The 72089-nt window shown below is 33.6% G+C and overlaps 4 protein-coding genes and 2 long non-coding RNA genes across 12 annotated transcripts; 4 read left to right on the top strand and 2 right to left on the bottom strand.

Moving 5' to 3' along the window:
- Positions 1-15165: 15165 nt before the first annotated feature.
- On the bottom strand, positions 15166-21921 carry LOC145000976 (uncharacterized). Of its 5 annotated transcripts, none has more exons than XM_078960287.1 (25): positions 21425-21918; positions 21018-21188; positions 20855-20929; positions 20696-20774; positions 20535-20599; positions 20356-20445; positions 20163-20252; positions 19980-20066; positions 19815-19898; positions 19602-19721; positions 19474-19505; positions 19251-19383; positions 18671-19171; positions 18065-18588; positions 17410-17473; positions 17144-17249; positions 16864-17048; positions 16668-16793; positions 16450-16520; positions 16289-16351; positions 16142-16214; positions 15941-16060; positions 15773-15850; positions 15613-15663; positions 15166-15521 (listed from the first exon to the last, which is right to left on the bottom strand). In XM_078960287.1, exons 1-25 carry the CDS (start codon positions 21671-21673, stop codon positions 15402-15404), a joined length of 3357 nt encoding a protein of 1118 aa, XP_078816413.1. In that variant the 5' UTR covers positions 21674-21918; the 3' UTR covers positions 15166-15401. The 5 variants fall into 5 exon arrangements, 4 of the variants coding, with proteins under 4 accessions (XP_078816413.1, XP_078816414.1, XP_078816416.1 ...); XM_078960288.1 differs by having other exon boundaries at positions 19821-19898; XR_013661437.1 differs by lacking the exons at positions 15166-15521; positions 15613-15663; positions 15773-15850; positions 15941-16060; positions 16142-16214 and having other exon boundaries at positions 16291-16351; positions 16450-16569; positions 21425-21921.
- Positions 21922-27921: 6000 nt separating this feature from the next.
- Positions 27922-34498, top strand: VPS41 (vacuolar protein sorting 41). Its single transcript, XM_078959453.1, has 19 exons — positions 27922-28347; positions 29038-29307; positions 29387-29566; positions 30391-30651; positions 30746-30878; positions 30957-31047; positions 31209-31311; positions 31528-31631; positions 31719-31812; positions 31886-32041; positions 32126-32188; positions 32272-32337; positions 32432-32632; positions 33046-33123; positions 33203-33322; positions 33393-33473; positions 33558-33643; positions 33735-33816; positions 33899-34498. Exons 1-19 carry the CDS (start codon positions 28090-28092, stop codon positions 34307-34309), a joined length of 2838 nt encoding a protein of 945 aa, XP_078815579.1. The 5' UTR covers positions 27922-28089; the 3' UTR covers positions 34310-34498.
- A 4414-nt stretch (positions 34499-38912) lies between these two features.
- Positions 38913-40754, top strand: LOC144999876 (ATPase complex subunit). 3 transcript variants are annotated; one of them, XM_078959034.1, is made up of 7 exons: positions 38913-39196; positions 39381-39421; positions 39526-39589; positions 39673-39861; positions 39982-40053; positions 40181-40359; positions 40460-40754. In XM_078959034.1, the coding sequence occupies exons 1-7, from the start codon at positions 39053-39055 to the stop codon at positions 40575-40577; spliced, it is 807 nt and encodes a 268-aa protein (XP_078815160.1). In that variant the 5' UTR covers positions 38913-39052; the 3' UTR covers positions 40578-40754. The 3 variants fall into 3 exon arrangements, with proteins under 3 accessions (XP_078815160.1, XP_078815162.1, XP_078815161.1); XM_078959036.1 differs by having other exon boundaries at positions 39521-39589; XM_078959035.1 differs by having other exon boundaries at positions 39085-39196; positions 39303-39421.
- A 2955-nt stretch (positions 40755-43709) lies between these two features.
- LOC145001606 (uncharacterized) lies at positions 43710-44858 on the bottom strand. Its single transcript, XR_013661655.1, has 2 exons — positions 44536-44858; positions 43710-44443 (listed from the first exon to the last, which is right to left on the bottom strand). It is a non-coding gene; the product is annotated as an uncharacterized LOC145001606 (long non-coding RNA).
- Positions 44859-63568: 18710 nt separating this feature from the next.
- On the top strand, positions 63569-64601 carry LOC145001729 (uncharacterized). Its single transcript, XR_013661700.1, has 2 exons — positions 63569-63956; positions 64349-64601. It is a non-coding gene; the product is annotated as an uncharacterized LOC145001729 (long non-coding RNA).
- A 392-nt stretch (positions 64602-64993) lies between these two features.
- LOC145002509 (uncharacterized) lies at positions 64994-66248 on the top strand. The gene is made up of 3 exons (XM_078961766.1): positions 64994-65185; positions 65303-65353; positions 65463-66248. Exons 1-3 carry the CDS (start codon positions 64994-64996, stop codon positions 66246-66248), a joined length of 1029 nt encoding a protein of 342 aa, XP_078817892.1.
- Positions 66249-72089: the final 5841 nt, after the last annotated feature.

Here is a 72089-nt window from a genome sequence, read left to right as displayed (position 1 = left end):
AGGCTTAAAGTTGCTAGCTTTATCAAGCCTTGGTCCTTCCCCATGCCCTTGATCTATTATATAGCTTAGTTTTCGTGTTTTTAGCTTCATGACACCATGCATGGATGTAAAGTTAGCAACTTTACGTGGTAACTTAGTCCTAGGGGACCAGATCTATGGTTTGGAAGCATTGAACTCGATTGGAAAGGACTAAATGGGTGTAGACTAAGGGAACTCGACGAGTTATTCATGCAACTCAGTAAGTTGTATTGGACCAACATTTTCTGATTCCTGAGAAAACTCAGTGAGTCTAAGAGACAACTCAGCAAGTTGTTTAAGGTTTTACAAGTTTTGAAGATTAAAGAACTCGACGAGTTGTAACGAAAAGACTCGATTCTCGAGTTGTGAAAGAACTCGACGAGTTAGATCACGATTCAGGGTTCCTGATTCATGGAACTCGATGAGTTGGTGGGCCAACTCGGCGAGTTGAGTCAACCAGAATGTTGACTTTGACCAAGATGTTGAATTTGACTTTGACATTGACTAAAGTTGACCTTAAGGGGTTATGAGTATAAAAAGGGTAATTAAAGGAAATTCTTATGTGTAGGAGTCTGAGAGGGGTCGATTTCAGAGTAGGAGCCTTTGCAACTATTTCCCAATTATCGAGGTGAGTTACCTTCTTGTAGGAGTGGGTCGAAGGCACCAATGTCGGCCTACTAATATTTGATTATAGTTGAGATGATTGTTTTTGTGATAATCGTCTGGTATGCCACTATCTGCTATGTTTTATGTGTTAGTATGTTTTGTTATTATGCGATAGTGGTAGGAAGGGTAGGATAGACCCTATTACTGGTTGAAAGAGACTGGATGGGAGGCCAACACCTAGATATGCTAGGTGGTATGTGATATATATGTATATGCTAGAGAATTATGTGGTAGTGGTAGGGGTGAAATAGTCCTCGGTTACCGGTTGAAAGAGACCAAAAGGGTAGGCCAGCACCCAGAAATGCTAGACAGTTACCGGTTGAAAGAGACCGAATAGGTAGCCCAACACCCAGATATGTTAGACAGTTACCGGTTGAAAGAGACCGAAGGGGTAGGCCAGCACCTAGATACGCTAGGCAGTATATGTATTATATGGTATGTGGTATGATGGGAGAAATCACTAAGCTTTGTGCTTATGATTTTCAATTTTGGTTTCAGGTACTTCTTTTTCGAAGGGAAAGGAGTCGGTATGACTACAACACATCACACCACTATTTTCCGCATTATGATGTTCTTGGGATTTATACTATGACGTTATTATAACTTGTTTGAGACATATGACTTATGGTTTTTATGATATGGGATAACTCAATGATGTTTTCAATAATCTGTTTTTTGAATTATTAAATTAAAAATGAAGTTTTTGGTCTTGGATTTCGGGATGTTACAAGTTTGGATCTTGAACACTTACAAAGCTCCAGAATATAAGATAAAAGATGATGATGAGGCTTGTAAGCTATATCTATACCCTAAGTGTATGTCTTTCTCCTTCAAAACACCAAAACACCAACAAAAATCAAGATCTTCAATAATAGAGGCTAGGGCTTCTATGAGGGTGAAAGGGGGTGATGGAGATTGAGGATGTGAAAACCCTATCCATCACATCCCTTAAATAAGGCTCAAACCCGGAAAAATTGGGGTTTCCACCATGCCTAGATGTCACGTTGTGACCGTTATAATGTCACGGTGTGACACCTAAATGAGATACACGTCTCATGTTGCTATGAAACGTTGTGGTGATACTTCCACCATGTCGTGGCCAACACAAAACTCATAAGTTACTTTAAATTTCACACCTCGAGGATCCGGATGTTACATTATGCAATAACAAAGTTGAAAGTTCACAACAGAGACCACGAAGATATATTCAGAGAAACTGTGAATTAGCCCACCAACGGTTGATGCAATATTACTTTAATGAGCATGTAACTTTTCAGGGCTACTATTTTCGAAGGCGGTTCATAATCTTCAAACCTTTATATCTATGTATAGTCGAATATTTGAAAATGGAGTGTAGTTATTTCCAACAATGTTCTGATGCTAGAGGTACACTCGGTTTCACTCCTTTACAAAAATTCACAACCATACTTCGTCAATTAGCATATAACATCCCTCCTAATGCGTTGGACGAGAGTTTTAGAATCTCTGCTAGGATTGCACGAGATAGTCTCCACTTTTTCACATATGTGATTCGGATTTATGTTCCAAGATATTTACGTAAGCTTACACGTAATGATATCCTGCAATTGCAAGACCATCATGCTAGTGTACATGGTTTTCATGGAATGTTAAGAAGTTTAGATTGTCTTCATTAGGCATGGGAAAATTGCCCTACGTCACACCATGGGCAATTTACGCGAGGTGATCATGGTCCCCCAACGATGATACTTGAAATGGTGGCATCACATGATCCGTGGATTTGGAATGCCTTTTGGTTCCCCCGATTCGATTAACGACATCAACTTTCTTAATTGTTCGCCCATATTCAATAACATACATGATGGTTCAACACCATATTTGTCTTTTCAAGTGCATGGAACGCCATATAAGTATGGTTATTATCTTATTGATGGGATCTATATTGAGTATGTTTTGTTTGTTAAATCATCTTCATGTTCAAATGATTCTAGATGGAAAAATTCAAGATAGCTCTAGAGATAGCTAGGATGGGTGTCGAGCGAGCCTTTAGAGCGCTTAAGAAACATTGGTACATACTAAAAAAAAACCAACATTTTTATGGAGAAGGCAAATTTTCAAGAAGTCATGTGTGCATGTATCATATTGCATAATATGATTATTGAAGATGAAAGAAGAGTGATATGTACGTATGACACATATGAAGCCATCCTCGAGACACAACCAATAGAGATTTATGGCGATGAATACATGGATAGGAGAGCGGAGATACATAACACTGGAGCATTTCACAATTTTTGCATGGACTTGATGGAATAATTTACAAGATTCAAAATATTGATCTCAATTTGGATACCCCTGATGGCAATGGAGACGAGTTTTCGGATGAAGACTTTATGTAGTATGTTTGAGTTATTTTATTTGTGAACTTTTTTTAAATTTCTTTGTGTTTTTCATGTTTTAAGGTTTTTTTTTTAATTCGGCTATGTATTTTTTTGATTAATTAAATCTAAAGTTTTTATTTAAATTAAATTGTTAAGAAAAATATAATATCACACCTTTGTTGCAAAAAAACATAGTTTTGTAATAAAAAATGATATAGTCGAAAATGACATGTCATAACGAAAGCTACAACTTCTAAGACCTTATGGTATACTCATAATGAGCATCTTCGTGGTCTATGTGGTCACGAACAAAAATGTGAACACCACTTCATATTTTTAGTGGTGACTTGTGATGGAAAAATTCGTAATCAAATGTGGTGGGGAGAACAGACACCAACATCTAATCAATTTTTTTCTCTCTCCATGTCTCTATACCTCTCTCTACATTTATATATATATATATATATATATATATATATATATATATATATATATATATATATATATATATATATAAATTTAGAAATAAAAAATAAGAAGAATATAATGGTAGGTATTCCATAAGTTTAGTGGTTGAATGTGATAATGAAGAAACACCCACCGTTATAATAATTAGTGATTGGTATAACGGATGACTTAATGGAAATAATGCATAGATATGGCACCACTCGCAATAATCCCATTTGTCATTCATTAAATTGACCATCTCTGTTTTCAGGTACCCCATGACCAACCCTCTGTAGCATTTCATACGGTTGGTAAAGTACCTTATCAATATCGAGGGACCTTTTTATTACTTAAATATTAGAGTAAATAAATAAATTACACTTTTAGTTTATGTGGTTGGCATTCATATGCATTTTTAATCCAGGTTTTATAAAATCGGTATCAATAATTTGCATGATTTCAAATTCTATTAGGCACATGCAAAATCAAAAAATTATGGTTTTTATTTTTTATACTAATTTTGTCTTTTCTTTTGTGTGGTGTTCGTGGGGTATCATTCATTTGGCCAACGTATTTTATGTCTAATTGGTATAATCAGACAGTGTCTAAATCTCCTTGCGAGTTCACGAAGTCCATTAAAACTTTCGACTATTTATAATCAAACCATGGAAGCACTGGCACATGCACGATCTCGTTTCATAAAATAAATATTACAACCAACTATGCACCTATTATAGAGAATTAACTGCTACATAATTTAATGCAATAAACCAAGTCTTTATAAGTAAGTTGATAGTTGATGGAGACCGAACCAACTATGCACCTATTAGAGAATGAACTATTTATGTCGAAAAAGGTAAATTATATAGATGATCATATTGATGAAAAGTCGTATTCGTATAAGATCACATCCTTATAGGTTGTTTTTGGTCTTATCTTGCAAGATCACGTCTTACGGTTTATCGTTACTTTATCTTTCGTTAGCTACAAATAATAGAATAACTTTTAAATTGCTTTTTAACCTTCCCTTGCGTCGTTAAGGAGTTATTAAACCCGTCATTTTTTGTTAGTGATCATTTTAAGTGGCTTGTTGGCTTTCTTCTACTCGCTAAATAATAAATAAAAATAAAAATAAAAACTTGTGAATTCATGAATTAAGTGCCGGCTCAAAAGCACAGTAACCAACTTAGTTGTACACAATGTTTAGGTAAATTGTTGTCTTCATCATATGTTTTTTTTGTCTATAATATCCACATGTTGGTTTGAGAAAAGGTCGTTTAACATGTAAGAGTTATCTTTTTTAGGGAATCTGTGGCTGTTATGTACCTAATATTAGGTATAGAACCATAAAAAACTACATAGTTTTAACAAAATGCAATCAAATCTCTCTACCATCTTTCTTCTATTCTCTATTAGACTAGATGATAGGCTTTGTACATATTTTTATGAAGTTTTAAATATTTAATTTTGCACTACAAACTATGTATAAAAATACATTATCAACTACCTATAAATCTTCATATTCAAATTTAATAAAAAAAACTACAATGAAAGATTAAAATTGTTCATTAAAAACTTAATAAACTTCTTCACATAACACATCAAAAATAACCATGCAAGTATATATATGGTAGGTGTCAAAGAAAGTTATGAGACCTACTATAGATCTAATATAAACAATACATTCAAAATACATAGATATTGGAGATAAATTATGAAATAAGCAATAATATGAGCTCAAAAACAATAGGAAGAAGCTAACAATGAAAAAAAAATTGTGTTTTTTAATCAAAATGAAGTCATTTTTAATGGTTCTATACCTAATATTACATACATGACAACCATATATTCACTTTTCCATATATATATATATATATATATATATATATATATATATATATATATATATATATAAGAGTCATCATTTTACCAGGAAACTGACTACCTATGAATTAACATAAGTTCACTAGGACCTTGTGAGGCAACTTTATCATGATGTGTACATTAAATTGGTAGCTTGCAAGGTACTTTCTTGCAATACTTATGGTCGTTTTCTTATAAAAAGTTGAAAAGTGATCATTTTCATTTAAGAGGCTTTCACACTTCTAGACGTGTCATCTTTGGGAATAGCTCTTTTATTTAGGGGGTGTTTAGGAGTTGCTTCTTTTTGTAACTTAAGGGCTGTTTGGTAAGATCTGAATTCTTAAGATCTGAAAAATTAAAAGGTCTGAATTTTTAAGATGATCTGAATACTTAAGATCTAAATTTTTAAAAGTTGTTTAGTTGGATCCTCTGAATTAAAGATCTGAATGATGAAAATGACCATTTTACCCTTATATATTATCTTTTTGTTGAATTCAACGTTTTTATTTATAAAATAAATGAATGAACTTCTTGAAGCATAAATAAAAAATTAGCACATAACATCAAAAATTAACACATAACATCAAAAATCAGCACATAAAGTCATAAACAACAAAAATTAGCCATTGGAACTCATTCATTCACAAGAGGTAACAGCCCAAACAAAACACCATTTGTTCTTCTTCTTTCATAGCTAGAGGCTATTGGAACAGCCCATAACCACCGTACCAACCTCTTCCTTCTTCTTTGACAGTCGACAGAAAACCCACAAACACCCCTCCTTCCATTGAAGACCACAGCCCAAACACCCCCTATTTGCCCAATGTTTCCAGTTGACCCCTCTTCTCCACCTGTTCACAATGAACACATAACCAAACATTCCATGCCATCCTTTGATTTCTATCAAAAAAAAAATGAAGCTAGTCGCTACTTACCTTGCCCAATCAAAGACTTCTTTTTGGTCTGCCATCGTTTGCCCTTCGCGACCAACCAAAGACCGGAGACCCCCTTCCCTTTGTTTTCTTCCTTTGTTGATCATATTTTAGACAATAGGGAGCATCTTCTACACTTGAAATTGATTTCCGTTTTCACATCTCAGAAAACCGCATTCATATTTGATATAATAAACTCACAACAAATTTCAATTTCACACCATGAAGACCATTTATCTCAGTGCGGGCTTCGATTCAAAGGTTGGCTAAGGTTTGATTTTAGCAATGGGATGGTGTGCGACGTCGGATCTGGCGGTGTGAGGGCGTCGCCAGTGCTCTGTGACTTCAAAGATGCAGAGACAGAAGAGATTTGGGGTTGGTGCTCGATGGGCGAAAGAAGAGAGACGAGGGTAGAGTTAGGGAAAAAAGGAAACATGTTCTTTTTTATCCTTTCAGATGTGTCTTTATGTCTGGCCAAATAAGATGATATATTCAGATTCAGATGCAAATATAAGAAGTAACCAAACGGTTGGAATAAAAAAGATTCAGATCTGTCTCTTATTAAGATGCATTAAGATGTTACCAAACAGGGCCTTATTGGCTTATTAGCTTATATATATATAACAATATTTTTGACATTTCTTGGAATTAAGGACCACACCTACTACATTAGTACATTATATACAATCAATTTATGCTTACCAATCAATTCATCATTTTACATTTAGGTTTCACAGATTAAATGACATTAAACATTAACATTACAACTTAAACCAGAAATTAAACAATAATTTATATTTCCTCTTATGTACCTCTACAATCGATAAATCCCTCAAACAAATATCAAAACCCTAATCACAAATGCCGACATTGCACCTCATTCGCACAAGTCTTCGTCATCATCACTATTGTTAGTGAACCACCACATGCTCTCGAACATCGCACCACCATCATTTCTGATCGTCATCTCCACCAACTGTGCACTCTCGCAGAACTTTTTCTGGCAACGCCAACCGATCATCATTCGTCATTATCCCTCTCCCTACCCTAATTTGCTCTCCATCCCTGCCACCACTCATCGATGTTGACCACCACAACACTCATCAATGCAACCACCAGTAAAACCCATTCCAATCGGATTATCGAAGAGAAGAATCCTGAATATCTGATTCCAAGAATGCGGATTAGGTTCAAGTGTAAGGTGTTCAACGTTTTGCTTCATTGAAGTTGTCACTCGAATCAGCAGTACATCACCACACATTCTTCTTTTCTCGCACCAGCAATCGATGACTGATCGTCGATGTCGAGAACCACACTGTTAATATCTTTTCGAAAAAGGTAATAGATTTCTTCTATTGGTTGTTTTCCCCTAAAAGTAGATATCACGTTTTGGTTTTCAAATATGGTTATTTTGCTTATTTGATTTGTCAGGTCTATAGAGTTCATGTCGACATTTTGCTTCATTGAACTTGTGACTTGAACTATCAACCACCCTGTTAATCTCTTTTTGAAAAAAAAAAAGTAATAGATTTCTTCCATATTTTATTGTTTTCCCCTAAAAGTACATATGCTTCATTGTTCATGTTTTTCAGTATGATATGGATTTAACTATTTAGTTTTTGTTTTTTACAGATGAATTGAGGATTTGTGAACATATGGATCAGTTTTAGGTGCTTCTTAAACATGATGGTAATCTAAACAGAAATACAAAACTAATTTTATTAAATTTGCTGATGAAATTATTTTATTAAAAATCTCTTTTGCAACAAGAAGTTTTACAGGTAAGCACCTAACTTCTTGGCGTTCTTTAATCAACTGCAGAATTAAGACAATTTTCACACAAGAAGTTACGGGTAAGCTTTTTAAATTCAATTGTTTTTAGGGGAAATTATCAAAATCACTATTGTGTGAAAAGTTTTTGGTTTAGGTTTTTAGCCACTAGAAAAGTATTTATCTGATTTAGCCACGAGACTTTGATTTTGAATTTTTTTTCAATTTAACCACCAAAAGATTTTATCTTTTTTACAATTTAAGCACAAAATCTTTTGACCATTCTTAAAAGAATAAACAGCCTTAATTAGATCTGATAAATCCATGGTAATCATAGCACAGACAGCATTATGCTTGATCTTGCCAACTCAATTAGAAAAGGAAAGATACCCATGAAGGTCGGACTACTAAAAGTCTAAAATAGGGTAAAACAAGGGGGTATTTTTGACTTTTTGTCAAAATATATAATCTTTATAAGACATTTTACATGTGCTTAAAGACAAAAATTTCCTTCTCATGCAAACCATCCTTGAAAAGCTTATCATGTATTCTATAAAATGGGGAAAAAAAATTTTGTTTGCTCATGTATCTATGGTCTATACACGTATAAATATTACATATATGATATGATATATCCAAAGTTTGTGAATTTACCGATTTGCCCTTCGCTCAACAAAAATACATGAAGGATTCAACCGCATGACTTTAAACGCAGCTCTTACTTCTCCAACCGAGGATGCCGGAAGCATTTAACATCATGAATATTCCTAGAAGAATTTTTTAATTCCGTGTGAGATATTTGGTGGGTTTTTTTTTTTTTTTTTTTTTTTTTTTTTTTTTTTTTTTGAAGTTTTGATAACTTTTACGAGTGCGCTGCTTTTAGAGTTGATTTACATTAATGTTAGACATATTGTGGTGAATTTTTTCATGTATGCTTTATTTTTCTTGTGTTGCCTTATGACTTGATATATAATAAATTTTGGATATCTATGGAAATTTTCTTTTAACTATATATTAGTTTCTTCTATTATGTTTTTGGATTACAAGTTTTTAGTATAGTTTGTTATTTATTAAGAGTTGTGTTGCTTTCTAAAAAATTAAAAAAAATAATGTTAAAATCAAATTTGATTATTTTTCTAACAACAAATTAGTTTAATGTGAGAATCTTTTGTTGAATTAATGAGCATGTTCAGTTGTTAATGTTCAAATCAGATATATGAAAAGTTTGTACTTTTAAAATTGTTAACGTTCATTCCAACACATCACACAAGGCTTTAATCTTTTGGTATTGTACAATTGTTTCTTACATTTTTTAGAGTATTTATCCGTGTGAAATACACACATACATGACTACTAAATCATATGGTCTACAATACAAAATGTTACATTCTTGATGATATAATAAGTGTTTATTCTTAACATTTCCATTATAGTGTGCAATGAGTACTGTAGATAAGGGAAACGAAAACTGTGATGATTTCAAAAATGCGATAGATATAGAAAAATGTGTGTCGTTTATTTGAGTATATACTTGCATTTATAATATATGACTATTTATCAAAATAAAATATTTGTATAAAATCGAAAAAGATACAATAGAAAGTATTACGCACGAAAAAAAAAAGAGAAAAACAAAACAAGAATGATAGCTAACGGTGAAGGATGTAGTCAACCTACAACACTCACAGGTTGCACTACAATGGAGAAAAACAAAACAAATATCCACGAAGATTCCTCTGTGAGTGTTATAAGTGCATCGCAGATGACCAGTACTTATAATAAAGAATATTATCAAAGGAGAAAGGAACGAAATATGATGACAAAAAGAAGATTGTATGCCTTTCAGGAGGATCCATATGATTTTGTCTACAAAAACATCTATATGGAACATCGTGTCTTAAAAGTTCAAAATCCTTATGTTCATTGTGGATCAAAACGAATACAATTTGAATTCCCTACCTTTTGTTGCATGAGTGGGAAGACAAAACTAGCATACTCCCCTATTCCACAGAATTGCTCCAACTATTCACAAAGCAAGATCGTCTAGAAGAAGTGTTCAGGTACAACATAAGGGCGTACAACTCAAAATTTTCATTCACATCATTGGGTGTCAAGGTGGATAAAGAATTGGCGAAAATGAATTCTGGAGTATATACTTTTTGTGCACACGGAACATTCTATCATAATATTGATCAACTAATTCCAAGGGAAGGCAAGCCGAAGTACTTGCCGTTGTACTTTTATGATGGTCAAAATGATTTATCAGAGAGAGCTAAGCATCCGAATGTTGATAGAAAAATCATTGAAAAACTTACTCGTATTTTTTCTTTGAACCGTTATGTTAGAACATTTCGACGTCTTTAAGATCTAAGTCTGCTTGACAATTATAGAGTGACTCTGAATGCATCGGTGGAACTTAACTTGAGGGTGTACAATAAGCCGACCACATCTAAGGTGTGAATGCTATTACTTATTTTTATGTTATTTAAAATAAAATGTGTCATATTTATTATGAAAGATATACATACTATTTACGTTATTGAACCACACATTTACATAGGTTGTTGGTATTTGGGTTGAAAGCAATGACAACATCACTGCATATAAGAGAAGTATTATTGTGTATGGGAGTCAGACCATACTAAAACAATTCAACCTCACTATGGTTGTTATGATCCATTGTCTTATCCTTTATTCTTTCCTAACGGAGAGTCTGGATGGCATCCTAAAATACCAAGACAGGCAGTCTCCATAGATGAGATTATTACGGAAAATGAAAACGTTGACATCAATTTGGAAGGTATGCCTTAAACATTATATTTTACATTTTTATTACAAATAACAACTATTACCTTAAGCATACACAAAAAAATATAAAAAAAAAAATTATAAATATAATGTAAATTATGATATTGCAGATTCTAATAGGAATATTGTAACTATGCGCGAGTACTATTGTTACAAGTTCCAAATACGTTCAAATCATAACGTAATTCTATTGGGAGGGAGATTGTTTCAACAATTTGCGGTAGATACGTACATAAACATTAAGACTTCACGTTTGGTTTTTTGTGAAAAAACCAAACCAAATTTAGAGTTGATTTATTTAAAGGTATTGTTGATTGCTTTAATGTTGGTGAGGGTCAAACAAGTATGGTTGGACAACAAGTTGTGTTACCTTCAAGTTTCATCGGAGGCCCACGTAAGATAGGAAGGCAATTTTTGTATGCTATGACCTTAGTTCAAGAGGATGGGAGGCTTGATATATTCCTTACAATGACATGCAACCCAAATTGGAAAGAAATTGTAGATGAGTTATTGCCCGGACAAACAGCTCAAGATCGACCAGATCTTGTTGCAAGAGTTTTTTGTTCTTAATTAGAGGATATCAAGGTACAATTATTGAAGAGGAATGTCATTGGTGATGTAGGAGCACATGTATATGTGGTAGAGTTTCAAAAGTGTGGATTGCCAAATGCACATTTCCTCCTAATAATGAGACCTAGACATAGGATGGCCAATCCAGAAGATTATGACAAAATCGTGTCCTCCAAAATTCCATATCCAATTAAGTATCCCGCAATGCATGATCTAGTAAAAATTCATATGATTCATGGTTTTATGAGAAAAAGTCCATGTATGGAGGGTGTGCCCAAAAAATGTCGTTTCAAGCATCTCAGACAATGCAACGACAAAACATCACAAGGAGAAGACTCGTATCCATTATATAAAAGGAGAAATAATGGAATTGAGGTGAATATAAGAGATACAAATTTGGATAATAGATGGGTGGCTTCGTACAACCCAAAGTTGCTAATGATGTTCAATTATCATATCAACGTTTAGGTTTGTTCGAGTATAAAATTTGTGAACTACATCTTCAAGTATGTTTATAAGGGTCATGATAAACAAGTTATCCATATTAATCAAGACAAGAAAATGACACGATTAATGAAATACGTAGGTTTAAAGTTGCGTGTTATGTATGCCCTCCTAAAGTGATGTGGCGAATTTTTAGCTTTCCACTTTCTCAAATCCACCCTTGTGTGATGGATTTGCAAATACATCTGCTGAATCAAGAGTTGGTTAGGTTCAAAGATGGTGACAAAATGGAAGATATTGTTGAAAGGGAGAAAGATAAGAATTCAATGTTGACGGCATTTTTCGAGAAGAATAAAGAAGACTCCAATGCTAAAAAATATATGTACAAAGGATTTCCCCAAACATTTCACATGGAATTCGAGCACACATCATTGGAGTCCTCGAAAACTAAAATCAGTGATAGGAAGACTGGTTTATGCTAATCCAACTGAAGGAGAGAGGTACTACCTACGCATGCTTTTATGTCATATTATTAGGCCTACTTGCTTTGAAGATATATACACAACCAATGGTGTATTACATCCTACATTTCGAAAAGCGGCTCTTGAGAGAGACTGATGATATAACTTGTCCCAATGAGTTACAAAGGCTTCCTCATTTCAATTCCCCGATGCACTTAAAAGGTTATTTGCTACGATATTGATTTTTTGTGAATCGGGCGATGTTTGTAAGTTATGGTGTGACCACTATGATTCTCTTTCTGAAGATTATAGGAACAATATGCATGTTCTGAGCGAGTCCAGAATGTGGTCCTCATCGACATCAGAGTCTTCCTACAATCTTTGGGAAAGAAACTTAGTGAATACGGTCTTCCAAATGTGAATGAAGACATTAATTTACAAGCAAGAGGTTGTCGTGAGGTGCAAGAAGAATATTCTATACTTGTAGAAAACAAAGACTTACATGCGAAAGACTCTCTCAATCCTAACCAAAAATTCGCATATGATAAGATAATGAGGCATGTGGAAGAAAACATTATGGGTGTGTTCTTCATAGATGGTCCTGGTGGAACTAGAAAAACTTTTCTATATAGAGCAGCTTTATTAGCCAATATTCGTGCATGTGGTCTCATTGCACTTGCGACAGCTACGTAAGGTGTTGCAGCTAACAACATCCCAGGAGGGAGAACAACCCACTCGCGATTTAAAATTCCTCTCAATCTTGAAAATAACTCGATGTGCAAAATAAATAAACAAAGTGGGGTGACTCATTTACTTCGGGAGACAAAGGTAATCATATGGGATGAAGCATCAATAATGACTAAGAGGCAAGCAGTGGAGGCAATTGATCGAATAATGCAAGACATCACAGGTGAGAAACTCCCATTTGGTGGAAAGATAATGATTATGGGAAGTGACTTTAGATAGGTGTTGCCGATTGTAAAGCGTGGCACGCGAGCACACATTATAGACTCTAGCTTATGATTGTCGCCTCTTTGGCCATCGATTAAAAGGCTTCGGTTAACTATCAACATGATAGCAATAACTGACCCGTGGTTTTCAGATTTTTTTTATTACGGGTCGGTGATGGAAATGAGGAAACAATGCTTTATTCTCATACCTAATGACATGGCTATTAAATACACTAATAAAGCTAACTCGGGGAATGCTCTTATTGATGTAATCTTTCATTCTTTGCAATCCAACGAAGCTAATTCATACTTTATCATTTCTAGGGCGATATTGCCAACTAAAAATGAAAGTTTTGATGAGATAAATGACCAAATGATCGAGTGGTTTTCAGGAGAGCAAAAAGTTTAATACGGTTTTGATGAAGCGGAAGAGATAGTAATAACTTGTATCCGGCGGAGTTCTTGAACTCGTTGAATGTTAGTGGTCTCCCCCTTTATTATCTTCAGTTAAAAATTGGTTGCCCAATAATACTATTACGAATATCGATCCATCAAAATGTCATTGATGCATAAATAGTTGTTGGTCTAACATACTGGAAAAAGAGTGTTTTTGCCAAGAATTACTTTATGTCCGTCTGATGATGAGATGCTCCCATTCAAATTGAAGAGAAAGCAATTTCCACTCCGCCTTATTTTCTCGATGACGATCAATAAAGCACAAGGACAAACAATTCCAAACGTGGGAGTTTATCTACCAGAATCATTATTCTCACATGACCAACTTTATGTGGCCTTATCTAGAGGAATATCACGTGTTAATACAAAGGTATTAGTAAAGCCAGAAAAAACATTCGATCATGATGCAATCTACACATCAAACGTAGTGTACAAAGAAATCTTATGAGATTAATAAGGTACAATTAAGAACTCATTATTTTACAATTGTTACAATATGTATCATGTATAGTAATTTGATGTTTATTGCAAAACATGTCATTATATTTATGCATCGACTTTTATCTATTGATGATTTTAAAGAACAAACATGCATGATTGTAGATTGATATTTATAACGGAGTAACACGAAAATTTATTTATCAACGTTTAATTGTAGAAATGAAAGAATTATCAATATTTTGTAGCTTATTTAATACTTAACTGTTTCTATGGTTTGATTAAATTGCCGCAAAGAAACTATTCAACGAAATTAATTAATTACCGTCCGGAAACTATTCGTCGTTGTCGCTTTGCGCGGGTACCCCACTAGTGTATGTGTATATAAAAAACCTTCATCCAAACACTATTTTTAACTTATAGGTTGTGGAACCGATAATAAATTTAAAAACTCTTTTTTTAAGCTTTACTGTACACCTACTTAACATCTATGTATACATGTTAATCTTTGCACGCATAAATGATTGGATGGGAATATAAATAGAATGCATACTTTAAATTTTAAAACAGATAATATACTTGTAGTTGTAGACTTTTTTTCTAGACGTAATAAGGTTAAATGGATTAAACACTTAATCAAAACGATCATACATGGTTGTTTCTTTTTGTCTAGCAACTTATACATGTTTGTGTCTTTTTGACTTAATGGATTACATGCTCTTTACCTATCCGCACTTCTTCTTTTTTTCATCCTAACTTCTCTCACATTGAAAATAATGAATATCGTTAAATTTGAAAAATATTATGAAATTTGTTTTTCTAAAATCAAGTATAAAATGGTCACTTAGTCTTATCTAGACGGTTTATTTAGTCTAGAAAACAAAAACAGACCAATTCATACATACAACACCATTATCCGTTATCCATACAAGATTTGATAGAAGAAGAAAAATAATAAGATACAACCCGTTACACCTCGTGGTTTCTTTCAAAAATTGTGGTTACATTGTAAAGTTTAAATAAAAATAACTGTTGAATCACTCAAGAAGGTGCTACATTACAAATAGTAGATAAAAGATATAGCACCTTGAGTTATGGTTAAATTTATACACACACACACACAACAAATCATATAGCAAAAATGGGATACATATGTTAAGAAAACGAAGGTTTTTGAAGGCTAACCTTCATATAGAGTGAGAAAAATAAAATTAGTAGCTATAAACCTGATGATCCTGCCTCAATTTTTTCTAGAATCTCTGATTTGGTCTTCCTTTTCCAACCTTTCATGGTGGCCACAAGGTTTATTAGCCCTGTCATTTGGCTTTTCGTGTATTCCTACACACAATCATCAATACCATTATATAATATTATAATAATAATAATAATAATGCAAAATATGAAGCAATAAAATATAAAAATATCTTACTGGATGAGCACGAGCCCAATGCACATATTCGGTTTCTGGGAGATAAAATGCCTGTTATAACATATACCAAATCACATATTAGTCCCATATATTTTTTTGTAAAATTTAATAATGCCAAAATTACTTATAATCAAAATATCAAATCACAGTCTTTTGTTACCTTAATAAAAGTTTCAACTCTTTGTAATTTTGGCTTAACATTAATCGTGAGAAAATGCTGTAGACCAGTGATCAAAACCTGAATAAACAACACATACTTAACTTCAGTTTTTAACATAAATTCAGAAACAAATATTTATATTTTATAAATAAATAAATAAAGGAGAACCTGAAAATCCAATGACATGAGAGCTCGACCCTCATCAGTACACCTTTTCACCTTTGATAGCCCTTCAACGACTGTTTCAGAAAGATTTTCAAGTCCATATCCTATTAATGTATCTTGCACCTGTTTTTACACAAAATACTTTCCATTAATTCATTATAATAAAAAAAAAAAAGTTTCTAATAATTTACACAAATACTTTACCTCCTTCTGAATGCCTCCATGAGCGAGCCTTGTCTTGTAGTGCTTAAATTCTCCCAACAACAAATCAACATACCTAATAACCAATAATGATTTAACTTAAGAAGTGATGTTTTTAAATATTTGGTGCTAAAAATTAAAAATAATCACCCGTTGTGTTCCATTCCAAGTTCTTTCACTTCCCATTTAGCATTAGCAATTCGATCAGCATATCTGCCAAGTGGGACCCAATTAAACTCCACATATGCAAATTTTCCCTTAAGAAAGAGATTTATTAATTGAAAAGAAAAAGGTCTTATCATCTTACTTACCCACTAATGTGAAGAAGTAATCTTGCAGTTGTTCTATGAATTTGCTCTATAAGATCTGGCACTGAACCAACCTGATCATATTTTGAGAAGTATGCTTCAGTTTGTGTTTTCACCTTTTTCCTATTGCAACTGAAGTTTTATAACATCTTTACATATCTAAAAAAATAACTACATTAAATTTTGAATCTTTTTATAATCAAGTAACGCAAGTGTAGTACCAAATGCACATAGAAGTCTTCAACAATCACTGCATTATTCTGCTGAAGAATTGATTGAAAATGAGCCTTGGATTTATGCAATACTCGAGCCACAAGAGATATAGTGTCAGCCCCTGCACATCTTTCCTGAAATATAAAAAGTTTAATTAATTAATTAATCGAAATATTGAAATAAATACAAGAATTATTATTATACCTTGAGGCCAAAAGAGGTGTTGGTTATATGATTAAGATTTGAAGACATGCCATTGTGTGAGTTGTCTGAATGGGATAATGGCATGTTTAAATGTGTAGATGAAGAGGTTGAGAATGAATGAGGTGGAGATTTTATCCACTGATCGCAGTCGCGTCGTATTCTTGATAGGGCTGTTTTCAGCCGAACTGAAATTTTATAAAAAAATTAATAATAGAAAGATTCAGAATAGTATATGATAGATTAATAAAAAGGTTTTAGGTAAAAAAAAATATATACTTACGATTAAGAGTGTCGTGTGATCCTTTATTACCACTGGGATTGGTGTTTACTTGACCAAAGCTTAGAAAAATGAAATGAAAAAATATCCCAAAATGTTGGCATATTCCCTGAAAGAAAATTGGAAATAATATATATATATATATATATATATATATATATATATATATATATATATATATATATAACTGTTTAGCATGGTGTGAATAAATTTTGAAAAGATAAAGATGAAAACATGAAAAGATATAGTAATATAATGATATTGTGTACCTTAAAAAACTCAGCATTGACTATATCTAATCTTTGCATTAGCCTTGCATATTTATCCATCACCCTATTTTTGCATATAAAACAAACTTCAGTATATAGTTATAAACTTAGGGTTTATAGTTTAAGAACTATTCTATATATTATTTAAATATTAATAATAGAAGTTACTATTTTTAAAACTAAAAAAAATAAACACATAAAAACCCAAATAAGAAATTACAGAAAAACCATTATTTTTGAAGAAAAAAATTATGGTTTAACAATATTTTATTTTTTTTAATCAAAGCATAAGAGTTTCAGCCATTTTTCCAAATTAACCGGTTTTTATGAGGTCAAAAATGATTCAAAACTACCAATGAAACCCGATATACTTTATGATTTGAATGGAAAAGCAAATTATAAGTGGTTAAACCAAGTTTTTGTAATTTCACCTAAAAAATATTTTCTAAATAAAATGATAACTTAATTGAAAAAAGATTTATCAACAAAAATGTTACATTTGCAATTATTCATTCCATTCCATGATGGAATGAAGAAAAAAAAAACATCACCCAAGGAATGAAAATTAACAAAATGAAAGGAATCAATTCCTTCAAGAACTTTTTCTTTTCATTCCATTATTTCTCTGATTCAAAAGTTTACAAAAATCACTAACCTCAAGACACATATTGAAGATCCTGTGTGTGCTTCCATCTCTTCATTACTCCAAGGTGAAGACTGATTTCTTGAACGATTTGGCTTTGAAATCCTACTTGGAAGTTGACTATCTTCATCAATAAAATCTGCATGAAGATCTTCATTTTCATCTTCAAGATCACCATGACCATTGCTATGATTCACATCACTATTATCAACAGATAAACTGTTCCTATAACATCCCTCACTGAAATTTCCCTTGGGTGAATCTGGAAATGCTGATAAAGAATCATCAAACTTCTTGGAAGCAATTTTTGGAGAAAACGGATCTCCAGTATTAATCCAATGAGAAAATCCACTCTGTTTAGTGTTGATTTTTGCCAAATCTGGTGGTTTTTGGGAAGATGATGAAGTATTAGTAGAAGAAGTAGTTTGAATAATCAATGCAGCTCCATCACCAACAAGCCCTGCAAAACTAACTGTTTGGATTGTCTCTGGTGGGATGATAAACCAACTCTCCTTTTCCAATACCATTTTTAGAGCCTGAAAATTAAAAAATTAAAAAAATAAATCTTTTAATGACATATAAAGGATAAATACATGTAAGCTGAATATGTAAACTTACATATATATTTTGGCGATGAAAACACATGTAGTAGCTTTCACAAATAGCTTTCACTCTGTGCCTAAACTCAATAGCTTCAGCTCCACAGAAAGCTTCACCAGCTAAAATGAAGGTATTGAGATCTTCATAATTTTTTAAAAACTGATGAATGCTAGTGGACCCCACTGCATCAGAAGAAAGAAGAACTGACAAACGACTTGTTGTGAGTTGCCAAAGATTCCTTCGACCTCTTAGTAGTGTTTGTGAAACAAATGTAGTGGCATCACTACGAAGCTGAAACCATGAAGATCCACTGCTTGAAGCTCCACTTCCATCGTCTCGTGATTCCATGGAATTGGTGATTCCATTCCGGTCTGTAGGTTCTGAAGCGGAATTGGAAACTGAGAGGGTTAAAGAATCATTGTCTTCCTTGGGAATAGAATCAGCACGTTGAAGATTCTTGAAAGAATTTGTGCGTTCGTGTTGTTTGTGCATAGTAGGTGATAAATGCCCCAATGGAACCTGTAATATGAATTTAAATTAATAGCAAATTAAGAAAGTGAAGAAAAAAAATGAATGAATTATATTTATAGTTTTATACCTTACTATTTGAACTGAAATTCATGATTGCATGATATGAGCACATCACTTGAAAGGGAACAGCTAGTGTTGCTAACAAACACTCCCTAAACTTGGATTCAGGTACCCGAGTGCATAGATCACTATATGTCAGCCTAATTTACAAACAAAAACATATTTTATTAAAATATTTGACAACAAAATGATAAGCATCTTTAAATAAATCAAACAAATGAAAATGATACCTAGTGTTATGAATGTCAGCAGTGTTTAAATCCTGCCACATTCAAGTTGTCATAACAGTTATGAATGATAAAATGCTTTTTGGAAGTTATATTATATCTGCTACTTAGGGGTATAAACGTAAAAGTACCTCTAGCACTATATTTTTCAGGACTCCATGAGTTTCAGATATAACTTCCTGCATAAAGAAGCTTTGTATCTTTTCAGCAAGACCAGAAACATCACCAATTAATGCATAAGCATCAACCACCTATCAATATCACAATGAGAGTGACATAACAAACAATTATAAGAAGAGCTCTTTTTACAACTCTAAATTAAAACTAGTAAAGCAATGTGATACAGTTACAAAGCTTGTTTCTTTGAAGTCTCTGCATACTCCCAGCAAAAGTGAATCCAATTTCTGTAAAGCTTTACCCAACCATACCTGAGTCCACAAGAAGATATTTTTAAACTAAGACATAAGAAACTGAAATAGCATCTATTTTAGTGGCTAGAAGATTCTTACCTCAACACCACGACTCATTTCTTGTATGACCAAAAGCTCCGAGAAACCATCAAGAAGTTGAAGATACTCAGGCAGGACTTGGAATGCCTGTAGATTGAACCAATAGAGATATTTATATATATAATGTTTTTTGCATGTTTGAAGTGGAAAAATTATCATGATATAGAAAAAGCAGTTTGTGACCTTAAAGAAGTTCCCTTCATTGACATGGGTTTCAAGTGCTACTTGCATGTCTTGTGCATGACGAAGCTCTGCTAAAACTGGGAGTATGTCCTGAAATTTTTGTGGGGTGTGAATATAATCGTATATCAGAAACATGTGTATGTTAATATAACAAAAAGTAATGATGTTAGGGGACTTAGAGGATGGGTGATACCAAAAGAGCTTGTTTCCTTCTAGAATTTGTGTGAACAATAAGATCCCTTGATACTTCATTTCTTGAAGAAGTTAAGTGTCTTCTTCCATTCTGCGAATACAAGTTTACATGCATAATGAGTTCATGGTTGAACTGAATTAGGTTATGGCATATAAATGCAAACACCATCACCTGCTTACCATGCAAATTATGTTTGCAACCTTCATGTCTTTCTCCAACTCCTTCACCAAATGCATTCCTTTCACTGATGAAATGAAAAACTATTAGAATCTTGTTCAATAGAAGGTTTTATAATAAACAATGGAAGGTGAATTTATGATTTTATTCATCTTATTCTTACCCATTACTTCATGGTGATCCATCACTTGGCGTGACAGACTTTCTGTTACTTTATCCAGCTGTAACAACCTAAGAGCAGCCTATAAACAAGAAATTATAGATTCAAATGATAAACATCAACATAATTTAGATATATGGAGAAAACAAATCATAATATTACCTTAGCTTCAAAATATGTGAGCTCATTTTCTTCTGGTGGAAGCTTCTCTAAAGTGTGGCGAACAGGATCAAACATCTAGACACATAAATTCAGTAGTTCTTAGCCAATGCAGGACATTTTAAATAACATCCCTAACCCACCCTTAAACTCAAAGATGTTAAACCTCTTCATAAAATTCTTCTTCAAGCTCCTCCACAACCGGACCACGAGGAAGCCTGCTTCCATATATTGAACTCAGTTCTTCAGAACTTGAAGAGAGACTTTGCCTATGATGCGGAGGGATTGAAGCAAGTGCACGGGCTAAAGTTGCTGCAGTTGCAGCCCGAGGTGGAATCTGAAAGAAAAATGTATGGCATTGCATCTGATCAAATTGCAGATATGAAATACCTAATCGACATCAACAAACTCTAAATGCGATGCAATACTAGATTTATCATTAAATGTGAATGTCTGAAAACGAGAAACAGATCAATTCTTACAGATACTCACATCACACAATACAAAACGAGTGATCTGAAAGTATGTTACGTACGAAATGTGTGTAAATAAGCACTACAGGTCTTGGATTACCTCGGGGCGATCGGACGTGGAAGGGAGGAAGCCGATGGATCTAGCGGAGCGGACTGAACTGATAACCTTCTCACCAACCTTTGACAAATCCATACCTCCACCGCAATCACCGGCTCCTCCTTGAGAGAATAGAAGCGAACCAAAGAAGAAAAACCTAGAAAGCTCGAAACCTTCAGGATTCAAATTGGCATGACTGAAAGCAATTGGAATCAACGCCAATGGTGATGCGGGGAAATTACTTGGCTGCATTTCAAATCGGGGCTCTGGTGAGGTGAAATTGAAACCCCATTTGTTGAGATCGGTGAATGGTTGAAGGGTTTAGAGAAAAGTGAGATCAAAGCTTTGTCGGAGCAGACTGTGTCTGTATGATTCGTTTGTTTTGGTGTAGAAACTGTTTATGGTTTGGTTTGATTCGGTTTGCTTTTGTTTTCGCATATCTGCGAGTCTGACAAACTCTGTTGACCTTCATGTCGCTGTCATTCTACATTTCTTTGCATGCCTCTTTCTACATCCTTTTCCAAATAAATATAGGATATTGCTAAAAAAAATAGTTGTTTGTCTTAATATCAAGCAAATTAAATATGGTTTAACTTTTTTTTTTTCTTATTAACTAGCTTGGTTGTGAGATCCGTATCTTATGCGGGTTGGATAAAACAAAAAAATTAAATATGAAAGTTTAATTTAAAATTTGAATTTAAAAGGAAACATATTTAATAGTATATGAGTTGTAATATTGTAATTTAATAGTTATTTTCAATTAAAACAATTATTAATTGAAGTGTAAATATGATGTGTTAATTAAGAAAAGATAAACAATAATAAAAAGACAAATGGAAAAACATTTATTTAAAAATACCAAAAAATGATATGTATCCAAGTTAATGAGAGAGTAACATGTGGCAAAATTCTTTTCATTTATTAGGAAGGATTTAACTTTATTAAATGCATCCTTTATTATTTAAAAAAATAATAATAACCAAAACAGATTTTCTTTCAAAAACTTTTTTCCACAAAAATGAAAATTGACCACAATAGTTATGATTTTCTCAAATGACCATATGTGAAAATCGATGTCAACTTCATTATTTTTCCAAAGCGATGTCGTTTTGAAATGTTGACTGCGAAAGTTCCACGGTTGACTACAAAAATGAGTAGTGGGCTGCAAAAATCTCATGGACCAAAGCCGGTTAAAAAAATCATTTTCCTCGTTTTTGCAAATTACTACCAAATTTTCTTTGAAAACAATGGTTGAAAACGACGAAGATCTTCTCCAGTCGGTTGGTTATTTATCTTTATCTTTGTTTATTTAGCCTCCCAATTAGAACCGTAGTCTTTTTGTAGGACATTTTAGCATGTTACAGTGCATTTTAGTAGGTTTATGTTGTCGAAAATATAGATTTCCGCATGTACTCACCTGCAAAAATATAGATGATGAAGAGTTTCAAAGATGTGATATTTTGAAGAATTGTTAAAGAATTATTGAAGAAAGTATCAAGTTTGCAATGTTTAACATTTTTTATTTTTTTCTAAATATGAGAGGCTAAAATCTTTCTCTTCCACTTAAATGTAGATGAACTAGAGTACTATGGTATAATTTTGATTTTGAAGCTACAAAGTTGCTATAAAATTGCTTTGTATTTAAATCTTCTACTTTACTTGTTACAGTTTTGATTTTTATTACTTTTATTTAAGTTGCATGGTGTTTAGACTACAAATCTCATTATTATGACTTGTATCTTAATAACTTTTGATCATAAACTATTAAAACTAGTGATTTAACCAATCATAGGGTTAAATAATATTTGGCGATAATTTTAGCATCTAAGTGAGTATTAGTCGAACAAACTATGTATGTTTAATTTTATAAACTTTAAGATTAAACTCATGATTAACTCATAAGTAATATTAGCAGTTAATCGGTTTATATGCTTTTAGTTTTATAAACATTAAATTAGTCACTTATTAATAATAAAAATTAGCAATTAGTAATTAAATTAGTCACTTATGAGTTAATCATGAGTTTAATCTTAAAGTTTATAAAATTAATCCTAGCATAGTTTGTTCAACTAATGCTTGCTTAGATGCTAAAATTAGTAACTAGTCTAATTGGTAAACTCTTTATATTTCATTGCATTATGAGATATTCACCATAGGAAATAGGAATTTGAATTTTAAGTGGAAGTGCTTCAAAAATTATTGTCTTCAATTTATTCTGTGTAACGCCCGTAGATTAGGGCTAGTTAATTTAAGGACAATAAGCGTCAAAAATAATTTTTTGATGGAAGATTATTTAAAATGAGTAATGTTAACTAAGTTGTAGTATATGTTACAAGGATTTTGTACATATAAAGAACGTCGAAATCCGAGTTATAATGAAGAAGTTATGACCTATCGAAGTTTCGCAAAAAAACCGACACGAAACAGCGCGACGTAAATAGCGAATTTATGATAGAGCGATATTTGGATTTAGAGATCTAAATGAAATTCCTAGAATACGTTAAACTGAGAGCGTGCATAAAAAAACGTCCAAATCTGATTTCGTATAAGGAAGTTATGGATTTTCAAAGTTTCAGCATTAGCAGTATGCATCCCGAAGTTCGAATATGAGATCGAGTGATTTCTAGCCGAAACAATCTAAATTATAATCGAAGATCTCGTCGATAGTAGTTCAACGGTAAAAAGATAGACGAAAACGGACGTCAGATGAAGAAGTTATGAGTTTATAATGGAGTTTTCCTGTCCCGGCCTACTAACAATAATATAATAAAAATAAAATCAAAATTAGCTGACAAAGTCTAAATGAAAGTTGTTGATCTTGTTTTTACCTACGCGTGGATATAAAGAACATTAAAAATGGAGTTCATATGCGAAAATTATGAATTTCTGAAGTTCGGGGCGCGAAACCCCATAACTGTCAGAGTTCACGACGTGAATACAGTGTTCACGACGTGAACTCAATATTTATGACTTTTGGAGCCTAATAGACGTAAGTTGCGATGACACACCTGATTACTATTGAACTCACGATGTGAATATTTGAGATTCACGACATGAATTCATAAAAATGGCCCTATAAATAGAATTCAAGGGGCAACCGAGTTTGGTTGCTCATTCTCTTCTCTCCCACTTCTGATACCCTCTCTAAGCCTTATTTTAACCCCCGAAGCCCTAGTATCATCCCAAGACCCGAAGCAAGTCCCGAAGCCCGAAGATCCCTATAAGAAAAGAGTTTCCAAGCCGAAGCTCTGCCTGCGAGAAGCCTGGTGTGTGAAGATCTTCCAGATCTACCTAAGAATGCTACTTTTACAAGCTGTAGTGCTGTCTGAGCATCGTCTAATCAAGTGAGTGCATAGTCCCTTTCATAAACATGATTTTATACAAGTATTGTTTGAATGTATTAAGGATATGTTTTGTGTGAGTGTGTAGTTACTTTCTTCTAACACATATATATGAAGTATTTGCTATGAAATACGTGTTATGTGTTTATATATTGTTTGTTTATTTAAGATGGATGTTGGATGAATGTTTTATGCAGGTTTGTATATGATTTAAACTATATATGTAATTTATATTTACAAATATGTTGGGTAGAACATGGGTAGATGGAATAGTTGGTGTGTGATGAAAGATGGTATGAGTAAACCTTGGTGACAATGAGACGTAGTGCCTATTAGATAAACCCTGGCGATGATGTGACTTCGTGCTTGTTAAAGTGAACCTTGGTGACTATGGAGTTAGCGTCTGTTAAGGTGAACCTTGGTGATTATGGAGTTAGCATCTGTTAAAGTGAACCTTGGTGATTATGGAGTTAGCGTCTGTTAAAGTGAACCTTGGTGACTATGAGTTAGCGTCTGTTAAAGTGAAGCTTGGTGACTATGGAGTTAGCGCCTGTTAAGTGAACCTTGGTGATTATGGAGTTAGTGTCTGATAGCTATGGATTTAATACCTGATAGATAACTTTGGCAGCAATAGGCTTCATGCCAATTCCTTAGGTAAATCCTTAGGAACGAATGAATAAAGGATAGTAGATTCTTAGGGTAAAACCTTAAGAAATAAAGAAGATAATGGGGATGGGTAATTGGGTTAATTGTTTGATGATTAAATATAATAATTATATTATTGTGGGTTGAAAACCCTATATGCTCACCAGGATCTCAAGCCTGACCCACTCAGTTTTCTTTGCATTACAGATAATAACACAAGAGTATAAGTTGGTGGACTTGGCGAGAGATTTTGGATTATAGATCAGTAGTTATAAATAACTGTTGTAATGTCTATTTTATACTGTTTATGCTTTTGGTTTGTATCGGAACATGACATCCCGATATTTTGTTATTTAATGAAAATTTATTTCTTTAAAGAATTGCTTTGGTAGATTCTTGTCACGTTTTGTTTTGGGAACACATTCCGCAGCTATTTTCTGTAAACGATTACTCTGATTTTAAAACAAAGCATAAACAAATCGGTATTTTTCTGGCCGTGAAATTGGGGATGTCACATTATGTTCAATAGTTCGAATTGATTGTTTAAGATTTCAATTATATAACCCCCCCTCCTCCACCCCAAGTTGCAGTTAAATTAGTATGTTATCAATCATACATGTTCCCGAGAGTTCTACACCTTTATTATGACAACTATGTTATATTCAATTAGGTTGATTGCATGTGTGAGTGTTCTTTAAGATGTGTTAGATAAATATTTCATAAATTTAAAACTTACATATTTGTAGTATAAAAACCTTACATCAAATTTCAATCTTAATTTCTAGTTAGTTTCCTTCATTATATCATTTATTTAACTTAAAACTTCTTGTATAATATTTTCATACGAATTTAAATTTAAGTGTTGTTTTGAAGCATCTATTCACCGTTAATGGTGAAATTTGATCTATAACTCCAATTGATGAGTTCAAATACTTGAATCATCGTTCTATTTGAGTGTTTATAACTAAATTGTAGTTAATCAAATCATTATTGTTGCTATGTTGTCACTCATTCTTATTGTTGATATTTGTCATTCATTGATCCTATCTCCAATGATGGAATTGAGTGTTGGACCCTAACCTTATGAATTGAGTTGTATCGTTAGCAATAATAAGTTGGACTCTAGCCTCTAGTTATAGAATTATTTAAAGAGAAATGAAATATCCTTATATTTTTTTTCCTATCCATTTTAAATGGTGGCAAGTGTTACATTTAGTAAAATAAATAGTATTTTAAGACACTTTTTACCATTTAATATAAGTGTTTTAAAAATCCCGACTAAGTACCGATTAATCCTAGACGCTAATCAACCGACTAAATGACGTCTAATGATTAATCCCTACATACATAGTGATTGAAGCAATAGAAAATGATAAAATTATAACTCTTTAAAGAAGTTCATCTCAATAGAAACTATTTGAGGTATGATTAGTGTTGTATTAATCATATTAACCTATTTTGTTATGATATTAGTGGTATTCGACATTCTTTATATCCCCGTAATCATCTTGACAAACTCTACAACTTTCCTTTAGACATCAACAATTAATCCTTACACTATTTAAATTCATCTTTTAATATAGATTAAAATGTTAAAGTCCGTGCGAAAATCATAACTCTTTTATACGAACTCCGTTCTTGACTGTGTTTATATCGACAAGTTCATATTTATAGGATCTTCAGCTCTTGTTTACATTTTTTTTGGCTAACACTCAGTTGATTTAAACTTAGATTTCTATATGCACACTGCTATACTGAAACTTCGAAAAATCATAACTTTCTCATACAAGTCAGATTTAGGCGTTCTTTATATGTATGATCTTCTTTTTACGATTACTACGACTTTCGTTCAAATTACAGGCTAATAGGCAACATATCTATGATTCACTTTTATGACACACATAGTTGTGTTGAGTTGATCGCGAAACTTCGAAGAAACATAGCATCTTTATACGAAATCGGATTTAAGTGCTCATTATATCCACAAGATAGTCATTACATCGTTAACTAAAATTATTTACTATATCTTAAATGTCTAGCTCGAATTTGTAGACGTTACAATAAGACTATATAAATATAGATATAGATGGTTAGTTTGTATTTGGTTTACGAGAACTCAATGACATGAAAGCATTTTTTTGGGGTGGGGTGGGGTGGGGGGGGGGGGGTTGACATGTATGTCAATTCACCTACAAAACATAATCGATGTTGAAAAACAATAAGTTGGACAAATACGAGTCGTGAATACTTATTTATAAAAGAATATGATAAATTGAAGTCATAAGTAGACAACATGACATTAACATGATAACGATGAACTAATTATACGATAAGAAACATACAAGAAAAGAAAATCCACATTTATGGGTGAAAGTTTTTAGACAGATTATTTATGGGTTAAGGTTTTTAGACAAATTATAATCTCTTTAGGAAAGATAATTACTACTATTATTAAAAAAGTATATATTTGTGAATCCCCAACAAGAACAAGAATGTAGGGAAAAGGGCTCCCACGGTTTATTTCAAAGATTCTCTTCTTTCTGACACTCCAAACTCGCAACCCTCCAAACACAAACGATCCCAATCTGGTCCACAGACCTCAAACATAAACCGAACCCCGCACTACACTCAATCAATTACCCTCTCTCTCATCGCTTTCTTTCTCTCTCTACAGCTACGAACATGTCTCCGAAACCATCAGAGAACGGAACCGAAGGCGACGATGAAAGAGAAGAAGGCGAAGAAGATACAGAAGAGGACAAGGAGGAACAAGAGGAGGAGGAGGAAGATGAGCCGAGGCTTAAGTATCAGAGAATGGGAGGCAACGTGCCTTCTCTTTTATCGAGTGACGCTGCTTCTTGTGTCGCGGTTGCGGAACGGATGATCGCTCTTGGTACTCATGGCGGTACCGTTCATATCCTCGATTTCCTTGGGAATCAGGTAAATTTTTGTGTTTTGTTTCACCCGATCACGTCGGTTCTTTGTGTTCTGTTACCTGTTTACTGTTGGAGGTCTTCTAGGTTTGAAATCAATTACACTGTATGCTCAATTAGGGAAATTCAATCGATTGGTAGTTTGATACGAGATCTGCAGCTCAGCTGCTGTTATGTTCAGTAGTGTTTTGGCATTTCTCTTTTTTCCATATGAACGTGGTATTGGGAATGAACGACTAGTTTTAGATGCCTTTTGCTTCTTCTATTGAAAGCACCGTTTGCTTAAATCAGATCATTTCCTCATTGTGTGGATCACATACAATATCTGTTCACAATTGAAAAGAGTCCTTGTTGACTTTTTTTCATTTGGATGGAAGCTTTTCAGGTGATTTGATTTTATCAATGAGTTAGGGCATTAAGTCACATAAAGAATAAGGCAGAATTACCAAACATATAAGGATAATTTCATGAAAAAATTCTTTGCCCCTGGTTTTGTGGGGTTATGATTGCATTCATAGAGGGTTTTTTTTTTTTTTTTTTTTTTTTTTTTTTGAGTCGCCCAAACTGTGTGAGCTAATTGTTATTCACATTTGTATCATTTCCTCTGTATCCAATCTCCATAAACTATGTGATGGCTTTCTCTAGTAAGAGCAACAAGTTTGAAGTTTGAAAGAGTAGTATCTAATGTTCTTGACAGGTTAAGGAATTTCGGGCTCATACTGCTGCTGTCAATGATCTTTGCTTTGACCTAGATGGTGAATTCATTGGAAGCTGTTCAGATGATGGGTCTGTTGTGATTATAAGTCTATTCACAGATGAGAAACAGAAATTTGAGTATCATCGCCCGATGAAAGCCATTGCAATCGACCCAGATTATGCAAGGAAAGCATCTAGGCGATTTGTTACTGGTGGTTTGGCTGGAAACTTATATTTCAATACAAAAAAATGGTTAGGATACCGTGATCAGGTATCTTTTCATGCCTTTTTGTATGGTATACTTTTCATATTTACAAAGAAAATCAAACAAAATACATCATTTTGTGTAGGTTTTACATTCTGGGGAAGGTCCTATCCATGCTGTGAAATGGAGAACAAGTTTAATTGCATGGGCTAATGATGCTGGAGTAAAAGTTTATGATGCTGCTAATGATCAACGTGTTACATTTATTGAAAGACCAAGAGGAAGCCCACGCCCTGAGCTTCTACTTCCCCACTTAGTTTGGCAGGTAACTGATAAAATATTGGTTGGTGATAGTGTTTTTCCACTAGAAATGGCTAGATGCTGAATTAAGAATGTAGATGAACAAAAAGACCCAATTCATACAGTGAAATTAGTATCCAAGATGTTGGCCCACATATATTGATACATGAGAGGATTACAGAGAGTATTTTGTCACAATAGTGGTGCTTGCAATTTGCTAAAAACATAATGAAACTTGTGTCTTGATAGTTCCACGAATCTCTATGGGGCTTTTTCCCATTAAGTCCTGTATGGGTAAAGTGGCTGAATGGGTGATGCCTTTCTGAATAAACCGTCTGAATGAGACTAAATGACCATTTAACCCTCATATTCCAGAAAACAATATTACAGTATTCACCAAATATAACAATATTCATCAAATATAACAATGTTCATTGTTTTTCGCATGAGTAGTTGGGAGGAAAAAAGAAGGGCATATAGGTAAAGGGTTGGTGTCTTAATACATAAAGCCAGGTTTCCTTTACTTAACCCATTAAGTCATATGGTCTAGAGTAGACTAACTAAAAAGGAAACAGTCATGTATATCTTAAGTGCTTAACCCATTAAGCCCATTTAGTAAAAAGAAACAACCCCTAAGTGTAGAGTCCTGATCTCTGATCTTTGAACTTCAGAAGATTTACTTTTTTGAACATTCTTTAACTCTTATAGCCTAGCCTTCTGAACACTACTTCAGAAGGTGATTCTAGTTCTACACATGACTTAGCAAATTTCACATCTAACACTATCACATTTAGATCTAAGAGGTGGAATATTTGCAACATTTAAACCCTGTCTTATGATATTATACAGGATGATGCCCTTCTTGTTATTGGCTGGGGAACAGCTATAAAGATTGCATCAATAAAAACTAATCAGGCAAGAGGTGTGAATGGGTCATATAGACAAATCACAACTTCCAACATGAACCAAGTTGATATTGTGGCATCTTTTCAAACGAGTTATTTCATATCGGGAGTTGCCCCATTTGGTGACTCATTGGTTGTTCTTGCTTATATACCCGGTGAAGAAGATGGAGAAAAGGAATTTAGCAGCAGTGTTCCTTCACGACAAGTATTTCTTTCACCCTTTTCTCATTCTGCAATGATTTCAAGATTGATTCTTTATATTTTTAATCCATAATAGCAACATTTTACAATCAAAACAGGGGAATGCACAAAGACCAGAAGTGCATGTAGTGACATGGAACAATGATGAGCTGGCAACAGATGCATTACCTGTACTTGGGTTTGAGCATTACAAGGCGAAAGATTATTCTCTTGCTCATGTTCCTTTTACAGGTACATGTTCATTTCTACTTTTTTTTTTTTTTTTTTTTTTATTTATATGCCATAAGATATTTATAAATTCGGATGTAGGTAGCAGCTATGCAGGGGGACAATGGGCAGCTGGTGATGAACCTTTATACTATGTTGTATCCCCAAAAGATGTAGTTATTGCCAAACCTAGGTATCTCCAACACTTTTTCAATTTTGTGGAAACAAATTGATTAACAATCATCTTGATTGATAGTGGAAACAAATTCACATAATCAATGTCATATATGAAGACTGAAGTACACATACAATAATTTTTCAAATACAAATGAATGATATGCATGTGAATGACAGAGATGCAGAAGATCATATTAATTGGCTTCTTCAACATGGATGGCATGAGAAAGCTTTAGAAGCAGTTGAAGCTGGTCAGGGGCGTAGTGAGCTTCTTGATGAGGTATTTTGTTTTACTTCCTTTTTAATCTTTTAAGAGTAAAAGAAATAGCAACATATCTTTACTGATAATAGCAATATCTAACGAATAAAGTACACTGCTATGGGTAAAAAGTAAAATACATTGCTATTACTGGTAAAGAAAGTTAAATATGTTACTATTATGGGTAAAAATGAAGTACACAAATTATAGATTGTAACTTATAAACTATTTTATTAGGTGGGGTCGAGGTATCTTGATCATTTGATTGTAGAAAGGAAATACGCAGAAGCAGCTTCTTTATGTCCCAAAGTGTTGCGAGGTTCTGCAGCTGCATGGGAGAGGTAGGAGATGTTTCTTCTAGAATATTCTAGAAACTGAAGTCTAAAAAAGAAAAAAGAAAAATTAAAATGTTTTACAACTTTTCACAGATGGGTTTTCCATTTTGCTCATCTACGCCAGCTCCCCGTGTTAGTTCCATACATCCCAACAGAGAATCCAGTACTTCGTGATACTGCTTATGAGGTAAGCTTTATATTAAATAATAATTATTGATTACTTTGATGGTTTATTTTTTATAAATAAAAAAAACTTGCAGGTTGCTCTTGTAGCTCTAGCAACTATTCCATCTTCCCATAAAGATCTTCTAGCTGCTGTGAAAACATGGCCACCTGCAATATACTCAGCAGTGCCTATAATTGCAGCTATAGAGCCCCAACTTAACACCTCATCCATGACTAATGAACTCAAAGAGGTGAACTGTGAACACCAGTAATTTTTCGCCACGTGTCAGTATATGAGCTATATTAAACAATACTAAATCTCCCACTTTGTTTAGGCACTGGCGGTTTTGTATGAAATCGATGGGCAGTATGAGAAAGCTTTTACACTTTATGCTGATGTAAGCACTCACTTATCCATTCTTTCTTTAATTTGGCATTTAATTTGCTTTCTTAATTTATCATATTCTGTTTTTTTTTTCAGCTTATGAAGCCAGATCTGTTTGAGTTTATCGAGAAGCATAACTTGCACGATGCCATTCCTGAGAAGGTGTGTTGTGTCATGGCTAATTACGAAATTGCCCTTGCTCTGTGTTCTTTTGTTTGGTTGTCTCATTTGTGAATCCGCCATGTGTTATTTACAGGTGGCCCACCTAATGTCGATTGATCATAAACGTACAGTTTCAATGTTAATCCAGCACAGGGACTTAATTACCCCTGCTGAAGTTGTTTCCCAACTTCTTGCTGCAAAAAAACAAGTGGATTCCAGATACTTTCTTCATGAGTATTTACATGCGCTATTTGAAGCCAACCCTCATGCTGGTAGAGACTTTCATGACATGCAGGTATAAAGGGCAATATAGTCATTTCACACTTCTAAGTAAAACGACTGTTTATGGTCCCAGAGTGTAACTGATTTTTGCAACTTTGGTCCTGAACGTATAGGCATTTTACTTGGATCAGGGACCAAAAATGTGACAAAGACCTCAAATAAGGACCAAAAGTGCAAGAGAATCAAAATTGAAAAAATCAGCTATTCTCTGGGACCAAAAATGTAATTTACCTTAATAAATAACAAATGTTTATAAAAAATGGGATAAAGGGCGATATAGTCATTTTAAGTGCAACAGGGTATGTAAAATCAAATTAAGGACTAGAATTGCAAACTGATTCCTTTTGGGACCAAAACCGGAAAAATGTGCTAAACTCAGGGACCAAATTTGTAATTACTCAATGTCAAATATATCCTGAAAAACAGGTTGAGCTTTATGCGGAATATGATAAAAAAATGCTGCTTCCTTTTCTTCGGAGTAGTCAACATTACATGCTTGAAAAGGTTTGCAAAATTATCGACTCTGAATTTATAAATTTTCATGATTTTTTTTATTGATGCTGACGTCATCTTCTCGAATTAGGCATATGAAGTTTGTCTTAAGAAAGATCTACTAAGCGAGCAAGTTTTCATCCTTGGAAGAATGGGAAATGCAAAACAAGCCCTTGCTGTTATTATCGACAAACAAGGGGACATAAAAGAGGTAAAAAAAAAAAAGAAGTTTCTATCTTTATGGGTTTAAATGGCTTTCTTTCTAACATAATTTTTTACAGGCTGTAGAATTTGTCAGTATGCAGCATGATGATGACCTATGGGAAGAACTTATTAGACAATGTCTTGATAAACCTGAAATGGTAATAATTTGTTTTTTTTTTTTTTTACCATAGTTAATAATATTTTTGAAGAAATGTTTTTATTATGTTTTTTTTGGTTGGCAGGTTGGTGTTTTGTTAGAGCATACTGTTGGTAATCTTGATCCTCTTTATATTGTGAATATTGTACCCAATGGCTTGGAGATCCCTCGGTTAGTATTAAACTATAACCAGTGCTTCGTGTTTTTGGTATTTCAATCTCTTGTTTCTTAATATTTGTTTATTTATTTATTTAAATTTCAGGCTGAGGGACCGTTTAGTCAAAATCATTACAGATTACAGAACCGAAACATCTCTAAGACATGGTTGTAACGATATACTCAAGGTATTATTTTATACTACAGTTTCCTAACTTATTCCATAATATAATCTATCTCAATTCTCATTAACATGATTATGATTCACAGGCGGATATAGTCAACCTTTTAGTCAAATATTACAAAGAAGCAAGACGTGCAATATACCTAACCGATGCAGAAAGCGGGACCCGGTCAAACACGAACCCACAGGACAGTAATCCAATGGATCGACCCCCCGTCCTAAAAACCATGGAGACAAAGTCAAAAACACGAGCAGATGGAAGGTGTTGCATATGTTTCGAGCCTTTACCCATTCAGACATCGGTTATTGTATTCTTTTGTTGTCATGCCTACCACTTAAACTGTCTCATTGACTCCACCAATTCTATTTCCACCAACAAACAATCTAGTGACTCGTATGAAAATGGTGATTATATTGACGATGAAAATGACCAAGATACCCCTTCGGCTGGGTCCCGGATGCGATGCGTTTTGTGTACCACGGCTGCTGCTGGTTGATAATCTGTTTTTTTATTTATAAAGAAAGTTTGTGTTTGTATATTATTTATTATTATATGTATTGGTGTTATTGGAAATGAGGGTTTTTTGTAGTTGAAGTTGAGTGAGAAGATGGTGAGGTGTTTGTGGGTGTAATACTTGAGTTCCCAACATTAGAAAGGAATTTTATACAAGTAAAATTCATGTCAACAGTGTAACTCATCTTTTGATTTTTTTTTTTGAATAACAGGTTAAATGTGTATTTGCAACTAAACAAGTAACTTGATGTTCATATTCAAGAAATAATTGTGATTTTTGTGTAGATTCCAAGTTTTTATGAGTGATAAGAGTCAATTATTTATGTTCACTTGAAGTTGATGAAATTCATGAAATGTACACGAATGGTATAAGGTCAAAATATCAGGGTGAGTTCTTACCCAACTCATTGAGAAAAACGATAAGAGTTAAAAAGATGCATTATGGATTCTTATGTTATTGATTGGAACAATTAGGTGACCATTAAATATTAAAATTGATTTGGTTGGAGGGCTGCTCTTAATAATATAACATGTATAGCACTCTCAAAACGTGGAGTGGACATAAACTCTACACTTTGTCTACTACGTGGATCTACAGATCACCTTTTGTATCTTGCAAATTTGCCAAAACTATTTGGTATCACATTGGCTCTTGGTGCTTGTTGAATCCCATTACCTCAACATCAGTCAAACAAAGAAGTCCTATCTATCACTCTTGGACATGAATAGAAGATCACATTTATACAACATATACAAGGGTACTATTATTCATATCCCATTTTTCATAACTCTACCCTTCAAATTATTACTTTTTAAATAGATAACAAAAAAATGTTATTGTTTTCTGTACAAATATATTTCTCTCTCAATCATTATTTTTTCTTTAATCTAACTATACTTGCAATCATTATATACACACACACGGTTACTAAATACACATCACTCATGCTATGACACTTGATTCTATACTATATTTTTGTCATCATTAACATATGATTTAGCCTAATGATTATACTCTACAATAATTGTTGTTACTTTAGTATAGCCTAATCATTATTAAATACTTTTATCTTTAAGGGTGTTATTGTATGTACCTTATAATTCATAGAATTCCTCCATACAACCCCCTCTTTTTTTTTTGTTATTTTATTGTCTTTAAAATCCTTTTTGATTAGACATTTTTTTTTTTTTTTTTTTTTTTTTTTTTTTTTTTTTTTTGTCTTTTGTTGTCTATTATTATTATTATTATTATTATTATTATTATACTTAATATTTTAAAAAATTGATTTAATTAGATATCTCTTTAATAGTCCGAATGAAAAAAAGAACACAATGATAGTCTTAATAAAAAATAACACAAATATAGTCTGAATAAAAATAATAATATATGAATAGTACGAACGGAAAAATAATACGAAGATAACCGGAATGGAAAAACAATACATGGATAGTCAGAACGAAAACAAGTAGCACCATGATAGTCTAAATGAAAATAAAAATAACACATAATTAATATGAATGAAAAAAAAATGTTTTTAATGTTCATAATAATAATAATAATAATAATAATAATAATAATATGTATTTGTTAAAAATAATGAAAACAAAAAACAACAAAAATAAATAAAAATAAATAAAAATAAATAAAACACAAAGATAGTCCAAATGAAAAAAACAGAATGAAAAATAACATGAGTTGCTTAAAACTCCCCCTATTTTTAAAGGGAGGTATTCCGGATAAAAAATTTACAAAAAAGAGAAAAATATGAAAAAAAGAGGATAGAAAAGGAAATTTTGGGGGGTGCATATAGAGATATTGCTTTGCATATCCTATTGAATTTATCATAAATAAAACCCTTTGATTTGACATAAATAACCCGTTTTGATTTGATACTTTTTTTTGTTGTTTTCTTGTATTTTTATTTTGTTTCTTTTGTGTTTTGACACTTGCGATTTTCTTGAGATGGTTTCTATGAACAATGTTTTTATATGAATTTAAAAATGAAAAATTTGGTTTGGAAATTTGGATGTTACAAGATTGATGTTTGGTCTTGGATTAGTGGTAGGTGATTGGTAGGGGTGTGTATGGAGCGGTTTGGTTCTGTTATTGGTTAAAACCGAACCATAACCATTATGATTGGTTAATGCATTTTTGTAGTCAGTGGGTATGGTTAATATTGGTTATGGTTAATGGTTTTATCGGTTAACGGTTTTGGTTAATGGTTAATATTGGTTAATCATAATGTTCAAAATAATATAAACGACGAAAGTATATTGACATAAAAAATGAAAATAGAATACCAAAAAATCCTCGACGCCGATGTTTGTAACCGAACTTATAGTAATAGAATAAAATGTGTACATTTAATACTTAGAGTGAGATAACACATAGTCACATTTAAAATAAAAAACATTCAATAAAAATATAAAACATTAAAAAAAATTGATATTAATAATTTCATATATTGATAATTGATAATAATATTAAAATAAAAGCCAAACATTCATACACATTCAATACGATTAAATCAAACTATAAAATAAAAGAGCCAAACATTCATATTATGTGTTATTGGATAAAAAAAAGTCAATCACTCATATACATTCAATATGATTAAGTAAAAAACAGTAAATAAAAAAGTCAAAAAAAATACATTATCAATATATCACAGAGTCAAGAAAACCAAAAACTTAACTTACCTAGAAGTCTTGATTATAAAATCAAAAAAAAACTTCGAATAGGACTATAAAGTCCAAACAATGTTTGATTAGGATTAACGGTGTGAGAAGCCTTGGATTAGGATTATGAGTGAGAAGATTAAACTAATTGTGAATAATGTTTACATATTATAGAATTAGCCGATTAGGAATTACAACTTTAATCAATAATCTAACTCAATGCATGATTGGAAGATTGTGTGTGTGTACATGATCAACATTTGATGGTTTGATTGCTCGTTCGCCTCCTGATAAGAGTTGATTAATGAATTATATTTTTGAAAATTTTAATGGATCTTAAATAAGTTTGACTATATTATTTTATATATGATCAATAATTTTATATATTAAAATATAAAATTAGTGGTTCGGTTAATAATGGTTCGGTTAACCTATAAAACCATAACCGAACCGTTAGTTATCGGTTAACAAAAATTAGAAACCGAATCAACGGTTTTTAAAATGGTTCGGTTATATCGGTTAATTTGGTTTTGGTTCGGTTTTTTGGTTATTATGCTCACCCCTAGTGATTGGTACTAACTCTTACAGTTGTTGAGGTTGTTATTGAGGTTTTTTTCTTACTAGACTCATGTGAGTTTTCTCAGTATACTATGTAAGAGTAAAACATTAGATGTCTTTGCTTGATAGACTGTCTTTGTAACTTTTGTATGAAATACTATAGTTGGACTGTAACATGCAAGACTACAATTAGACTATACCATGCAAGACTAAAGTTGGACTATAGCTGTGGATTGTAGCGAACAAGGCTATTGTTGGACTATATCATGAAAGACTATAATTAGACTATAGCAGGAAAGACTATAGTTGAACTATAGCAGGAAAGACTATAGTTGGGTTTATAGCATACATGATTATGGTTAGCATATAATATTTTTTTTAGGTATGTGGTATCTTCGGGCACTCACCTAGCTGTGTGTTTACTCGTTGAATTTCAGAGTTCTCAGGTTGTTCTGGTAGGAGAAGGCTACGACATGGTTGTATCACATCCATGAATATGTTTTTAGAGATTTCCACTTATATGATTTCACTATTTTTATTATTACTATGATTTTGAAAATATTGTGGCACGTTTTGGAACAAATGTTGGTTTTGATATGCTTTGAGAAATGGATTTATAATTGTTTTTTTATTTAAAAGTTAAAAGTTTGGGTTGAAATTTGGACTGTTTCAAAATTAATGATAATTTGATTATTAGTGTTCATTTTAACAAATGTCAAAAAAGCAGGTCATTTATCCATATTATATCAGTATTCAACTGTTTCAGAATTTAATCTAGAGATAGATTCTGGTTACGAATAAAAAAAATCGACACTGAGAAATGAAAATTCAAGGAACCGAGAACCAAACTGATTTAAATATCCGATTCCTATATAGTTCCGATTTAGGTTCGGTTCAGTTCTATATTTAACTTCCTTTGTATTGAGATGAGTTCGGTCGTAAAACATGACCGAACCAACTCAAAAACCGAAAAATAAAAATTCAAGGAACTGAGAACCGAAACGATTTATATATTCGTTTACCATACGGTTTCGGTTCCGATTTAGCTCGGTTGTATATTTAATTTTCTTTGTATCGGGATGTGATCGGTTCCATAACCAGACCTAACCGACCCGAAACTGAAAATGAAACTTTAACCGAAACTTTTTATACGATTCCGATTCTGGTTCGCTTCAATTTTATATTTAGTTTCCTTTGTATTCGAATGAGATCGGTTTGGAACCAGACCCGGAATCAATAAAACCAAAAACCAAAACGGAAAATTAAAACTCAAACAACCGCAAACCAAATCCATTTGCATATCCGGTTCTAGTTTGGTCCAATTCGATTATATATTAGGTATTTTGCTTATCCTACTTCAAAGCGAACCCGACCCGACGCTTCAGCTAGAAATCCGCAAGACTCAAAACCCTCCGCCGATTGCTCGTATGATACATTCTCCCCAACACACTGATTCATACACATCACCGGTGACGGAGCTGTCGGGAAGATGTTGAAGTTGAAGCAGTTGACTTCTTCCAGATCGGCGGTTGCTCTCAGTTCACGGCTCTTGTTCACACAAGAAGATAAAATGTTTTTACCAGCCAACATCCCCACGCGTTTCACCTCCAATCGGTTCCTCGATTTCTATCAGGTAAAGTAAACTAATTTGAATTCAGTTTTCGCTGAAACCAGATCCTAGACATTATGAAGTCGTGTAAGCGTGCCACATGAGCTTGATTTTTGGTATTGTTGAGCAGCAATTGCTGTGCATTCGATTTCTTATACTGTTAGGGATACCATGTTGTAATCCATAACGAAGCCTAATTTGAATGCAGCTTGGAAATAAGGATGCGATCGAGAAAGAGCGTGCTCGGCTGTAAGTATGACGATTTGTTGTTGCATAACTGTAGTTGATTCTTCAGTCGATTATCATGTAAGCTGTGGTTGAATTTTTGTTGAAATTTGTGCGATTTAGGGCAGTAAAGATGAAATGAATAGGGGATATTTTGCTGATATGGCTGAACTCAAACAACATGGTGGTAAGGTAAGACAAGTTCTAATAGATTATTGAAGCAGAAGGATGAGTTGTTTACTTGAATTAACATGATTTTGATCCATGATTTGCAGATTGCCATGGCAAATAAGGTTATTATTCCAGCAATGGAAGCTTTGAAGTTCCCTCAGCTAGAAGTAAATTACTCAAATGGAAAACGTTTCAAACTACCCATCACTAATTTTGGAACTAGCAATGAATCAATGAAGACTGATTTCCCAAAAGCAACATTGATGTGTCTTTCTTTTCGTGCAACTTCACAGGTTCTAATGTCATTGCCTTTCTCATTCATTTAGTAAAAGGAATCACAATGTGAAATGATATTATGATGTTTTTGCCATTTTGGTAGCTGAATAAGAACCTGAAACACCATCTTTTTACAGGCAATGACTGATTCTTGGAGTTTTCCTTTTGTTGAAGCTTTTAGGGACTCAGAGAAAGTTCAGTTATATGAGGTATTCGATTAGATTATAGTAGTAGCATATGTCCTTTCATATGAATGGTGTTGCATGTCTTCTAAATTCCATTTTTTGGGACTTAATTAACACCTTCCATATCTTAGCTTCTTATATTTGTTTTCAGATCTCCTTCATTGAATCATGGTTTTTATCTCTCGCCCCTATAAAGACACTATTACTACGCATGTTAAAAAAGCCAAAACGCCAGGAAAGTGATGGTTTAGTGAAGAGAGAAATAGCATATGCTTTTGGTGACCATTATTACTTCAGAAAAGAGCTCAAAATACTCAACCTTCTAACTGGGTATCAATCTTTTCTTCATTTTCATGTATCTTATAACTTAGTTTATAAAAAAATATCACATGTCATTAAATAAAATCTTGTTTTTGTTAATGGTCAACAGTTATATATTCTTGGTGGACAAATTTGGTAGAATACGTTGGCAAGGTTTTGGATTGGCAACAGAAGATGAGTTGTCTTCACTTCTGTCATGCACTTCACTTTTGCTGAAAGAAGAATGATGCTAAATGCCAGGTCAGCAATGTTACAAAAAGTTTTGTTTTTCTTTTGAGGATTTATTTATCATCATTCATGAGATTTGATAAATGTGGATTAAACTAGTTGATACAAGGCCTTGATAATAAGAGTCATATTGCATCTCAAATTAAGTATTGTACTTTTGATCATAATTTTCTTTATCACTTGTGTTACATTATGTTTCTGTGTTCTTTTCTCTTTAAATAACATATTTAAGCAAATAAATAAATAAATAAATTACTGATGATATGCCAAGGTGGTTGTTTTGTAGAATATTTGTTTGAAATGATCTATGAAATCAAAATGTAAATAATTGTAATCTTTTAAATTGTCTGTAATTTCATTTCTTTGTTATTATGGTTAATAGATAAATATTGGGTAAATAATCGGGAGTAATAACTTGCTTTACTCTTTTTACCGATATGGTTAATGTTGTAAGATAATAAGGATAAAATAGCTTTGGAAATTCTGAGAATTGTGATTTCACTATCAAATCAAAGTATTAGGTGGTACTCCCTAATCTTTGATTGGATAAGACTCAGAAGAGAAAAGAACAGAGAATGAGTATATGAATTTTCGTAAGTACCAGAAAAAACTGACCAAAATCGGTTAAATACCTTCTTTGTCTGAAAACTGTCAAAACTGTCATAAAACAGTTTGGCAATAGTCAACAAACTGTCATAAATCCGAGTTTTCTACAAGAATTAATACCAAGTCAAAAACGGGTCAAATATTCTAAATTTGGATTTCTGATGCATTTTCAATACAGCAATATAACCCTGCCAGGGGCTGCTGCCCCTTGGACGCCGCTTCCAGGGGCGTTCCCCCCGGACCCCCGTTCGTTCAGGGGCTTCGCCCCTAAATGACAGTCTACTTTTAATCTTGAATAAGATTAAACAAGTGTGCACTCCACACCTTCCTTACTTGTTTAATATTTATCAAGATCACTTTTGGTCAACAAAAGTAATCCCATTACACTTAAATCACATTAGTGAAACAAATCACCAACAAATGTATTTATTTTTTTAACCCATAATTACAATGTACTTGCATTTTTTACCCATAATAGTTGAATACTTATTTTTTTTTACTGATAATAGCAATATGTAGTTCCATAATATCAACATAGTTACATCACTTTTACAAAAAATAGTGACATGCTTAATTTCTTTGTCCATTATAGTTGCAATTTTAAAGGATGATAGGATTATAGGAATGTATAACAAAGTACGTTTACCTATATTGGTAGTGAAATGTAAGTGTGTTATTATTATGGGTAAAAAGTAAAGTAAAGTTGTTGATATAGGTAAAAAATACAAATATATAGATATTATGGGTAAAATATGCATGGCAACTTATTTTAGTTTATTAAAACTGGTTGAAATCTTTTACCAAACCCATTTATTTTATGTAGTGTCAGTTTTTATTACCTTTAAAATTGAGTAGTTAATGCTAACGATGATAATACATGATGCAAATAAAAGTAATAAAAATAAGAACAAAAATACTAATAGGATGATATTAATATATATTAATGATAATAATAAACATTTTGATTTTTGGATGGGTTGATTTGAATTTTTTATTCGGTAATCGAGACTTTTTTGTTCAAACGTTATAATTTGAGGCTTTTCCATAAATTAGGCCATAATAATGGAGCTTTTCTAACAATAACCGTTTATTAAATAAATGAATCTTTTTGTTGAACGAACATACATGAATATCTTGTTGAACAATTCGTTGAAACTTTAGTTCTTTTAACACCTTAATTGTTGCGAACGAAATTTCTATCAAGAAGAAGTTATAGTGATGTTTGGACGGGTATTATGTATATATGATTTTGTGATTGTCATTGTTAGGTGACTTGCGATTCTATAATAATCTACATTCTTCTAGCTTTATAATTGTTCTATGATGTATCTTTGTAACAATGTTTCTTACTTCCCATAATACTTTTAGAGGCTATATGAGGGTTCTGGTTGTCATAAGTTCCCCATTAAGAACCAAGAGCAAGGAAAACATAAGTTTTTTTTTTTTTTTTTTTTTTTTTTTTTTTTTTTTTTTTGAAGTTTCTCATACCAAAAAACTCTTCAAAATTGAAAAAAACTATTGGATATGGACATATGGTAGGTTCTATAGATTTTCAACCAACTGTAAATAGACAACTTATACAAACAACAATAAAAAGATAAAAAAATGGGTAAGCAAATTGAAAACCTCATATTGTGAAGATAAAATAAGTTCTCATTTGAAGTTTTTCATTAAAACTTCACCAAAAAGATACCATATTATGGATGCTCTAAAAAGGGTAGTTAATGAAATGTGATCATTTGAAGATTATTTCCCTTTGTCACTTATATTTATGGTGAAGATCTCATTTTGCATGCACGACTTTACCAAAATCTAAACCTATATCCGAAATTTCAGATATCTTAAACTCCGGATATGGATTTTGATATCAAAATCCTTATCTTTACTCTATTTTTTTAATATTTGGATTGACTTTGTTTATCAAAATAATCTCATTCTTTTAAGGAACTATCTTTGTTCGGAAGGACATGCTTGTTTGAGATGGGTTGTGTTTAACTGTTTTTCTAAGATACGTATGTACTTCTACTCAAGGTTCATCAAAATGATTTCTTTAAAGGTATTATAACCCAACAAAAATTTGATATAACTTAAAGATATATAACAAGACAAAAACGACAAACACTAAAAACACGACAGCCACATGCTTACTCGTGTCAATTTCGTGTCGATTTATGAATGTGAACACGACATGACACAATATCGTGCTTTTTAATCTTGACACGAACACAAATTCAAATTTTGCTTTCGTCCCGATTTTGTTTCGTTTCGTGTATTTTGTCGTGTCGTGTCATAAATTAACACCCCTAAGTGTGGCAATTGGATATGGATTTTTGTTGTTGTAATAAATTATTTTATCTAATATTGTGGTCGTAAACCTTTTTTAGACAAACATTTTAGTTATTTTAGTGATTGTCTTTCAACGAAGGACAACATGAATTTTGTTTTCACTGTGGTATTTTGCTAATAATTTATCACATAAAAAAATTGTTTATTTTGACTATTGACTATCTTTTAGAGACACACAATTAAACAAAACATAACCATGGCCACATAAATTTATTCTCACTGTTGTGTTTTGCTAATCATTTGTCACAAAAAAATTTGTTTATTATGATCGTATTCACCGAATGGCCACGTGAATTTATTTTCAAAGCTCTTCCTAAGTTGAAGGTCCTCCATTTGACTCTTCCATACTAAAAATAGTCTTTTTAGGAAATCAAATCATGACGACGTGCACCTCACAATCATGCTCCCCTATCTTTTAGTTGGCTTGAGCCTCCGCTGATAGACTTTCCACATCCCAAGCATGTTGGTCTCTTCAATAGCTGATGTATTACACTTTTGGCCCAAAAAATATACTTATTTTACTTGGAATAGGAACAACAACAATAAAAAACCTCAAACATCTGAAATTCCAGTATTGGAAATGCCAAGAAAGGTAAGATTTTTGAGTGTCTGAATCCATTTAGGGAAGCGAGGCTGTTGGAGCTTGCAAGAGCTCAGATCAATATACCGTACATTAAAAAGGCCAGACAAGTGATATGTGGAAGGAAGTGTAAGATTATTAAAATAAAGGTCAAGCTCTTCAAGCATTGGTAATTCCCACAGTTTCTCACTTATACTTCCATATAGCTGATTATGAGATAGGTACAAGTGTTTTAGTGATGAAAATTTTTGGATCTCATCGGACAGTGGCCCTGTAAATTGGTTATATGAAGCTTGCAAGGATTGTAATGAAAGGGATGTGCATCCAGACAAGCTGTTGAGAAAATCAGGAAATTTGACAGCATCAGAGTTGTTATAGAAGTGGGAATGGTTCCATGAAAAGAATTGTAGGAAAGATCAAGATACCTTAACCGAGTCAAAGAACCAACGAAAGTGGGAATGGTTCCATGAAAAGAATTGGAGGAAAGATGAAGACTACAAGACTACAATTACAGCAGTTATGTTCATCAGCTGTCCATGATGAGAACCATCCATAAGGGTCTTGAAGGGGAGCTTTGAAAAGAAGAAGAGCATCTCTCTCATTATCCAAACACTTTTTCATATTAACACCATTATAAGTATCATCACCTCCCAATTGGCTTGCAGTTGTAGTAGTCACAAGGAGGAGCAAGAGAAATGAGAAAATTATTAAAACACAAGGATTTATATTGTCAATCAAAATCTGAATGATTTTTGGCAGTTGTATATGAACTACCATGTGAGGGTTTATATAGTCTTGACTGTGATTGTGAAGACAATGATTCCAAATGGGTGGCTCAAATTGGTATCTGCTTTTGTGGGGCATGCAATGCTTAATTTCAATAAAATGAGAACGAAGCTATAAGAAAAATCAAAGATGAATAATAGGAATTAATTGCCACAAATTAAACCTCCAAAGACTTGCAAGTCTTGGAAATTTGTATTTATTATCCATAGGTTTTCCATATTGTGATGTTTTTTGGTACTCAAAATAATATCATATAAATCACAAAACAAGCAAACTAATGACATGAAATATAAATCAACCCATGAAAATATTAAGGATATTACTGTTTATTTTAGTACTGTAACCAATTTCATGAATCTCATATTCCCCCTCCACTATTTAACTCTATATACTTGGCACATCCAACCAATTTCGGGGCAAATTTTTACAAAAAAAATAAAAAATAAAAAAGTGACCAAATTCGTAATAAAAAATAAAACATGGGCCAAAATGGAAAAAAATGAAAGTTGGTAACATGTCGTACCTGGTATAGCAGGTTATACCAGGTTATGGGGACCATTTCATAGTTGATTACCTCTTGATATAGTAAAAATAAAAGGGTTATGTTGGACACTTACATTGAATTTAAAAATACATAAAAGTATATGCAATAAAACGTTCATTTTACTCACCATGATACTTGTTAGAAGAACAAATTAGACAATGAGTAATTAGCCATCAACTAAACTTCATAGCTTCTCTAGTTTATAATTTCCTACCCAAGTTTCAAATTTGTTTAAAACTCAGTATTTTGCAAGAAAGTAAGAGCAATGGACAAAAACATAATGCAAGTGCACTCATTCCTGTCATTGTGTATACATGCAATTAATATTAGTAGTTTCACTCTTAATTGTTCTTTACACAGCTAAATATGGTTGTTCTTTGATGTTCTTGAGAATGATTTACAGCGCCATACATTCAATTTTCTATGAAAAATAACACAAAATGGGAAAAAGATATCTATAGTAAAGACAAATTGTCAAGACTTGTACGTCTTTGAACGTCTAACTAATTTGGGGCAATTAATTCCAATTCTTCAATTTGGTTCTAATTTCATGGAAATTAAATATTGTATGCCCCACGAAGTCGCCACCAATTTGAGGGCACCCACTTATAATTATTTATTATGGACAAAATTGCAAATTTAACCAAATACACTAATTACTTTGTGGAAAATAGCCAAAAAAAAAATTGCATTTTTAGCTACTAAAATCGCAGATGGGTATAAGCCATCTGCAATTTCGCCTTCCCATCTCCGAACGTACAAGTGACTTAAGAACGTTTGTACTTTAGTCACTTGTACGTTCGCAGGTGGTTTTTTATTTTTATTTTTATTTTTTTTCGCTGTATATATATATATACCTTTTCCAACATAAAATCGCAGATGGACATAGTCCATCTGCGGTTTCCTCTCGTTTTCACCTGCGATTTTATGTTGTTTTTTATTTTTTTGTTTTTGTTTTTTTTTTTTAACTATGAAATTGATAAGGTTTGATTATAAAACAACCTTATTATATATAATGTTTTTCAAGAAATTATCATTTATGTTGTTATTTCGTTGGAAAATTTGGTTAAAACCTTTTTAAAAAAATATATATAAATATTTGGTTTGCCTTCTAACCGGTGAGAGAGAGAATTGTCTAAAAAATATAGTGAAAATAAAAAAAATGTTTTTATACTAAATGTCTACGAAATCAATGATGGAATACACAAAATCGCAAATGGTATGTTCCATCTGCGAACGTACAAGTGCCTAAAGCACATATGTGCTTTAGGCACTTGTATGTTTTTAAATGCTAATTTTGTAATTTAGGTTTTTTTTTTTTTTTTCCACAAAATAATTAGTATATTCGGCTAAATTTGCAATTTTCTCTTTATTATGACTATAATAAAGACAAATTGTCATTGTGTAACCATTTTGCATTTATACAAATGAATTATCATTGAAGTCATAATACACATTATCACACAGTGTAGTAGATTATGGTTTTATTAGATTATGGTTTTATTGAAAATCTGAAAACATTTTCGCTCATCCAAAACAATCCAACAACTTAATCCCCGGTGATTTTAGCATTAACCTTTCCTACAAAAGCTAAAATTGAATTGAAACATATCATCAAGACATCAACAACGTTAGTTCAACAGCAGTCAAATAATATTATGTTGCAGCTGCTTATTTGACCATGGTCAGTTTTACCAACGTGTGCAGCTAGTTCCGTTTGTTCATTGCTGGTTTTGATATGGAGAGTGTTAGTGTTCACAGACATAAGCTTCACATTTTGGGCACAATCAGATGCTCATATAGAAACCCAAGATTAAGGTCGATTCATTTACTGGTTCCAAGGAAACTAAAAGAACAAATAAAGAATAAACTAATTACTGATCATCACTGTAAATTTTAAGTATGTATCATGAAATAGAACTTAACATTAATGGTGAAAACAGGTTCCACGGAATGCTCAGCAGTTGTTCACTAAAGACTACCACCCACCCCGATTTTATGTCGGTGATTTGTTATCATCAATATTATTTAAGTGTAATGAGATTACTTTATTGACCAAAGGTGATCTTGATAAATATTAAACAAGTAAGGAAGGTGTGGAGTACACACTTGTTTAAGTTTGATCAAGTTTGCAAAGTACACTATCATTTAGGGGCGCAGCCCCTAAACGAACGGGGGTCTGGGGGTAGCGCCCCTGGGAGCGGGGTCCAAGGGGTGGCAGCCCCTGGCGGGGTCCAAGGGGCAGAGCCCCTGGCTGGGAAGAATAGGACTTTGAAAGAAATGGTTAATTCCATGTTGTCGTATTCTGGTTTAAGTGAAGGGTTTTGGGGTGAGGCAATGTTAAGTGCATGTTACATCTTGAATAGAACTCCAAATAAAAGAAGTAAGAATACTCCTTATGAACTTTGGTGTAAAAAGGTACCAAATTTGAGTTATCTCAAAGTTTGGGGTTGTAGAGCGGTTGTAAGGCTCACTGAACCCAAAAGGAAAACGTTGGGTAAGAGAGGTATAGATTGTATCTTTATTGGATATGCTGAGCATTCCAAGCATATAGATTCTATGTTTTAGAATCTAATGACTCTGTGTCTGTAAACACAGTGATAGAGTCAAGAGATGCTATTTTTGATGAAGAAAGATTTACATCTATACGTAGACCAAGGGACATGATTCATCAATCTTCCAGCAAGAGTGCTACTCAAGCTGAAGATGTTTCTGGTGGTGCAAGTTTTGTACCCGAACCTAGGAAAAGCACTAGAGCTAGAAAAGCTAAGTCTTTTGGATCTGATTTTCAACTATATTTAGTTGAAGGAACAAGGAATGAGACTATTTCTCAACATCAATATTGTTTTAATATTGAAGAGGATCCAAAGACTTTCAGTGAAGCTATGACTTCTAGGGATGTACATTTCTGGAAAGAGGCAATTCATGATGAGATTGATTCTATCATGCATAACAATACTTGGGTATTGGCTGATTTACCTCCTGGTTGCAAGGCATTAGGATGTAAATGGATCCTCAAAAGAAAAATGAAGGTGGATGGCACAATAGATAAGTATAAAGCCAAATTGGTTATCCAAGGCTTTAGACAAAAGGAAGGCATTGATTTCTTTGATACTTATGCTCCTGTTGCCAGAATTTCTACTATTAGATTATTATTAGCTCTTGTAGCTATACATAATCTTGTGATTCACCAAATGGATGTGAAAACTGCATTCTTGAATGGTGACTTGGATGAGGAAATATACATGAAACAACCTGAAGGGTTTGTGATGCCTGGAAATGAACACAAAGTGTGCAAGTTGAAGAAATCATTATATGGTTTGAAACAAGCACCAAAACAATGGCATCAAAAGTTTGATGATGTTGTCTTGTCTAATGGTTTTGCATTAAACCAAGCTGACTAGTGTGTATATAGCAAATTTGATACTTCTGGTAAAGGAGTCACGATTTGCTTATATGTAGATGATATGTTGATTTTTGGTACTGATTTAGAAGAAGTTGATAAAACCAAGAAATTCTTATCATCCAGTTTTGATATGAAAGACATGGGGGAAGCTGAAGAAATTCTTGGTATAAGAATTAGAAAAGGAAACAATGGGATTTCAATTTCTCAATTTCATTATATTGAGAAGATATTGAAAAAGTTTAACTTTGAGAATTGTTCTCCTGTTAGCACTCCTATAGATCCTAGTCTTAAGCTTCTACCTAATAAAGGATCTCCAGTGTCTCAACTAGAATACTCAAGGGCTATTGGTTGTCTAATGTATGCCATGATTAGTACTAGGCCTGATATAGCATATGCTGTGGGAAGGCTTAGTAGATATACTAGTAATCCTAGTTCACATCATTGGCAAGCCGTGAGTAGAGTAATCAAGTACTTAAAAGGGACCACGAATTATGGTTTGACTTATAGTGGATATCCTTCTGTTTTAGAAGGTTATTTAGATGCCAGCTGGATTAACAAATTAGAGGATCACTCCTCTACTAGTGGTTGGGTGTTTCTTCTTGGATGAGGTGCCATTTCTTGGGCATCTAAGAAACAGACTTGTATTACTAACTCAACCATGGAGTCTGAATTTGTTGCTTTGTCTGCTGCTGGTAAAGAAGTTGAGTGGCTAAGGAATTTGATTTATGAAACTCCATTATGGCCCAAACCTATATCTACCATTTCTATCAGATGTGATAGTGCTACAACCTTGGCTAAGGCTTATAGTCAAGTATACAATGGAAAGTGTCACACCCCAAAACCAGAACGGCGAAAACGTTCTGGGGTGGATGACGTCATGTCAAGTATCACGACACATGCATTATAGTAATCAAAGTACAACAAAACATTGCATTAATAGTAATAGTTTTACATAGTTTACATAACAGGGTATCAAACTAATACAGACAAATGTAATAAGAACAACATGGTACTAAGCTATCTTCATCAACAGCTACGGTTGCTGAGACTGCAGCTTGAAACGTAGCTTCATCGAATAAGAGTGTAGGTTTCTTGCTTGTGGATTGGTTACGCTTCTTCGGAGGCATGGTTTTCCTACACGGAAATGAACGCATGAAAATGAGAGACGATGGCTAAACCATGGACATATCTGTCCTAACTGTATTAGGCATAAATTTTTCCCGTGCCTAGAGTACTGGTTGTCTGAGTGTCGACCTACATCCTTATGATGTAGTCCTGGTAATCAAGGTAAGAGTGTGAGTATCGGAAAAAGGCCATAACATGGGAGTCGTTCCTACTAAATTACCCTTACACTGGGAAAGGTTTCACTCTCCGTCCTGGAAAGATTTGAGAACAGTTCGGAACGAACACCACGGAAAGAGAGGCTCATGAAGAGTTATGGCTAAACAACCTCTATAGAGGTGTGGGGATTCGCTCTAATCGTGTGACTGGCAACGGGAAACGACGATTTTTACCTAACACATAGCGTGAGTAGTGTAACCACTAACTCACTAAATTGTATTATTTTAAGGGTGTATTAGCGTGACGAACACGAGGGTAAGACACTTCTCGGGTTCCATGTGCCGGCTCCCTCTGTCTGCCTCGTATCTTTGACTGGTATCGACGTTGGTTTCCTTCGGGTAGTTACCTAAGGTTCTTCTCTTGTGAAGACATATTGAATTTCTACTCCGCCTTACTTCCGAATCCATCTCTGGGTGTCATCACTTCATGATGGATGATTGGAAATCTCGGAAGTTTAGGCGAGTTTCTCACGGATGTTCCTAAAAAGATATAGGCACTTGGTGAATTCAAAAGTCTCAAACCAGTTCATTTATTTTCGAACTGGAAATCTTCTCAATGAACCTCTTCTGGGTCTGAATCAACTCGTCTGTCAGGCACTGAAGTGGATAGGGTTTTCTACAGGGTTCATGTGAGAATGGAAATGTCTAAAGAGTCCTAAGAGATTATTAACATTTCACTGGATGATCCATATCGAGTCCTTCTACGATTACATAGGGTATACAAATCATATATAGCTTAGATCCGATAGGCCTTCGAATATATGATACTACTCTATATCCACATCCCAACGAGGAAAAGGAAGTAGAGCGAAACCACACATTCTTAGCCTATGGGATCCTTATTATATATAACCTTGGGAGTATACCCTCTGTAGTTGTAGGTATATCAATAAGGATCTTTTTAGTTCTTCACACAGGGTTATCTATGTATCCTAAAATACCCCTATGGTATTTTAATTTCTTGTTTGTTTTCATATCTTCTGAATATGATTATGGGATTAATGTGAGTCTTTTAGTGTTCTAAAATACTCCTATAGTATTTTAACTTTATGTTTGGCTCTAGCATTCCTAGTTGGTAAGTTTCAGACTTGTTGTACACCACTATCACTCCTAAGCACACGTTCATCGCATCTCGAATAAATGTAGTTGATCAGGTTACATTTATTCCAGCGTACGATTACATAACTGCCCAGGTTTGACTGTACTGCTCAACATTCGGAGACTTTTATTCTTGTTCTGCTTGTGATACTTGTGTTCGAGTGTTTAGATTCTGGATGTTCTTATACTTTGGTAAAATATGGTTATATTTTAAAGTATAATTCTTGGTCAGAGTGTTTTATCCCTTTGTATTTATAGGCTGTATATCTTTTATGAATTGATATACTTAGCTCACTATAAACAATGCTCTGATACCAATCTGTCACACCCCAAAACCGGAATGGTGGAAACGTTCTGGGGTGGATGACGTCATGTCAAGTATCACAACACATGCATTATAGTAATCAAAGTACAACAAAACATTGCATTAATAGTAATAGTTTTACATAGTTTACATAACAGGGTATCAAAGTAATACAGACAAATGTAATAAGAACAACATGGTACTAAGCTATCTTCATCAACAGCTCCGGGGATGTACCTGTCTAATACTATCCTGAGAATACAAGTTATTTGAAAAGTGAGTATCAGCATTTTTACAATTGTTGGTGAGTTCATAAGTAATTAGTGACATTTTATTCAAATAACTTTATAATGTAGTAGTTTAAGAGTTCACAGTGTGTTAGAGTTCTTTCCAGAAAATCCTATATTTTCTTTAATAAAAGCAGCCTTCTACCAAGACTGGACGGAGTTGTGTGGTAAAAAGTAGTTTTCCCTTAATCGCTATCATTATCAAAATACTGAATTTGATTATTAAAGGAAGCACTAGAAGTCAGGGAAATAACATATGCCTCAGCAGTGAGGACTGCTGACTAAGGAAAAGGAATCATAGACTCCAGGGGAGTATCGAACGAACGACACGCTTGGTTCCGTCTAACAAATGGAGGCATAGACTCCAGAAGGTACCAAATGAAAGGTACAGCTGGTAAGGTCTAAAACAGTGAATACAGACCACAGACAATATCAAATGAACGATACATCTTGCAAGGTCAAAACAGAGAATACAGACCGCAGACAGTATCAAATGAAAGATACATCTTGCAAGGTCAAAACAGAGAATACAGACCGCAGACAGTATCAAATGAAAGATACATCTCGCAAGGTCAAAACAGAGAATACAGACCGCAGACGGTATCAAATGAAGATACATCTTGCAAGGTCAAAACAGTGTGCTCTGAAAATGAGTTACCAGCATACAATGTAAATTGCCGGTGAAATACTGTTACCTTAAGGCCATGAATTATAAGGCAACCTGGGATACTCGTAACCATACTAACCGACACTAGAGTACCTGACGCCCTACAAGTGTCTATAAATTATGACATTTGTCACCCCTTGGCTTGGTGGGCCGTGGACTATAGCTAGCAGTCAGGGTGCGGGGGTGTCAATCCCGTATAGATCTATACACAGAATGTCCGCTCTCTCTACAGGAGACTCTGGTTACCAACTAGACAACGGAGAAGGCCGTGTCCCGAAGATGCATCCCAAATAGTGGGTAGTGGGTTTCATATGTAAGTGTTGAACTAGAGATAGAGACTCATAACTAGACTGACTAATGTAAACCTATATGTCTATACTTGTATACATAACATACAACAAATGAACCAAACGACCTTCGGACGGCTATCCGATCCCACCAAACCACATCTCAACGAAGAAAAGGAAATAGGGCGGACAAACCTTCCTAAGTCCTTCAATCATTATTTATATGCACCTATACAAGTACAGACATACATCTAACTACGATTGAGTATGTAACAAGTGGAAACGCATCGTGATGTATAACGTACAGTGTGAGCGAATAGTGTGGAATAACTAAATTATACAGTGTGAGCGAATAACTGAATCATACAGTGTGAGCGAATACCTGAATCATACAGTGTGAGCAAATAGTGTGGAATAATCGAATCGTGAAGTATAAGTGCACTAAGTATAAGTGTATCACGAAGTGAAATCGACAACTGATGAAGTAGAAGCGTCTAACAAGTATAAGTGACTACAAGTATAAGCGAAATAGAGGCAATAACAAGTATAAGCGTATCAAGAAGTGAAAGCGTTATCAAGTAGAAGTTTACAATAAGTGAAAGCGAAGCAGCGATAACTAACAAGTATAAGTATACGACGTGGAAGAGAAATTTGACGAAAACATTGGAAAACCTTTATACTTAGGAAAATCACATTTTGGTATTCTTTGGTAAAATAAGTTTGAAAACCTGTAGAAATCTTTGGAACCTTTATAAACCAGTTTAAAATGAACTTTGATAAAAAAAGTATAAGTAAGATTTATGAACAAATGAAAACATTTTAGAAAAACCATTTGTAGTATCCTACTCGGTAAAACAGTTTACCGTGTGGTAAATTCTTGTGCATGTGGGTTATCAATCACATATGATTTATATGATAACTGACATGTTTAACTTGTATTCCCCCCTATAAAACATGTAAAAACATTTAAAAGGTTCATTCAGGGGTATGAACTCACCTGGTGTAAGTAGGTCCGACGGAGGTGCCAGTTGGGTGTTCGGTGTTACGTAAAGACTCAAACACACTCAATGACCTATTTAACATATGAAAACATATGTTCACATAAAATTAGTATATTTAATACTAATTAAACACATATACACACTCAAAGGAGCGGAAAACACTTTGGTTAAGTGTTTGGGGTGTCCCGGGTAGCGTCTAAAGGTGTGTATGGCTTATGAAGGAAGTTTACTCTCTGAGAGTAACCTCCCAAAGCTTAGTTTATGGCCTAGGGACATCTCACCATGAGTTTACGGCCGTAAACTCATGGTGAGGGGTTCTAGTGTGTTTTAAGGCTTCTAACTTGTTCATGGAATTATTCTAGGTCCAAATCCAAAAGGCATGAGTGAGTTTAAGGTCTTTAAGGGCTTCATTAGGGAGTTTACGGCCTATGAACCATCCCTAAGGGAGTTCACGGCCGTGAACTCTCATTCTTTGAGTTTATTGAAGTTTCAAGCCCCTAATATCCTTCTAGTAATTTATAATGAAGTGTGAGGCTATTTGGGGGAATTAAAACTATCATTTGGGCATGTTTGGGGGTGTTTACGGCCTTGGTACATGCCTGGGCCGTAAACTCCATTTACCCCTTCAATTCATTGTGTTTAAATGTTCTAAACCTGAAATAGCAAGCCCCTAATTCATGTGTTAAGCCTAAGGGTGGTTTGGGAGTGTTTTTAGGGCATTTTGACAAGGTTTAGAGGTGTTTACGGCCTAAGCATGTACTTGGGCCGTAAACTCTGTTTTATGCCCTAAAATCCTATGTTTTGATGATTAAACACTCCTAGACAAATTCCTTAATTGGTTCCTATGCTTAATGGGACAAGTTCGGGTCATTTTGGCCACATTTAAGGGGTTTACGACCTAAGGAGGATCTTAGGCCGTGAACTCCTTTTCAACAGATTACATGGTTGAATTTTAAGCTATAAACACAAATCATAATGTTTAGAAAAAGCTAGGATAAGCGGACTTACGATTTGGAAGCGTTTGGTTGCAGATTCGGGTCAAAAACGAGTCTAGAGAGAGAGTATAGAGTGAGAGGGTGGAAAAGGCTCAAATGGATTTTACTCCCCCTTATATATGGGGGGGGGGAGTTGGAGCTCAGTGATATTCTACCCGATACTATCGTTTAACGGGGCTTTAGGTCGCACCCGATTTAGTGGTCATAATAATAAAAACTAACTTTTTCCAATTAAATGGAAATGTGTGTTATGAGTTTTTATTTCTCTTATCACGACTTAACGAAATAAATAAATGAAATATTTATTTAATTGGCGACTTCTAATTAATGGAACTTTTATACAGTGGAATATTCCGTTAACGGTAACGGGGTAATGTAACGGAATAACTTTGGGTTGTCACAGAAAGTCTAGACATTTAGGTGTTAGACACAGCATGATTCGCGAGCTCATCATGACTAGTGTGATATCTGTGGAGTTTGTAAGAACTCAGTTGAATTTAGCCGATCATCTAACCAAAGGGTTAGCAAGAGATCTTGTGCACAAGGAGGCTGTAGGGATGGGTTTAAAGTCCACTTAAAAAATCTTTTATATTGAGATACCCAATTCCCATCTAATGTGATCTTAGATGTTGAATTCAATGTGGAAAGCTTGGTATTTGAAGATTGGAACACATTATTATCATCATCCAAAGGTATGTGTTCAATACTGCAAGTAAAGGAGGTTGAATTTATATTCTTAATAGTTCTTTTGAAAAATTGCATTTGCAGGTGCAAGAATAAAAGGACTACCTATATAAGCATGAAGTTTAGCTGCTTCAAGAAGTTAGGACTTGGCTTTGATATGCTTATTGAAGGATAGGACACAAGCTAGTAAAATATAGTGTCAAGTTAGAACTTATTAGAATGTAAATTGTTGTGTGTATTATCTTCATATATTCAATATGGATAGAAAGGGTTCAATCCTTAGTGACACCCTGATATTCGAATATTTGGATTGTGTAATATACTAAGGTGAAATTCAATCGTCACGATATTTCATTTATGCATTAGTTTGTTGGTGTTATGTTTCATTTTAAATTAATCAAGATTACACTTAAATGGGGGAGGTTTGTTGGTGATTTGTTATCATCAATATTATTTAACTGTAATGAGATTACTTTGTTGACCAAAGGTGATCTTGATAAATATTAAACAAGTAAGGAAGGTGTAGAGTACACACTTGTTTAAGTTTGATCAAGTTTTCAAAGTACACTGTCATTTAGGGGCAAAGCCCCTAAAGGAACGAGGGTCCGGGGGCAGCGCCCCTGGGAGCGGGGTCCAAGGGGTGGTAGCCCCTGGCGGGGTCCAAGGGGCAAAGCCCATGGCTAGGGTCGAGTTGCTAGGTCAGCGTGAATTTTTTTTATATACGGTATGTTGCTATATAAAAAATGCATCAGAAAAACGTATACTCAGAGAATTGACCATTGTTTGACCCTTATCCAAACTTCCGTTTTATGTCAGTTTTTACAGTTTATGATAGTTTGAAACTGTCATATGATAATTTTCATACAAAGATCATAAATTCGTTTTTGGTCTCATTTTCTGGTACAACGAAATAATCATCAAAGCATTCCAAGTTCTTGTCCCTCTGAGTCTTATCCGATTAAAGAATATTGGGAGTACCACCCAAATGCTTTAATCTGAAAGTGTTTTACACAATTCTCAGAATTCCAAGCCTTATTATACCCCAAATCTAACATTTTACATCCATACCATTCATAACTAAGAGATAAAGACTCATCGATCAGTAGAGAGATTAATAGCCCTAATCTAATAATAGATTAGATGAACATGAAGAACACCCGATACGAAGCCAGAATCCAGAAGTAGTACATCACCTAGGTAACGATGTGTCAAGTGACGATGCTCTGTACGTGGTTGCTCTGCTACGATGCTCTGATTTCCAACCCTCGTTGACTGATTACACTCTTCTTAGAGTTTTTTACTAAATAAATGATTGGATAGCACATAAATCTGATGATCCCATTTCGATCTTGCGAGCTTATCATCAATCTTGTTTCAAAATCAGATCAATTTCTGATGTTAGAGCATATATCAGCAAAACTTGTCCAATTAACTGGGTATTTGGGCTAACATGGTAAAGAAATTTTTTTCCCCGTGACTTTTATATCATTATTTTTAAATCCAATACCGAAAATTTGGGCTAGCATGGTAAAGAAAGCTCTATTTTAAATCCAACTAGCTGGGGTACCCCGCTCCGCGGGGTTCGGTTTTGATCAGGGTCTTATTTTTTTCTTTTTCAGTATGTATTAGAAAGTAATGTTTGTGTTTTGATGGATATTAAGGGACATAAGCGAATGATTAAGGGGGCTTGAATTATATTCAATAAAAGTAGTTACAAATTCGACTAAGAATTTATCAAAAAGGTAAATAACATAAAAAAGTACATTGCTATTTTAAAAATCAATTTACCTATAGCATAGATAAGTAGATGGTGGTAACCATTCATAACATTTTCCATTTTGTGACATTGTCATATACAAAACCATAAGATGTATATAATTATTAGAAAGGAAAATACATAATTATAATCATCTCATTTCAATAGTACTAACCACTTGCCCATCATCGACTCTGTTTCAAGTATAGAAAAGATATCAAACTATAAATTCAACCAAAAGAAGTGAATTTATAATTACAGATGATAATCAAAAGAAGCCCTAAATTATACATCTTTAAGGAGACACCCAAATGAAAAGAGGATTAAATTTGTAGAAGAAATTTGGCTTTCAATCAAATGGGATTAATTACTATAAAAACATTATTTCTCAAACATGATTAATCAAAAATCAGAAAACAAATCTACAAATTTGACATGGCAAACTAAAACTCTAATTAAAACAGCATATAACTCTACTCAAGAGTTTATTAAGTATGACGGCAATAAAGATAGCCTTCCACCAATCTATTAGCTGTATAGAATTTAGAATTGCATAAACAATTATGGTGATGGTAAGAAAGAAAGGCTATAAGAGGCTGTCGGGTAAGAAAATACATTGATTTTAGAAGAATTGCATCATTATATAAGTTATGAAATAACAATAAGAAAAAATGAACATGTCAAAGAATTTAACTTATCTCTCCTTTCTGAATCAAAAGTGAGCTGAGTAGTTGGATGACAGATGAATGGAAGTATCGGATTATGATAAATTGAGTTGTCAGTGATACCACATCATTCAGTTGTAGGGGTATTGTGGTCCAAATTTCTGTTAGATATCTGAGCATAATGACTAATCTTCGATTGATGCTACAACCATTTTTACCTGAAAAAAAAAACAGCATAAACATGCATGAGAACAGAGATTTTTTTTTTCAAAAAGATGATCCATAAATTGAAATAAATGACAACATGGGTTGCTATAATTGTTGTTATCAAGAAAGAGCAACATGTTTTTGCACTTAAATGTACAAAAAATGGTCCATAAAGCTGAAATAAATGACAACATGTAATAGAAAAAATGGTGTATGTTACATTACATACACGCAGTAGCAACATACTTTGCTTTTTTGGCAAAGTATGTTGTTATTATATGTAAATCAACTATTTTTTCAAAAAAAACCAAGACATCGTAGGTATAACAACAACTTAACTGCAGGGAAAATTTGTTCATAATTGTAGCTTCAAATGCAAGGGTAGTTCGGTCATAAAACGGTATATATTAATGTAGCAATACCAACAATTTGGTTAATCTAATATTTTTACAACATAAAATTTAAAAATACCAAAACAAAATTTTGAAAATACAAGCCATAGAAATCTATTATAATTTATTACATCTTAAAACGCAAAGATATGGGCAATTCGGTCATAATTGCAGAAAAAACAACAAACAAGGGTAGTTTGTTCATAAAATCAAAAGACTTACTTTTTTCGTTACTTTCCTCATTCAAAGGAAAAACCCACGTACTTTTTAATGGATTTGGTCATAATATATAAACTTCAATTCTACTCCGTGCAACCAATTCCCTGAGTTCTATAGGTGTTGCCTTTGATGGTATGGATGGATTGAGTCGTATAAGTTGAAACAACCGTTTTACCTTTTTATGGATACCTACAAATATAGAATATAATCAATAAATGGCAAGCTACATTCTTATGTGATTGAATCAATGTTGGTGGTAAAGCAATAAATCGTGCAACAATTGTTGGAGCTGCTAAACCTATTGAAAATATAAGTAAAATAAAATTTTACATGACACAATATACAGATAACAATAATTTTCTAATAGATTAATTTTGTTTTTGAGATATACTACAACTATACCAGCAATAATCACTATTAAAGGTAACCGGTTTAAACAACTCCAAAATCGTCAAAAACTAATAGTCTAATGACTAAATGAATAAAAAAATATTAGTGTAGCGGCTTAATTAGTAACTAAAATTTTAAGACGATAAATAAAGTAGAATGGTAAAAATAAGTTAGTTTTATTTTATTTTATTTTATTTTATTTTTTTAATTTCTATAACATCAAAACAGGCCAATTAAGCCAATTTTGAGACAGTAAAAAAAACTATAATGATTTGATAACTAAATAAAACAGGTAAATGACAAAATCGATAAGATAACGAAAGTAAATGTTTTTTTTTGTATTTCCCCAAAAATGTAACAATACTACTATTGAAGTTCCATTTTGATTACTATAAATTAGAAGATAGAAGGTAATATGTTTTCAAAAGCATACCTTTAAACCCCTAACTTCAACTTCTCCCTATTTGAGATTTCTATCATCAATCTTTAAGACATATAAAAGTGTTGGATGTTAATTTAATAAAAATAAATAAAGCTAAATTTACTGTGAATCTAGTTTTTGATGGAAGTACATATAAAAGATGGGCAAGGGTAATCTTGTCATTTGGCTTTAGCAAACCATTTTGGCAATGTGAATAAAGTTTTCATGCCTAGCCTTGTAAAGAATAGAACATATAAAAGACGTAATAGGAAACTTTTCGAAATCTGTATTTTTTTTTTTAAAAAAAATTAATACTACCATTATAATTTTACTTCGATCTAAAATTTAATTAAGTTATTATAATATGTTCATTTGTAACTTTTTTAAAATAATAAACAATAAAACCTTTTCTTTAATATAATAAATAAAAAAGTCACCATTGAGTTCCATTTCTTTTGTCGCTCTTTGGAGGTCTCAAATATCACCTGCATTACCACCACATATGATAAGTAAATCTTACATAAATCAAAAACAAAATCTTACATAAATTGCTTCAAATGTAATAATAAGCAAATCTATTAAAAATCAGAATCAAGACACGGATATTGAAAATCAGAATCAAGACCGGACGAATGAATTTCATGGACTTGCAATCCATTGTTTTAAGTTAAGCTTAAGACACGGATATTGAAAAAATCAAATATCTTGGAACAGAGAAGGTAAGAGTGTGATCCATAACGGAGGTGTAACCTGTTGGAAGCCACAAAGAAGCATATTTTCCATAAAAACTTCAAAACCTGCATAGTATAATAAATGCTTAATCATTAATAAGCTGAGACACTTAACAGAGAGCTAATCTTTGGCTGAAAATCTTACTCGGTTTTAGGGGCTACAACATTGCAATAACATCTTTTGGCTGCTAACACCTCCAACAATTGGAAAATGATTCTCTTGATTGAAATGTAGTGTACTTGAAGTGCTATCAGACCTGTTTAAAAAAATCAGTTTAATAATGTTTAAATAAGATTAAAAAACGGGTTCTGTGCAGAAATACTCCATAGTCAATTTAAAAAAGGTCCCTATGGCAAAAAAATTACCATGAATTTCCAGTTTTACCCTTGACAACGTATATGTTGCTAATCAACCGACAAAAGAAAGCACAAAATTACTTATCACAAAGCAGAACTTCAACGAAGATGGTGGAGAACTCAGTGTCGGAGTTGGTCATGATGCATTTCATGTCACCCAACTCCACAACTGGCCACCACCTGTAGTGACGGTTGTAAAAAAATCACCACATGTAACAAAAATAACGGGAACACGAGGTCAAATTCGTCCAATTTAAACCCTAATTTCAAGGAAATTGGAGTTATCTAATAACATCATTCTATAATTTCAACTTTATGTGTTACCTTCAGTTCACGGATGAATTTGTGCTTTCCGAGAAGAACATACAGGTGAAGTAGGGATGAGATTTAGAACCGGAAAACCGGACCAGAACCGGAATCGGACCGGAACCGGAACCATTAGAACTGGAATATGTAAAACCGATCAGGGTCTTGGGTTTAAAGAATGGCTCTATCCGGGTTCCGGGTATTTCGGGTCCGGGTAAAGCGGGTTTAAGAACCAGAACCGGTTTTAGGGGCCGGAATCGGTTTCTATGGAAAGTTTAAAACATGCATATCTCATTCGTTTGAAGTCGAATTGGCATGAGGTTTTTTCCATAGTATAGTTTATAGTTTTTACATGATTTTAGACTATAATTTTGTCATTTTTGGGTTTATATTCATTCACTTATAGTCTCTCAAAGTCAGGATATCAAAGCTGGATTTTTTTTTTTTTTGTATTTTGTATTTTGTGATAGTTTTAAAACATGCATATCTCATTCGTTTAAAATCGGATTGACATGCGGTTGTTTCCATAGTATAGTTTATAGTTTGTACATGATTTTAGACTATAATTTTGTCATTTTTGGGTTTATATTCATTGACTTATAGTGTCTAAATGTTTGGATATCAAAGCTAGAAATTTTATGTTTTTCAACTTTTTTTCTTTTTTTTATATTCAATAATAGTTTTAAAATATACATATCTCATTCGTTTGAAGTCGGATTGGCATGAGGTTTTTTCCAGAGTATATTTTATAGTTTGTACATGATTTTAGACTATAATTTTGTTATTTTTGGGTGTTTATTCATTGAATTATAGTATCTCAAAGTCGTGATATCAAAGTTGAAAATTTTATGTTTTCAGCTTTCTTTTTATTTCGTGATAGATTTAAAACACACATATTTGATTCTTTTGACGTCGGAATAGCATGCGGTTTTTTCCAAAGTGTAGTATAGAGTTTGTACATGATTTAAGACTATAATTTTGTCATTTTTGGTTTCATATTCATTGATTTATAGTCTCCCAAAGTTGGGATATCAAAGTTGCGATTTTTTTCTCAGCTTTGTTTTTATATTTTGTGAAATTTTAAAACATGCATTCAACCCACTTTATCAGGGTTCCCCGGGTTTTTTGGTTTTAGACCCACTTTACCTGGTTTCATTCGACCCACTTTGATATTTCTGGGTTTTCCGGTTCTAGACCTACTCTACCCGGTACCTTACCCGGAACCGAATCGGAACCGGTTCCTATATACCGGTCCTGTTTCCGGTTCTAAAAAATCTCGTTAACCGGTTCCCGGGTTTTTCGAGTCCGGGTCTACCGGTCCGGGTTTGGACCCATTCTCATCCCTAGGGTGAAGTATAGCAGTTGTCGGCGGTTGATTGGAACCTATCTTCGATATCTCCTTTGTTTCGAACTGGGTCACAAAAGAAGCCGGCATAGCAGGTTGGTTGGAGGGCTTCGAGGGTGAGGTTTTGTGGGTGTAATGAAATCTGTGAACAACTATTAGGGGGTCGAGAAGGCAGAAGTATACGAAGCACGAAAAATGAATAGTGATTGAAAGAGGAAAAGGGGGTAGCAGCACCTCAGATGTTTCTTAAAACCAGAATCGAGCCCTAATCTGACAAGAACTGAAGCAGAAGTAGCGATGGCGGTGCTCAATCGCTTCTTACAAACTCTCGGAATGACAGATGGTGGTAGCGGTGCCGATCGATGCTTTTCAGGAACATCGACATGTTGAAGAAGCTGGAGGTGGCAGAATCGAGCCCTAATCTGGCACGAACTGAAGCAGACGTGGTGATGGCGGTGTTCAATCGCTTCTTACAAACTCTCGGAACGACAGATGGTGGTAGCGGCGCTGAGGGATGCTTTTCAGGAACATCGACATGCTCAAGAAGTTGGAGGTGACTCATCCCACCAAAGGTTAGTGGAGTTTCGATCATGTGTGGTTGATGGTGAGCAAAGTATGAATCATATATATGAGAAGAGTCCATAACATATCAATCTGATGCATGATCGTCAACACGTGTAGACGCAACACAGTGGGAGAAGATAAAGATGCGGTAGATTGCTAACAGGTATAGACAAAGAATATACGTAATGTCAAATATGCCCTAAATCGAAATAGTGACCATTTTTGCCAAAAACTTGGCCAGTTCACTATTCATGTTGGTGAACAAATTTAATATATAATAATAATAATAATAATAATAATAATAATAATAATATAGGATAACATTTCTTTTATATTCTATTCTAATAAAGGAATCTATTTTTTATGATTTTTTATTTAATTTATTAAATATCATTTTATGGTTATTTTAAATTTTATAGAAACAACGCAGATAATACAATAAATTCAATGGCTGAAACTCATTTCGAGTTAAATACAACCAACCTGTAATTGTCCACCCATGAAAATAACCCGATGGGGCCTGTAATGTTTGATAGCCCAAATCCATATCATTGATTAAAGATTTGGCCCTTTTAGGTAGTTCTGGGCCTTTCCTTAAATTGATCACCAATTCTTTTGATAATCTAAGGGGCTGTTTGTTTAAGAGGTAACCTCTTAATTGGGTGTTTGATAGCATCTTATTTTATGCCACTTAAATTAAAAAACACATGTTAATTTCTCAGACATGTGATTACATCTGGAAAAAAATAAGGGAATGCGTGTTTCCTGTTTTGCCCACAACGTCACAACCTCTTTTTCCCCTCCCAACCATCAACGATGCCTCTCCTCCACTCCACACTGCTACAACTCCGATCCCCTCTCCTACCGTCGCCGTCGGATTCGCCTGTGGTGCCTTCGTCTCCTGCTCCAGCTGCATCGCCTCCGGTATCATCTCCGGGTTTTCCCTTGATATTTCAGTGCCACTTTCCCTCTTCTCTTTCAATACACACAACGTTCCCTCACCAACTCCATCTTCGGAACCAGCCGGCCGGATCTTTCGCGAGTGCCGTCATCGCCGAAGCCTTCCAGGTCCCTCATCGACAACTCAACTTTTGGTAAAGTTATTTTTCCCCTAAAACTCAATTATTCTGTTTCAATCCCAATCCCAAACAACATTCAAGCACGATGGTGAAAGTAAGCATTTTGTGTCGCTCTCTCCATCAATTTTTTGGCTTGAGTTTGTCGATCCTACCCCTTGTGTTGTTGCCCCTGTTCATCAGAGTGATTGCTACTTGTTAGGTTATATTTCAATTTTGATCTGATGTGGTCTATATGTGTTCATTCGAACATACAGTGAATGGTTTTACTTGATTGAACATACTTGTTTGATTGGAGTCGAACGCAATTGAGTCAATTGTGTTCATCGGAGTCAAACATAAAAAGTCAAAACTGAATTCTTATTTGTTGATTAAGTGAATTTCAATTCTAGTTTTGTTCATGTTGATAGCGAATGGCTCGATATTGAGATTGGGAAGTCAGGTTTGATACCTGGATAGCGAAGATGACACAGTCGATTGGAATGATTGGAAACTATTGGCTAGTAATTATAATGAAATATTAGGTTGTTTAGTTTTCATTGTATTTTTTTTGTAATATTGGGTGTAATATTTAGCATCCTACTTCCATGGATTTTTTTTTCAAAGATATGATGTTGTAATTGAAAGAAATGATACAAAAGGGTAAAATTGTCATTTTTATCATTCAACACCAAAATTTAGAGGTTCAAACCAAACAACATATTAAAAATTTAGATCTTAAAAATTCAGACCTTCTTAGAAATTCAGACCTTTTAAAAATTCAGATCTTAAAAATTCAGATCCTGCCAAACAACCCCTAAGATCATCTCACAAAAGGAAAAGATCGCAACGATCACCTTCTTCTCGGTCAAAATCAATTCCTCCATTCCCACCCTCAACTACGGAATTCGATCAACAAGATCCTCTTTCAGATCCTCCTGAAACTAATTGTAATTCATATTTTACAACCAAAACCACTAATCAATTTTCTGCTAAGGAATATGAGGTCACGATAACAATTGGAAACCTGATTGGATTCAACATTGACGCAAAGAACCCAATGCTTAGGGCAATTCATGGCAATTCCGGCGAGAAGGTTGGTTTACAATGAATTTTTTTATCCATTAATGTTAGGGGAATCGGAGAAGACTACAAAGTTCAGTGGGTTAAGAGGCTTCGTTCACAACATAGAATTTCTTTCTTGGCTATTCAAGAAACTCAAATTCTCGATGCTAAACATATTGATGTATCATTGTGTTGGGGCTCTGGTGATGTCGAATCTATTCGGATAAATACTACAAGAAGATAATAGGGTGTTTACTCAGCTGGAATAAATTACAAACCCACACTTCATTGTTACGATGGGGTATTGGGTTGGAGTATAGGAACCAAATCTCTTTGCAAACATTTACAGTCCGCAGTCTGATTCGGAAAAGGTAACCTTGTGGGAAGAGCTATTGATTTTAAAACAGAACATAGGAGGGATCTGGGTATGTGATGGGAGATTTTAATGTAGTTCGTAGACTTGATGAATGGTTCAATTAGGATTTTTGTGCAAGATCGGCGGGAGATTTCAATAAATTTATTCATGAAAATGGTCTCGTTGACATAAAGATGGGTGGGCATCACTTTACTTATTTCGACAATAGTGATCTCAAATTAAGCAAGTTGGACCGCTTTCTTGTTTGTCCCAAGTTCATTGACCTCACACAATCCGTGACAGTCACAACTCTATCCAGGGAGATATTTGATTACTGCCCTATTCTTCTTTCTACTTCATGGTGCGATTTTGGGCCTCCTCCGTTCAAAATGATTAACTCTTGGCTCTCGAGAGATGGGTTCGAGAAGGTTTTCATTACTGCCGGGAAGAACTTCATTGGATACGGAACTCCAGACTTATATATGAATGCTAAATTGAAATGCATTAAAGTGGCGATTCACATGTGGCGAAGGGCTGATCATTCCAAGGAAGAAGTGGAATTAAAGAGAATAAAAGAAGTTGTTCATAAACTGGACATGGAGGCTGAGAGTAGGCTACTTTCAGATGAAGAACTTGAAACTCGGAGGGTGAGTTACAAGGACATAATTAAAATGGAAAAGATGGGGGTGGTGGACGCAAAACATAAATCAAAGATACGGTGGGCGGTAGATGGGGATGAGAACTCCAAACCATTTCATGGGTTCATCAACAACAATAACATGAGAAATCACATAAATGGCCTCATGATTAATGGTAATTGGTGCACTGATCTTGTAATTATTAAATCGGAGGTCTTAAAATTCTTTCAATCCAAGTTCCATGAAGAGTGGCCTATCAGACCCGCTTTCTAGAGTAACCTTTTTCGAAAAATTACTGACCATGAAAACTTGGCCTTAGAGGCCCCCATATCACTCCAGGAAATCAAAAATGCGATTTGGGCATGTGGGAATGACATACGTTCAAGTTCATAAAGAAATACTAGGAAGTTCTACTAGGGGATATCGCATCGGTGGTGAAGTCTTTTGAACGACACGGAAAAATCGATCCTTCTTGTAATTCATCCTTTATATCTATGTTTCCTAAAACTAAAGACCCGCAACAGTTAAAGGATTACCGCACTATAAGCTTGATTGGGTGTATATACAAGATCATCGCAAAGATTCTTGCGGTTAGACTAAAACTCGTTATGAGACAATGCATTGATGAGGTACAAACAACCTATGTAGCGGGGTGAAATATCCTTGATGGTCCACTTTAAGTGAACGAAATATGTGTTTGGTCGAAAAAGGTTAAAAAAAGATTCTACTTTTAAAAGTATATTTTGATAAAGCATTCGATTCTGTAAATTGGGGGGGGGGGGGGGGGGGGGGTTAAATAATAATCTAACTCAAATGGGGTTTGGCAATAAATGGTGGGGATGGATCAAAGGCTGTTTAACTTCCTCAAAAGCATCGGTCCTGATTAATTGAACTCCTACAAACGAGTTTACACCTTTAAACGGAGTCCGCCAAGGGGATCCTTTGTCCCCATTTCTTTTTATCACAATAATGGAAGGATTAAGCGTTGCAATGAAAGAAGCGTGCGTGAATGGAGTTTTTCATGGGTTATAATTACCGAATGGAGGCCTAAACATCTCACACTTGCTATATGCCAATGATGCTTTATTCGTCGGAGAATGGACTGAGCAGTATATCAAGAATCTTGCTAGAATTTTAAGATGCTTTCATGCATCTTCGGGTCAAAAAGTCAATTTCAATAAATCTAGAGTCTTCGGAGTGGGAGCAAATTCGGATTAAGTAACTCGTTGGGCGTCTCCTCTGGGTTGCGAACCATCAACTCTTCCATTCAACTATCTCGGGGTACCAGTGTGTAGGGATGAGATTTAGAACCGGAAAACCGGACCGGAACCGGAACCGGAACCGTTAGAACCGGAATATGTAAAACCGGTCCGGGTCCCTGGTTTGAAGAATGGCTCTATCCGGCTTCCGGGTAATCCGGGTTTTGGGTCCTTCGGGTCCGGGTAAAGCGGGTTTAAGAACCGGAACTGTGTTAGGAATCGGAACCGGTTTTAGGGGCCGGAATCGGTTTCTATGGAAAGTTTAAAACATGCATATCTCATTCGTTTGAAGTCGGATTGGCATGAGGTTTTTTCCATAGTATATTTTATAGTTTTTACATGATTTTAGACTATAATTTGTCATTTTTGGGTTTATATTCATTCACTTATAGTCTGTCAAAGTCAAGATATCAAAGCTGGAAATTTTATGTTTTTCAGTTTTTTTTTATTTTTTATTTTTTTTATTTTTTATTTTTTTTATTTTATTATGTGATAGTTTTAAAACATGCATATCTCATTCGTTTAAAATCGGATTGACATGAGTTTTTTTTCCATAGTATAGTTTATAGTTTGTACATGATTTTAGACTATAATTTTGTCATTTTTGGGTTTATATTCATTGACTTATAGTGTCTAAAAGTTGGGATATCAAAGCTGGAAGTTTTATGTTTTTCAGCCCTTTTTATATTTAGTGATAGTTTTAAAATATGCATATCTCATTCGTTTGAAGTCAGATTGACATGAGGTTAATTCCAGAGTATAATTTATAGTTTGTACATTATTTTAGACTATAATTTTGTTATTTTTGGGTGTTTATTCATTGAATTATAGTCTCTTAGAGTCGTGATATCAAAGCTGAAAATTTTATGTTTTTCAGCTTTCTTTGTATTTCGTGATAGATTTAAAACATACATATTTGATTCGTTTGAAGTTGGAATAGCATGCGGTTTTTTCCAAAGTGTAGTATAGAGTTTGTACATGATTTAAGACTATAATTTTATCATTTTTGGTTTCATATTCATTGATTTATAGTCTCCCAAAGTTGGGATATCAAAGCTGTGAATTTTTTTTCTCAACTTTGTTTTTATATTTTGTGAGATTTTAAAACATGCATTCAACCCACTTTACCCGGTTCCCCGGGTTTTTCGATTTTAGACCCACTTTACCCGGTTTCATTCGACCCACTTTGATATTTCTGGGTTTTCCGGGTCTAGACCCACTTTACCCGGTACCAAACTGGAACCCTATATACCGGTTCGGTTTCCGGTTCTAAAAAATCTCGTTAACCGGTTCCCGTGTTTTCCGGGTCTGGGTCTACCGGTCCGGGTTTGGACCCACTCTCATCCCTACCAGTGGGGGCCAATATGCGCCTTAAGAAACGTTGGCAACCTGTGATTTGAAAGATTTCAAAATAAACTTACCCATTGGAAATCAAAAACTTTATCTTTTGGCGGGAGATTAACACTCATAAAACCAGTCCTCGAAAACCTTCCTACATACTTTATTTCTCTTTTTGCTACACCTACAAGTATAATTGACAATTTAGAAAAGCTGAGGCATCGGTTATCGTGGGGTGGTTCAGAAGATCAGTCCAAGATTTATTGGGTATCTAGGAATAAAATCATTGCTAACAAGACAACAAGGGGTCTAGGAGTTGGATCGATAAAGGCTTTCAATACTGCTTTGATCATTAAATGGTGGTGGAGGTTCAACCTGAGTCGATTTGGGCAAAAGCAATTCCAAGTATGCATAATCTGGCAGGGAAATTGGACCACATCTTTTCTTTGAAAACTCTGACTGGGGTTTGGAATAATATCGCGTGCTCGTAAAAGGATTTGGATAAATATGGAATTACTCTTGGGATGGTGCTTAAAAATCAATCAACGAATGATGGATCGGATTGGATATGTCCTCTCACAGCCACATATGTTTATCAGGTCAACACTTTGAGGAAAAAATTGGATAATTGTATTCCTGTCGATATTGGAAAATTTGAATGTGTGGAAGAGGTCCCGATTAAAGTAAATACTTTTATTTGACGTGCAAAACAAGGCCGGATTCCAACTACAAAATCCCTAGCGACAAGATGGATTAATTTGAATTCTACAACTTGTTGTCAATAATACGGTGATGCGGAGGAATCACCGGACCATGTGTTGGTTCAATGCTTGCATGCTCAAACGATATGGAAATGGATTTTAAAATGGTGTAATGTACAGCAGGCAAACTTTTTCTCAATTCATGGTGTTCTTGATTTTGCTTCAAATTGGGGTAATTGTATGAAATAAAGAAGGAGGTTGCTGGGAATATGTTATGCAACAGTTTGGAGTATTTAGAAATCACGGAATGATCGGGTGTTTAACAACAAAAGGACGCATCCATTTAAAGTGGCTGATCTTATTATTTCTACAATGTTCACTTGGGAGAAAATACAGGGGCAAAACAGAATCAATTAGATGGTCTAAATGGTTTTAAACCATTTCATTGGATTGTAATTCATCTTGTTCCATTACATTTGTTTCAATTTTTCATTGTATGTTTTTCCTAACATCTTGCTGGGGATCCCCTCTTTATTAATATATCTATTTCATTGGCTGGTTCAATATATATATATATATATATATATATATATATATATATATATATATATATATATATATATATATATATATATATATATATATATATATATAGGGTTAGGTTCATTTGAGACCACCTATATTTTGTGAGACCGTGAGACGCATTTTTTGATTTTTTTTTAATTTTTTTTAGTTAATTCATGTTCCGAAAATAATATTTAAAAAAAGAATTTTTTGATTTTTCCATTTATTTTGCATTTTAAAATTATTTTTAGAATAAGTACAGTGTAATATTCAATTTAGAATATTTCACATATTTTTCAAAAAAAATAGAATTTTTTTTTATTTTTTTTAGTTAATTCAAGTTCCAAAAATAATATTTAAAAAAAGAATTTTTAGATTTTTCCATTTATTTTGCATTTTAAAATTATTTTTTAGAATATGTCAGTGTAATATTCTATTTAGAATATTTCACGTATTTTTTCAAAAAAAAAACGGAATTTTTTTTATTTATTTTTATTTTTTTATATTTTTTTTAGTTAATTCAAGTTCCGAAAATAATATTTAAAAAAAGAATTTTTGGATTTTTCCATTTATTTTGCATTTTAAAATTATTTTTAGATTTGGTCTCACGGTCTCAAATGAACCTACATCTATATATATATATATATATATATATATATATATATATATATATATATATATATATATATATATATATATATATATATATATATATATATATATATATTAATGTAATAATTGCAATAAATCTCTACTCTAATAAATGAAGGTTTTTTTTGCCACTTGTGATACTCTTATTTAATTTGTTAAATATCATTTTGTGCTTATTTTGAATTAATTCTTTTTCTACGTGTCATTTTATAATTTTTTCTATTTTTTTAAATTTCACATAATATTTTAATGTAATAATTGCAATAAATGTAGTAATAAATTGATATCAATGTCATTAACGAACTTACCTTTTAATTTCAAAATTCTCAAAATTAAAGCTCATCGGTCTTCTTATTTATTTAAATTTAAAGAATAAAAAATATTTTCATTATAATAATTCATTATTTTTTTATTTTCTTATAAATTCAAAGTTCTTAAATATTTAGACCTTTATATATATATATATATATATATATATATATATATATATATATATATATATATATATATATATATATATATATATATATATATGTATATAAATTTGACCAGACTCATCGAGTGCACATAGGTGACTCGGCAGGTCCAAGCGTGTCCTCTGAATCTTTCTAAACCTCACTCGACTAGTCGAGTGAACCTTCCACTCGACGGGCTACAACCGGTCACGAGTCGCGGGGCAACCTGACTCAACTCGTCGAGTCCCTTTATGGACTCGACGAGTTTCATCCATGACAATCACCCAATCGACCATCTGAGGTCAGATCTGCTTCTCTAACCTATAGATCTGACTTCCCCATGTCCAATAATCACGTAAAGGTCAAATCTTGACAATCATGCAACGCATCCAAAGCTTCTTTTGGTGAAATGGCTTCTAAAATGGCATCCTAGGTTCATTTCCTCCATGCATGGAACAACATAGAGCTGGATAGATAATGCTCTTTGTACCTCTAAAGGTCCATATCCAAAGTCAAATACTAAAAGGGATAACATATGCATCAATTTAAGCCAAATAAAGGGGTATAGAAAACTCTAGATTCAAGGATTTGCAAAAAACAGAAGAAGGGATCAATTTCCTACCTCAACAATGAAGACCCAAGCTTGAAAACCACGGAATCACAATCCCCTTGACATTCCTTTGCTGGAAACACCTTCTTTGCAAAGCCACAACAAAAAGGATCAAAATAGCTCTCTCTCTCTCTCTCTCTCTCTCTCTCACACACACACACACACACACAACTCGCTCAAGCTTAGCGCGGACTCGTCGAGTCCACCCATCGGTTCGTCGAGTCCGTTCATTAATCCAGTCAGCAATCGCGATCCTACTCGGCGAGTCTAAGCGTCAACTCGCCGAGTCCCTCCTCATAACTCAAAATAAACAATTAAAATATGATACCTGGAAATCCGGATGTTACAATTGTCATCTTTCCAATCTCATTTAATGTTTACTTTTTGTGTTATTGAAAATATTAATAAAAAAGTCTAAAAATTAACATAATAAATTAAAATTTCGGATTAAAAAAAACACTTTTTGATTTAAAAAAAAACATATTTGTTAAACTTTTTTAAAAAAACATGAATTTATAAAAAAAATTGAAAATTTT

This window comes from Lactuca saligna, chromosome 6 (genome assembly GCF_052625555.1).
Source record: "Lactuca saligna cultivar CGN05327 chromosome 6, ASM5262555v1, whole genome shotgun sequence".
In the NCBI taxonomy this organism is placed as follows: Eukaryota; Viridiplantae; Streptophyta; class Magnoliopsida; order Asterales; family Asteraceae; genus Lactuca; species Lactuca saligna.
This window is presented reverse-complemented; position numbering and strand designations above follow the sequence as displayed.

Coding starts and splice junctions, on each gene's coding strand:
- LOC145002509 (XM_078961766.1), top strand. CDS start 64,994: ATGGCAATTCCGGCGAGAAGGTTGGTTTACAATGAATTTTTTTATCCA. Junction 65,186..65,302: donor ATCATTGTGTTGGGGCTCTG/GTGATGTCGAAT, acceptor GTTGGAGTATAG/GAACCAAATCTCTTTGCAAA. Junction 65,354..65,462: donor CGCAGTCTGATTCGGAAAAG/GTAACCTTGTGG, acceptor TGGTTCAATTAG/GATTTTTGTGCAAGATCGGC.
- LOC145000976 (XM_078960287.1), bottom strand. CDS start 21,673: ATGCAGCCAAGTAATTTCCCCGCATCACCATTGGCGTTGATTCCAATT. Junction 20,930..21,017: donor AAGAAGAATTTTATGAAGAG/GTTTAACATCTT, acceptor TTATGTGTCTAG/ATGTTTGATCCTGTTCGCCA. Junction 17,049..17,143: donor ATCACACGACACTCTTAATC/GTAAGTATATAT, acceptor ATAAAATTTCAG/TTCGGCTGAAAACAGCCCTA.
- LOC144999876 (XM_078959034.1), top strand. CDS start 39,053: ATGTTGAAGTTGAAGCAGTTGACTTCTTCCAGATCGGCGGTTGCTCTC. Junction 39,590..39,672: donor TCAAACAACATGGTGGTAAG/GTAAGACAAGTT, acceptor CATGATTTGCAG/ATTGCCATGGCAAATAAGGT. Junction 40,054..40,180: donor AGAAAGTTCAGTTATATGAG/GTATTCGATTAG, acceptor ATTTGTTTTCAG/ATCTCCTTCATTGAATCATG.
- VPS41 (XM_078959453.1), top strand. CDS start 28,090: ATGTCTCCGAAACCATCAGAGAACGGAACCGAAGGCGACGATGAAAGA. Junction 30,879..30,956: donor TGCTCATGTTCCTTTTACAG/GTACATGTTCAT, acceptor ATTCGGATGTAG/GTAGCAGCTATGCAGGGGGA. Junction 33,817..33,898: donor GTTGTAACGATATACTCAAG/GTATTATTTTAT, acceptor TATGATTCACAG/GCGGATATAGTCAACCTTTT.